Genomic DNA, 72,089 nt, shown 5'->3' with positions numbered 1-72,089 from the left:
TGTGAAAACCGCAAGAATTTGCTGTGAACATTTTTTGTGCAGTGATTATGAAGATGACACGAGAAATTGCTTGTTTGGATTGTCGCAAAAAAAACTGTTGAAATGCAATACTGTGCCGAAAGTAAATTTGTGTGCAGTAAACGAAATAACACCAAGAAATCGGAGACATTTGAAAAGAAAACTAATGCAGAATGCTTTTGAAAGACTACATGAATTAAGTCCTAAGAAAATTTATTTTGAGGCTAAGAACGAAATTGAAGCTGACAATAATAAATCAAATGTGAATGATTTTGAAATAAAACTCACAAGTGACAATATCCCCGAATGACCTAAGTGTAAAAATAAACAAGAATGTATTGATAATTTGAAGAACAAATTAATATCCTTAGAAAATTGTAATAAAATATTGAAAAATAGAGAAAAGAAAAATTTTAGAATGTTTGCTCAGCAACAAAGAAGGTGAATGACATTTAGAAAGAAATTTGTATTGGAAATTCAGTAATTAAAATCCCAAACAGCAAAATTTAGGAAAAAACAGCACAGATCGGAAAAATGTCTAAACCATATTTTTACAAAGACGCAGATTGACGCATTGCTAGAAAAGAAGGAAAAAATCAGGTGGACTAGTGAAGATATTTCATGTTGCATTGTCATAAGAGCTCTGTAGAATACGTTTTTTAAATAGAAATGAATATGTTTTTTCTCAAAGAAAAGCAACCCAAAAGGTAAAAAAGTAGATTGCTTCAAATGTGGTAGCCAATAAATAATATTTCAACAACTTGTAGTTGCATTGTGACTGTACAAGTAAGCATATATGATATGTTTTGATTTGAAATATTTCTAGATGACATTTTAGAAATTAATAGCATAAAGCATATTTCAAAGGAGAACTAATTTTGTTAAGTTATTGTTAAAGTTATTTTTATTGTATCCTGTGTTATTATTGATTCGATTTTGTGCTAGCTTAGCATTCTAGATAAAATATAATAGTATAAAATAAAATAGTATAAATAAAAGTAATTGGCATAAGAAAACCTGCCTCCTTAACCCCCACTTTTGAAAAATTAAATAATTTTTTTAGGTACTGTGAGTAAAGTTATTTTGTCTAAATTAAGATAACAATCTTACATGCATTTATTTAAATGTAATATTGATGTAAGCGTAAGTTACAAAATTATTAAAAAAATTATATGTTGTTATATTGAATTGGAAGAAAACACAAACTTATATTAGCAGAAATTTTAAAAACTATGCCAATTTAAGGTTGTTTTTTGATTAATTTTAAATAGCTGTTATTATAGTTATCTTAGAAGCAGTAGTGCAGTTATCTTAGTTAACAAGCAGATAAAGAAATGATTAGAAATAAACAGGCATTTAAAGAAAAAAAAAAAAAAATCCCTGCAAATTAAAAAAAAGAGGAACTTTATGCTAAGAGTATCTCATTTTATCTGTTAGTTTAAAATTAAGTAAGTACTATTAAATTTTTTAATGATCAGTGTAAAATGCATACTGCAGTAACATTGTCTCTTCTAAATTATAGCTATCTTTCACACACAGCTCACTTTAAATGCTGGTTCTTCAGATTTAAAATGCTAATTTCTATGTTGTCAATTGCATCTCTGCGCTAAGTGTCATCATAGCTACGTCGTCGCAGCCCACTGCTGTTTCAGGGGGCTAGCTCTTCTCTTTTAAGTCCTGGTATAAACACAAAACTCTAATGAATCTTTTAATTTCCTTGTGTGGAATCTATGCCCAAAAACAAGTGGATCAAGTAAACTTATAGCACAAATTGCTGCATATGAAGCAATTATATCATTCAATGATGGGAGAATAGGTCGACTTGAATGTATGAGAAGAATGGGCTTTCGTGTAGGACAGTATGCAATTGAATCAGCAAAAAAAGATGATAAAAGTCGAATTTTTGATGCAGAAATTAGTAGTTCAGCTATTTAGAGAGTCGCAGAGCAAAATGCATGGCAAATACTGTAAAATTTGAAGCTCAGACAGAAATAGAGGGCAATGTATATGAAGCTGGAAAATTTTAAAGTGGTTTTATATTTTCTCTAATAAATTAAAATATTCTATAATACTTGTGTTATATGTATAGATCTTTGTGGCATGTAAGTATACATAAGAAGTCATTTTTTGATGTTTCATTCCAAAATTTATTAATATACTGGTAAATAGCAACAGTTTCATGTGTAACATGCATTTTTTCTTGAAAGTTCAAAATGGATTACTTTATTCATAAATTTATACTCTAATTGCATTTGTCTCAAAACGACAACCTGCGCGCTGGATATTTCCAAAACTATTTAAGTAACTCTTTGAAAATTTGTATACACTTAACAACAATTATGGTTTACCCTTGTGTTCTGCTGACACTGACATTGATATACATTATAAATTAAATATTTTATGACCTTATTAAAAGCAAAATTAATTTTTATTATATATTATAATATTTAAGAATAAAAATTTTAAAATAATTAATATGTAATAGAACAAAATTAGAAACTAAATCTTTTCTTTAATTTAGCATTAAGTTTATTACTAAAAAATAAATATAAAATTAAATATTTTGTGCGCAGTAAAAAGTTGAATTTTCAAAAAATTAAATCATTTTATTTAAAATAATTTTTAAGTATCTAAATATTAAATTTTCTTCATTAATTAAATTTTTATTTTACTATAAATAATGAATCTACATACTCTGAAAGTTTTATGCATATAACTATAATAGTATTTTTAAAAAAAAATGAGAAACATTGGTCAAATTTTGAACATTTTAGGATTGTTAAAGGTGTACTCTCACCTATTTTTCGTGCAAATTTCTGAACGTTGAATTTATTACTATGTTGGAATAGCTATGCAATATTATGAAATTGCCATTTACAGGAATATTGTACGGCTAAATTTTATCTAGTCTTTATTCCGAGCAAACAGGTGTTCTTGTAATTTTTCATGGCTCTTTCCCAGGCAATTAATGTTTTATATTATTACCGGATAGTCTGAAAATTAAAGTTTCTAATTTAGTTATATTTAGTGTACATGAATATTGAGGATGGCACTTTTTAAAATTTGAGATGTAAAAATTCCTATTCTTTTCGAAAAAATCTGCACGCACGTATTATTAAGCTTCATTATTTGAAAATGGAGGAATTAGCTCTACATTAAAAAATATTGGCAAATTTAACCTGTACAAAAATGTTTTTCAAACAACACTTACTTTATGCACATGAGCTCATAGAACATTGTAAAAGTTACCTGTAATTGTTCTTTATTGTAAAAGAACATTAAAAAGAATTTTTTGACTGAAAAAAAGACGAATAAGCAAAATAAAATACTAAGCACTCTTTTGTATATCATGATTGTTTTATACAGCACAAGGCAACGATAGCAAGGGTCTTGAGACTACTATGATAATCAAAAAAATAAATTACTTTTGCAAGTATTATTGCAATTGAAACTAATGGGAAATACTCTGTTCACTAAAACTCATGTGGGGCATTAAAGTGAAAAGAAACATATTCCTTCCCCAGAGAAGAAGGGACATACTTAGATATAGTCATAGACAATGGCTTTTTACAAGGTATGCGACTGTTTCATGGCTCATTACCAAGCTATTTTTGTTCCTGTGTAAGGTAGAGCATATGTAAAGTGGAGTTTCCTGAATAATCAGGAGGAGCACTGAAAAGTGCTGCATTTCCTGAATTTTAGTACTGTACCAAGCAGGACTGCTTGGCATAGGTGTCGCCATCTATTATTCGCTTGAGAAGGTATAAGGTTCTTTTTGTTTCTAAGTTGAGCTTGGAGTTTCTGCTTATGATGGGGTAAAGTGACATTAAGACTTTGAGCACTTTATTTTTTGTTTCATTCATATGAAACTTGAAGTTTAATTTTTCATCAAGATACACGCCTAGGTACTTGGTTTTGTTTTCTCTGGGTATGTTTGTGCTTTCGAATTTTATTTCTTCATAGGTTTGTTTGCGAGAATGTGTTCGTTTGAAGTAGATGATAGTAGATTTCGAGGCATTAATTCTTTTCCATTCTCTAAACCATGAGGAAAGCTGGTTTATTACGTCTTGAAGTTTCTGCTGGGTATAGTTTGGATTTAAGGATTTACATAAGATTGCAGTGTCATCTGCAATTTCTGTGTTTTTTATTGTAGGAATATCATTTAAATATAAATTGAATAGCAGAGGAGAGAGATTTGAGCCCTGTGGAAGGTCACTGGTAATTTTCCTGGGATTTGAGATGGAATCTTTGATTTTAACATGGGAGGATCTTTCATTGAGGCAGCTATGGATGAGTGCGATCAGCTTGATTGAGATTTGGTAGTTTATTAGTTTGATAAGGAGGCCATAATGCCAGACCTTATCAAAGGCTTTTTCAATATCCAGAAAAAAAGCTGCCACTGTTTCATTTTTGTTAAAAGCTTCTCCTATGTATTCGACAATTCTTGTAATTTGCTGAGTAGTGGAGAAACTGTTTCTGAATCCGAATTGGTGATCCTTCAAAATTTTCTTCTCTGCAATGATAATATTTAATTTATCTACTATAATTTTCTCAAAAAGCTTGTCCAGTGAGGAAAAAAGGGAGATCGGTTGATAATCTATAGTGATATTTCCTGGTTTCTTGATAACTGTTATTGAGGCATGTTTCCATTGTTTTGGGAAGAAATTTAGTGAGTGAGGAAGATTATTGCTTTAATTGGGTGTTCTTTGTTGGCTTTATTAGATATAGCATCGAATCCTGCTGCTTTTTTGGGATTGAGCTCTTTTATCACTCGTTTGACTGTTTAAGGTGTAATCGGTTGGGGGATTTCATTTGGAAGGTTGGTAAGCATGTAGTTTACATGGTTGATTACATTTTGGTCCTTTGAGTTCGGGAATTTATTATCTGAGAATTGATTTTCATAAGTTTCTGCAAAAAGATTGACTATTTTGTCCTGATTGTGAGTAATAGAGTTTCCATGAGTGAGGGTTCCAATTTTGTTTTCTGTTCTTCTAATGGCTTCTGTTACTTTACATACTGAGTGGTCTTTATGAGATAGGCTATTTAGGCAGAGATTCCATAAGTTTTCTCTGTAATTTTGCATTAATCTTCTAAGTTCTCGGTTGCAGCACAGTTTATCTTTGTGATCCTGGGTGGTTTGTGAAATTTTTCTCTTTTATTTTTAGCTGCATGTTTCTAGGAAGAGTTATTTTCTCATTTGGCATAGCTGTAGTGCAGGAGTTGATGGTAGTCCACTGCTTTACTGATTTCAGTTTCATTTTGGGGTTTGAAGATTGGGATAATTGTAGAATTAATGATATGAGAGTAGTTATTCCAATTTATTTTGCTTCGGAGCAGGGGTAAGCCGTGTTCGAGCCTGTAGAGGGTAAATCTTAAAGACATGTTATCAGAATCCAGATCATCTACATAAGGTTGTTGTGCAATTTTATAGGATTATATCAAGGATGTCGGAAGTATTATTAATTTTTGAGTGGAAGGTGGGTTCATTTGCTGCTGAGATGATGATATTGTTATTTACACAGTAGTTAAAAAGGTTGATTCCATCTGAGTTATTGTTTTTTTGAGTTCCAGGTTATGTGTTTGGAATTTAAATCTCCTGCTATAAGGGTTGGGTATCCAAGGTTAAAAATGTTTATTTCTTGGATATTTAGAATTCTTCCCGGTGGCTTATATATAGAAACAAGTAGGTTGTATTTGTCATTGCTTGGAAGAATGCATGCGCAGGTTTCTATGCTGGTAAAATTTGGTAGCGTGAATTTAGTGCTTTTTAAGGATCTTTTTATGGTGATGGCTGTGCCTCCTCCTCTATTGTGAAGTCTATCTTCTCTGTGAATATCAAAATTGACAATTTTAAAGGAGTCTTCAGGTTTTAAGTTCGTTTTCTTTAGCAGAATGATGTCCACATTATTGTTGTTTATGTAATTTTTTAGAAGCATGGTTTGCCTTTTAATGCCATTACAGTTGAAGGAAAGGAATTTGGCATAGTGGATATGCTGTCTATTTTTGGTAATTATGTTCAGGTTTTGATTAATCATGGTTTCTGGAGTGGAAGATCTTTATAGCCTCCAGGGTGACTTTTATCTTATCTACTTCCTGGTTGGAATTTTTGTACTTCAAGTAAAGATCGTGAATTTTCTCGATGAAACTGATGAAGTCTTCTAACTCTTCTTCATTATTTTCCTGAGTTTGTGGTTTATTTTTGAGTGTTTTTCCTTCGTTTGAATTATTATTTAAACTTGGGGTTATTTTTATGTTGTGTCTATTTGTTGCGGCAGCCGCTGCGTATGATTGGGCGGTTGAGTGCTGTGATTGGCTGGAAGTAGCCGATGTTTCTGTTGGGGTAATTTTCTTAGAGATTGCTTAAGAATCTTTCTTCAATTTTTGGATTTTTTGGTCATCAGGATTTGGACGTTCAGGGCATTCAACACTGCACACAGGGTGGGGTCCTTTGCAAAGGATGCATTGGGCTTTTATTTCTTTCTTTAGATGTACTGGGCAATTGATTGATTTATGTTCTTCCAGACATCGAACACAACTAGGTCGATTGTGGCATGCCTTTTGGGTGTGCCCGTAACGCTGGCAATTGAAACATTGTGTTGGTCCGGGCTTACATTTGTATCCTACTTAATTTATTAATTACTACTTAATTATTTAATTCGCATGTCTAATATGTGAGTGATATGAAATATTTTCTTTCCTATCTCTGTGCGTGGCATTTCCACATAAAACACAGGTAGGGCTGATGGAATGCCGTCACGCATGCGCGTGAGTTGCCTGCAATTAATTACAGGAATATCTTGGGATTCTATATCTTCCTTATCTGCTGTGAAATATGTTTGTAGTCCTTTAATTATTGCTGTTGTTGTTTTTTCTGGGCTTATTTCAAAAGTGTGATAGGGGATTTTCTGTGTATCAAACTTCTTTTGTAGTTTGCAATAATCCTCAGATGTGAAGACTTTTATTTTTAGGTTTACACTTTCTTGTTTACTCTCTATTTTTTCAGTGTTCAGTTGTTCTTTAATTTCTTTTCTTAAGTCTTTCCATATTAAGTCTTTTTTCATAATAACGAGGGGGGGGGAATCCTTTTTGCTTGTTTCGAGAGGTTTTGAAATTTACCTGAGCTATTATTTTCATCTTCTGTTTCAGTTTCGTGGTTTTTGGGTGCTGATAATGTGGCACCATCTGTTGTATGCTCTGGTAGGCTATTGTATTTGTTTGTGAGTTCAATTTCATTACTTTGAACTTCAGTTGTGAGTTTATTTTTTCCATGTTTCTTTGATTTCGGAGCCTTAGTTTTCCTTTCTGTTGTTTTTTGTGGGGAGCTATCTTTAGATTGGGGTGGGATACATTAGAGTATTTATCCTTATTAATTAGTGCTTTTAGATCGCCTGGATTAAATTGATGATTTACAAGAGCATCAATGCCGTCGATTTCATTCAGTATATTTTGATATGTGTCATCATTTTCTGTGTAACCTGACGTTTCTTTTTTAGCTTGAAAGTGAGCCATTTCTTGTATTAGTTCCTGACGTTTGTCAAGGAGATTTTTGAATGAGTCTTTCAGCATATTTAACAATTTTGTCGGAGAGACCGAGATTGGTATATCTTTATCTAAGATCGGAACAGTTAGTGCAGCACTGTGCAATTCAATTTCATCGTCTATTGCATTTAATTCTTGTCTTTGTTCAGGAGTAATGCCTTCACTGTGGCCTATATTTTCATACTTTTTCCTTTCTTTATCGAGAGCAGTTAATCTATCAATTCTCCATAAGGAAGATCCTGGGGCGGTGGTAGCCTTTGCTTTACTGGTCTGCCTAGTAAGCATCTTAGTTACGTGATGGTGACTCTCAACCAAAAGATACTTACAGAATGTCAAGTAGTCAGTCAGGGCGAATGACCTAAAAATTAACATACTTAGTTGCGGTTATCTCTTTTATTCAGATTTTTAAGTGAAATTCAAAATTCTGTTGAAGGAAATCAGACATGTATGCATCTAGTCATACAGCACTTACATAATATTAATTTTGATTTAATTTAGGTTTTATAAAACAAATAATAATAAATGTTGAGGCATAGTAAATGGTATAAAGAACTCTGAAAGTTCTTGTGTATTATTTTATAAACTATACAAAGTTAAAATTGACTCTAAACTGAAAGCTGATATTTAACATTTTAAGTTTAAATTAGTGACTTTGAATGAAAAATATAGGACAGAAACCCATACATCATTTCACTCTCTCAATCTGAAAGTGATATCTACAATGGTTAAATAATATTGTACCCACTGGTAAATGATTTTAATGCAGCAAAATATCCATACTTCATCTGAGACTCAATCAGTTTGGAAAATGCTACTAGTAACCAGGCAGCTCAATTCTGTTATTTACATTCTTTTTGCTCTGCATGTCTAACCAGCAACTTATAGCATTTAAAGTAGAGTAGAAAAAGTAACAAAATTTTATCAAAAGTTAGCTCAGATGAATGCGTTAATAAATATATAGAAAAATATGAAATTATTATTATTATTATGAAGAATGGCTATTACTGCATTCTCTAAAGAGCAGCTTCATGAAGATAATGAAGACGATTACTGATAATGAAGTTAATGTTCAATATCATTACTCACATTCTCCCTCCTTTCCACAGACCACATTTAGAATTCATTCAGAGCACAGGAATATTTTATCACAAAATGAGATGATCTGGGATCATAATTTAATTAAAATTCTTTGGAAAATTTCCTGTCATAACAATTAGTTTCCTCATAACATTTAGCAATTAAAATGTTTTCTAGAGTTTTTGGTGAAATTGAAGAAGGAAACATAGTTTTGTTTTTCTTCACAACACTGAAGACTCTCGCACTCAGCATTACTGTGTGGAATTACGAGAATAGCACATAAAACTCTTGCTAGTCTATCATATTTTGGTGTTCCATCAGCTCTTTTTATTCTTTTTAAGGTACCAACGAGGACATCAAATCTATCTTTCCAAAACTGGCAAAGTCTTCAAACTGTGTAAACAAACACTCTGCCAAAATGACATCGGCATCCGAATTCGTAGCAGAATTTGAAAAAAAATCATCCACTTTCTTTGATGTTATCGAAGCCGAAGCATTAACTTCATGCTTTTTAGACTTAACATGCTTCACAATGTCGCTTCTTCCACCGTGACTTATTATGAAGTCACACACGCATATGTTGCAAAATGCATAGTTATTTCCTTTGAAGAATTCTTTAATTGTTGGAAATTCGACTTTGTAGGCAGGCCGAAAATATTGAGAATACGGTTTTTTTGAACTCATTTCGTAACAACGACGTATTACGAAAATTCGTAGCACGTGCAAACAAAAAAAAAAAAAAAAAAAAAAAAAAAAAGAATGCGACAATCCACGCTAAAAAAATAATCTGGTGCCCACAAAGAAAAGAGTCGGAGAAACAAGTTCAGCGCATTGGATCGGCTGGTTAAGTGGTGAGCTGGCGGTAAAACACGATGCAATTAACGAAAATCGCTGAATTGGCGAAAAATTCTAAAATGTCGACAAAAATCACCAAAAACACTCGAAAAAGGAAAAAAATCGTAAAAAATGGATTACGATCGTAAAATCGTAAAAACAAACAAATTTTCGTAAAAATTCTGAAAAATTCGCAAAAGTTGGCAGGTATGATGTTAGCCATGGTATGCTTTCGACTCCTAAGAGGTTGTGGAGGGGGTTAATAATTTTCTTTCACATCTAAACAATAAACGAAGCTCCAAGATATATTTGTTTGGCGTGGCTTATTGCTCATACGGGTTTTCTTTTGTTGGCACAGAAGCTGGGAAGACAGAAAGAATTAGGTTTACAAAACTGAAGTTAATATAGAAAATTCTGTTCTTCCTCAACTTCCTAATCTAATCCAACTTATTATTTTTTGCAGGCTATTACTATTATCATTGCCATCTTATCAAAATTAAAGCTTACGTTTTTGATTATATTAAAAAGAGTTTCTAATTCTGGAGCTGTAGAAGGATCTACTAAGCAAAAAGATACTTGTAAGCTTGCTTTCTGTAGTGGTCTTGGTGACAGGAAACACCATGGGGATAATTTGGGGTTATGATAGTGAGATTTCAAAATTAGGCAAAACAAAAAATTCTGTTTTGGCATAGATTTGTTATAGAAGGCAAAATTTTCGGATTATGAGAATTTGTGAAGAAATGTGATGAAAAGATAATAAATAAAGATGATATAACAGAAGTTTTTGATTGTAATTACAATGCCCCAATCAGCCATTAACTAACAAACAGCAAAATCTGTACTATGTTTTTAAATCCAGAACGTATCGCTAATGATAGAGAAACAATTGATAAAGAGGCTTTTGTGAACAAAAAGATTTTGATTGACAGTTTAGTAGGAGTTTTCAACATTGCAGTTACAGGGCTTGAACAATGGAACTTTGTAACTAAAGAATTTACGTTTACCTACAGAATTAAAGAGAAACTATTAGCACAGAAAATAAACAGCTTAAACAATTCACATAAAAAGAAAGTTTAATAAAACAAACAAATATTTTTTGGGGTAATATTTGATTCCTTTAAAATAATAAATTCTTCTTTATTTCAAAAATAATTATTTAATTTTAATTTTATATTTCTACGTGAATAAAATTTAAAAATAAACAAATACCAAGATCATAAAGAGGAAAAAAAAAAAAAAAAAAAAAGATTAGATTATAAAAAAATTAATCTGAAAATTCAGATTTTAAATTACGTCCAAAGGGGTGTTTTTTTAACATTTTGTGTATTACCTTTATTTATTAAATATCATGTTCTTTGTACTTAAACCATAAAATTCAGTTCAATAGCAATATCTGAAAATAATTTTAAAATGAGCATATCTTTAGAATTTCCGATATACAGTATCTCACACTGTAGATAATTTTTTTCCCCCCTGTACAGTGTTGCTATTGCTTGCTTTGGAATCGTTTAGTTTGTTAATCAAAAATTCGTTGAAGTGTTACAAAATATGAAATCCATAATAAAAGAAATTTCAAATTCAAATTAGAGATTCCACATGCCCATAATCTATGGAAGATTACGTTATTCAAATTTTGATAGCTGTAGGTACCGTTGTTTTATCACAATGCGAGAAACATGCACACGCATGCAGTTCTTCATTATTTAATTCCTTTAAATTTAATACAGGGCGATAATATTGGGTGGTGACAATTTGAAGTGTGAAAAAACGCTTTTCGTGAATTGACGTGAAATGCCAAAACGATTAATAGTCCTTCTGGGCAAATTGCCCCTTTGGTCTAATAATTCAATTGTAGATGTAAAAAGCAATTACATGACATTTTTTTCCAAAATGAGATTAATAGTGAGAATGCATCACTACACCATGCTTCAAAACATAAACTATATAAAAATTAGGTTCTCTGCGCAATGTCAATCAAACGCAAGGTTGTAATTCACAGAAGATGTAAAAGAGGACATGCACACTCACATGACCCATTTTTATATTGTATTCAGTGACTCCCCCTCCTCTGATGGACTTGCTCATTAGTCACTGAATCACGTTCTCAGTGGCTGATTGCTTATGTCACAAATACACATTACTAGCTTGTTTATGGAGCTGTTCCCAACAACTTATAATAGAATCCAATTCATCTAAGTCATCTGAATGCCATGAGGGTGAAAACACTAAAATAATTAAGATATTTAATAATCAGCAGAAGGGTGACCGAAGAGAGCTACATGAATCATGCTGGTAAGAATCTTTATGTGCAGGAATGATTGTAATGTGGGTAAAACTAAAGAAGGTTGCTTCCTTTGTGATTTCAATAAAATTAACATCTTGCTATTACTGTCACATTTGAAACATGTGAATTTTGCATTTGGCAGTTCTATAGGTATATAGATATATTGGGTTTTAATGAAAGTTTCCCGCCTCCGCATATATCATCCACGCAAACAGTTAACACGTTGTCATGATTAATCACATTTTGTTAAACAATTTTTGGCATTTGAAAGAGAAAGAACACTGTGTTATGAAATTTGTAAAAAAGATATCATTAAGGTGTCTAAAATGGAAGATCAGTATGCAACCACTGGAGAGCTTGCTTAAAGAGTTAGACATTAGTGCATATCCGTTAGTTGTGCCATAAAACGCATAAACTTAATATATAGTTTAATCACTGTGTGGTGAATGAGCTGACTCAAGCAGATAAGGACAGATGTGTTCAGGCTTCAACTAATCTGCTCGAATACCAACGAAGGACAAAATTCTAGACCGGATCATCACTTGTTATGTAAAGTGGTTTTACTTCAGAAACACAGGATGAAAAAGGGGTTGGTCTGTACACGGTGAGCCTGTTGGCAGCGTCACAAAGCAAAATTAGACTAACAAAAGAGATCATGCTTTGTATCTGGTGGGATTGCTGAGGTATTACCCACAAAGATTATCTGGGAAAAGGTAAAATCCTCGACAGTAAGGACAGCGAGATGCTAGTCTGTGTTGACATAGTAATTAAGGAAAAATGTCAGACTGAATTATGGTTGCAAAAAAGGTAATGTTCCATCATGATAATAATGCGAGACCACATCAGCAGCTGGACTTTGTATGGAATCTTTTACCACATCCACCATAGAGCCACTATATCGCTCCTTCAGACTTCTATCTTTTTTCTCACCTACAACTACATCTTACTGGTGCTATTTTCCATTCTGCACAGGATATCCGAAATGAGACCGATCTGTTTTAGGACTCGTTACCATCAAGTTTCTGGGCCGAAGCCTTTGAAAAATGCCAAAATGCTAGCAGAAAATCACATTTGGGTGATGACTACTACCTACTCTAAATGTACTGCTTTCATATTTTTTCTAACTTTATTAAGAATGTTTTTCAGCAAAAAATTTTCGTTACAACCAGATATTTTTTTAGGGGGGTGAAGGGAATCACTAGTTTATGCATTTCGAATTTATGGATTGTTTTTTCTTTTGCAAATTCGATATAAGTGGTATAATGGCTGGTATAGACCAAGATTAGACCTTAGGAACCAATACAGCTGTAATTAAAAGCCTTTTTCCAAAAGATAATCAGTATAGAAAGTGTACGGGTTTGTTCTTATTCTTTTAACTGCATTAAAATAAAAACTGCTTTAATTTTGTATATTTTGAGAGTTTTCAAGTACTACCTCAGGTGCCTTTTCTCTTATAGCTTCTAAATTCCACTAACTTTTCCAAATGTTTGTGCAGTTTATCGAACCAGTTTGTATATTGATCACTTTTTGTTTATGACAGGCTTTAAAGTAAAATATGAATAAATTTCTTTGCAAAAACAACTAAATAAGATGAGTTGAACCCATTTCAGTTAATTTTATGGAAATTATAAAGTAGGCAAGCTTCTATAGAATTGTGGTAACCTTTCATGGTTTATATTCAGGAGATACCTAATGTTTCCTGTTGTAATAGTAGTATAGTTTTGGTAGGGATTTTTACAATGATGTTTAGAAGTATTGACGATATTGCTCATTTTTATGATGGCTGGACATGTCAAAACAAGAACGACACTCTGCTCATGGCACTCGCTGAAAGTGAAATTTGTTTCCCCCAAGCAACTGAGATTTCAGCACAATCAAGTGCATCAGGAGAACCGATCAGATCTGAAAGCCAGAAGAATATGACGAAAAAACGTAATATTTAATGACAAGTAGGAACTAATCAAATCAAAGAATTCAAGAAATGGGAGGCTATTTTCTATAATAAGTCGTGTATCAGATGAAAGTTATGGTGGCCATATCAGAGAAGAAAAATTTCAAGATATTATTAATGTGGCATTTTATCATCTACAACCCATTTAAAGCCAAGGCATCTCCTTTCATATGCGGTTTGAGACAAGATACGCTTACCCCAAGAAAAACTTGCAGCACACCAATGACTCTACTAGACCAACCAGCATTTAGTGAAGGAAAAAATTTGTTTAATGAAAAGAATGCCACAGATGTTCAAAAGTACACTCAATACATACAAGCTGAATATACAGACTTTTACAACGACATCACACAGTACCTGACAAAGAGAATAAAAAGCAATGAAGAGAATGGCGACAAAGATGATCCGTTAGTTGTGTTAGTTAGAGTTTTATTGTTATTAGGAACATTTTTGTCTTATTTCTACTTATTGTTTATTATTATACTTTTAACATCTTTTCAATCCTTTCACATTTCTTTATATAAAAAAATAAAATTTAGTTCTCAATACTATGACATTTTTTTAAATTTTATTTTTTACAACTGATAAACTGTACCTAATTTTCTTAACAGTATTTTTCTAAAACTATATTATCTTACTGTAACATCTGTTTTTATAAGCAACAACAAAGTTTTCATATCAATGAGTGTTTATAAATTTTGTGCCCAATCTTAGAAGAAAAAACATTCCAAGTTGTAAAAAAAGAGGATATGTGTTAATTTTTTTTTTTTTTTTTTTTTTTTTTTTAAGAGCCCACGAGCAATTAAATTACAGGGATCCTAGTTATGTGAATCTCATAATTTTTTGTTGTTTACTTCGAACATTTTTGTGATTAGTGAGAGAGTTTTTTTGCTGCTCCTGTAAAATTTGGCTTTTGCCACATATCCTCTTTTTTATATTTGCCATTTCAATTAGTTGAATCAATTCAATTAAGCTTTAGTGCTCCATTGGCTCTGCTACAGGGCCATCTGGCATTAGTTCTGCAGCGGAGCCAAATGTAACTTCCTTTATTTATGTTTTTTTAAAAATACTAAAAGCTTCATGGTATAAAGATTTTAATTTCAGATACATCATTGTAATCCACTATTACTTGAAATGGATCATTCTTCATTTTTTTTTTCTCATTTTCTTCACATTTTGTCTCCTTCAAGAAATTTTCTTAAACTGAATAATTTTCAGTAAAGAAATTTATTTCAAAGTCTATCAGAAGTTTCTTCTTCAATAAAATCTTCATCTCTATGATCTTCTTCAGGTATATCACAATCATCTTCAGCCTGAAAATGCAGGGGGTTTTCATCTTTGTTTTCAAAATGTTTTTTAAGTACTTTTCTCTCTATATGAAACTGCTTTATTAGATTTTTACGGTCAATATCTGCTTGAAATGCAGTACCTGGGATTTTGCTGAATAAATCATTATTGGGAAAGTTTTCTGTTGAAACCACTGCAGTTGGAAGAGTAGGAAATTTGGATTTTTTCTTTGAAGCAATAACTCTATCCATTAAAATGTCATGCTGAAGGCCAAAGACATTAGATTTCATATCAGTAGGATTTTGTGGTACAGAATTAGATTTCTTAGAAATATTGTTTTCAGAAGCTTTTTCTTCAACTTTCTCCATCTAAAACATTAAAAATAAAAATATGTGATTATACTATTTATAAATTATAAACAAATTTTTAATATCAATAAAAGCTACTAAATTATTAATACATGTGTTGGTGTTTATTGATTTTACTGATGGTCAAAGTGCCAAAGGAAAAATGTCAAGTTAAGCACCATAATCACACATACAAAAAGTGGTTTTAAAAATGGAATTTTTAATGACATTGAAATTTTTAAAGCAGCAAACCAATTGTCAATGCAAAGGAATTTCATTTTTCAGGCAATTTTTCACACAGCATATCCATATGGCTTCCAAGATGGTTTATAAGATCCACATGGTTTATAACTTCATTTATGATGATTTTAAAATGTGGGTGGAAGGTAAAATTTTCACTCAAAGGTAATAAATTGAAAACACAGTCCCTGTTTTTCAATTTATTACCGGTTTTGGTTTTACTATATCGACTGGTGATAAACACCACTAAACTTAATGATAAATCACTGGCAAAACTGGACTATCACCCATGTAATAAATATTTGCAGATTAAATTCATATATATATATGTGGTTGGGGAGTTGAAGATGCTTTGCTAGGGTCAATAAACAATTCCAACATTTTCCACACTACAGATGACATTTAATGAAAATAACAGAAAAGGTACATATTGAATTAAATACAAGTGCTGTTGTGCCTTCTTGTGCTTGTTAGATATAAACACCATTCTTTATCACTTTTAGAATTTAAATAGCAGCTTAGCACCTACTCGCACTAGCTGTCGTATATGCAGTCAAAGTACCACCTCCTCGTGGAGACATCTTACCACCTTTGCGTGGGATAGAAGACTGTTTGTCTACATATCATCTTCCTCTTTCACCTTGCTCTCGCTGATGGCACATAGGTGAGGCCCTCTGGTGGCTGTGTTACATGTACGAACACCACATATATATATATATATATATTTCTGTAGACAAGGGTTTCTAAAATACATTAGTTTCTAGATTATTTTTTATAACAAATTAATTTTTTTTTAAATTTAATTTTTTTAAAGAAAGTTTAATTTAATACTTGACTTTACTTGCTTGTTTCTCAAAAGACTTCATTAGTATTTTCCTTTTAAAACTTTAATTCTTAAATGCTAATTTATAAGGGTAACACTTTATTGGTATTTCTTTTTGGACATTCTTCACTTTTTATTTTTGGTTTTGACTTTTACCCTTGCCTGCATGAATGACAAAACACAAATTGAATTATTGGAGAGTTAGGTTTGGAGGCAACTTCCCCTTGATAAGTCTATCTCCTGCCTGCTCAACAGTCATTCATTTATGCATTTTTAAAAAAATTGTTTGGATAAATTTAATTTGCTAAATTTGTGAATTTATTTTCATGGATTGGTTTTGCACTTGATCTGCTTATGCTTCTGAATTTAAAGGATATTGTACATTAGTTCGAAAATTAAATCTTTTAAGTCTTTTATATGTTAAATATTTATTGTTATATTTTTTAAATCTTTTTGGCTTTAAATTTTTTTAAAAAAAAATTTGGCTTTAAATTTGCTTTTTTACTTTTTTACGTGTTTGTTAAAATTTAAATTTAATTTGTTTAAACATATATATATATATATATTAACTACAGACTTATTTTTTTTTAATTACAAATAATGGCATGGTTCATAATTTGCTTATTTCTTTGTTATGTAGACATGATGGCAAACTGCTCCCCATTAATCCACACCAGCAACAGCTTCTCAACATCTTCTAGGAATTTTGGATGGTGATTAGAAGTAATGGTAACTCCTTTGGCCACACTCAGAATAGTGCAGATCGTTGATGTCGAACGGCTGTAAGTCTTCCTCAATTCCGTCATGCTTACACCACACTTATATTTAAGTATGTTTAAATTCTATGATTTTATTCTAAATTTAAACAGCCATGGCTTCCTCCCCCCTTTTTTCAACACTATCTGAGGCAACAATCTTCTTTGGAGGCATCATGAACTAAATATTTTCACATTAAATGTAAAAAACAATTAACTCAAGAGTGCACAAACATGTGGATCAAAGAAGACCGAGTGATCTGATGAAAGGATTCCCTGAGTTGAGATCAGGAAATGCACCACGCATACCAACAGCCTGGCTCATTGTTCATATTTAGAGACTAATTTTTTACTCATACTTCCCTCATATCTCGAATTTCTCGTACATAGAGGTTACTCATATTTCAAAGTTCCACAGTATTATAATAAGAATAGATTATTAAATCTGAAATATGAGAAAATTATATACCTTGGGTGTTTTGAAAGAATATATATTTTCTAGAAAAGAGTCATCTGGTACTATCTCGGGACTATCTTTTGGTTCCAAATCAATATTCTGCAGTGCCTCTTCTATAGCAGCAGACTGGGCATTTGAAATATCTCGGATAAAAAAGATTCGAGGCACTCGTCCTATCACATTTCGGCTGATGAGTTCTGACCTGAAAGAATGCCATTAAATAAATCTGAATTGATAGCATATAATTTCAAAATTTTCACCTCATTATACAAGAAAGTTAATGAATGCAATAATGTTCCCCTGTATCTGCAGTGATATGCTTCAAGACTTATCATAATCATATCAAACTACAGATACAGCGACATAGCCAGTGTGATACAGTCGAATAGTCAGTTCTGAATTTGGAAAGGTGTTCATTTGTTGAAATGAAGTTTTTTCAAAAGATGCTAATTTTTGTAATATTTCAAATAGTTGAATCTGTTTCAATAGGAAATAAAAAAAAAAAACTCTTGATTTTTATTATACATTTGTAAAGGAATATTTAAATAATTGCAATTTAATTTTACATTTAAAAAAATCAAATGAAATTTTTTTTTATATAAATAGTTCCATTGCATTCTTTGTACTCTTTTCCTAGTTCTAGTATTCTGAATGAAAGTAATAAGTAAAGGTGATAAATATTTCACAGCTAAAAATCTTTTGTGGTATCCCTACCATATAATTTTGTTTGCACTACATACTTTTAACACTACTGTAATAGTATATTAATATATACTACTATTAAACCTCCCTATTGTGTATACAGAACCATGCAATTGCCTTTAATAATATGTCACAAAATTCCAATTAATGATCACAAAGTTGAGTTCTAATATTTTTTCAAACAAAGGAATAATACATAAAAAATTAAATTATTAATTATACATTACTTTTGCTTAGTCATTTAGTTTTATCCCTGAAATCTGAATAACATTATGAAAATAATAGATTTAGTCACATTCTTTTACACAATTATTTTTTTAAGCTGCTTATGACCTTCTTTAATAAATTTTATAACAAGTGAATTTGAAATGTACATAAATATTCAATAATGACTTATATTTATTTCCAAAAATTTAAATGTTATTTCCAACAATTTAAAATTAGAAAACTTTTCTTCCTCACTTAAAATTATGATATTCAACCTCTACTACAAACTATTTTATTTTGGTTGGAAGTATTTAAAAATAAACAAATCCAGAATACTGTTAGAAACAAGCACATTAATGCAATGCTTGGCACTGTTCTCTGTTATCAGGACCGAATTCCAATTCAGAAATATATGTATGGATATATGTGTTCATGTATGCACATACTTTCATATGTACATATATACATGCACATACATACATACAGATGTGCATACATTCATACATTTCTGAATCTGGTCCTAATAACAGAACAGTACCCAATACTTTTCAATAATGTTTCATTTTCATACCTGCCCTATTAGCTGCTTTGATTAACTGCACAAGCTGTTTTGCTTCATTGCAACTTCACTTCCCCATCCACCTTATGTCTCCAACCTGGCCTTGTCAGATTTTCATCTATTCTCTGTTTTGAAGAATTTACTTCACTTTCACTCTGATGATGAGTTTACTGAGGTAGTCATTCAGTAGTGTAAGACTCAGAACAAATCATACTATACGATGATTATAAACAAATTGTAACAGACAATGCATAGGTGCTTGATATAGGCTTCTGATTACATACAGAAATTATAATGAGAAACTGCAGCTCAAAAAATCACTTTACTGACAGGCTCAAAATGTTTTATTATTGATATTCTCATTCAGGTTTACTATTTCAGAATTAATTTAATAGTCATACAAAGACATTCACTGAACCAGAAATGTTTTTCTTTTCTAATTTAGGAAAACAATGTTATAAGTTAGTTATATACCAATATTGAAGCCTGTCACTGTTTTCTATGAGTAAGATCTCAAAGAAAAAAAATACATTGATCAAAACATCATCAGTTTGCATAACAAAGTTCGTTAACACCAGAAACCTTTTCCTTAATTAATTTTTCAGTTTTACTTATGGGCAAATGCAAACATCTTGTTTTTAATTGATGTACAACTTCTGAATATAATTTCAAACTTTAACAACTCTTTGTTATTTGGAAGTCACTCTTTCTGCATTTTATTTTTTAGAAAGCATATCAATTTTTACTAAATATAAACATATCAACTAATAAAGACTACATGAAAAGTCAGATTTTTAAATTTGCATAAAATTGATTTTTCAAAATTAAAAAATGATGAAAAGATGAAAATCTACGTTATTTAATATACTTTTGTATTTGTAAATCCATGTAAACTGTAAATCCATGATTAACAGTTATGAAAATAAAGGTTAAATAGGGATTTTTTTGAACATTGTGTAAACAATAAGTAAAGATAATCCAAAATAATACAATTATCTAAATCTATGAAGAATTGTATACATACCATGGTATATGTTCTATCATTTAAAACTATTTGAAATCTTTCTGGAATGGTAACATATAATTCTGAATGATAATAATAGATTTCAGAAAGAAGATATCTAAAATTGCACTAATTTTTTGAAAGACTATGGGACAGAAAAACAAAATCTTACAGCACAGACCACACTGGTTCAATGATATTTAAGTCTGCTTATTTGAATGCTAGAGAAGATCAGTAACTTCATTTTAATGCTTTTCAAATTGAAACTGAATAATATGATTTCAGTGAAAGGTGGCATTGGCATCTTGAGAGATGCTGTGAATGAGCTAACTTTTTGCCCAAATAAAGAGTGACATCCTGGTGAGGGAAATGCAAATTTAAGAGTTTTGTTTCAGATGTGTAATGAACTTTGCTGTAGAAAGAACTGAATAAAAACTGAGACAGTATTTTGCGCCAAGAGTTGTAATTCAGATGTGTAATGGATTTTGTTGCAGAAAGAAATGAAAAAACTGAGAACAGTATGTTGTGCCAAAAGCACACAGTGCTACCTATATTTTTATTTCAATAGGTATTAAGCATTTGTAACCTTATGCTAAATCATGGATATTAGTTTTTAAAATTGTTATCAGAGTTGGATTTATATATGAAGCATGTCTATCATTCAGCCTAGAACTAAGAATTTTGCTTATGCAGTTTTCTTCATATTCTATGTTAAAACTGAGTTCTGTTGATGCATAATTTTTTATTTTTGATGCAACAGTCTACTGCTTAACTGTCAGTAAGTTTCATTTTCCTACAAAAATTGTGTCTCCAGAAGATGTCTCGCTGAGAATATTACAGTACAAAGTCCGAAATCCGGACGTCTATTATCCGGAATGATCTAAAGTCCAGGACCTCAAAACCACAAACAACGTTTTTTTCATAGGCTTTACGCTTGCGCATTTTATTCCCCCCTATGTCTATAATAAAACATCTGAAGAGTCCCGATCCTTAATTTCACTCCAATACTAAATATAATACCTTGTTATTGAAGAAATAATCATTTTAGCATAAATTTGTATGATCAGTAATTTGGCTCCGTTGCTGCATATCTGCTTTGGCACACATCTCAAACTGAAACATTCCACATAGATACATCGTTGATCTGACGCACCTGGCGAATCATTATTTATCATACTTTTTTTCATCACCACGTTTATCAAAACATGACATTTTGAGTAATGACTAATGTAGTGATGCCTAAACATTTTTTTTATGTTAGTAATTGAATAATAAATGAGTATGGTAACATTTTATGTTGACATTACGCTTGGCGATGATTACAGATTTAAGTTAAATGCGTTAAAAAAAATGTTGACGAGGAAAAATTTACCAAAAATTTCTTTCCATATGCTAAAAATAAACTCTGTTGATGATACCCACAGACCCAAAGATTACATTTAGTATATGTGGGAATAGAACTTTCCTTAAGCATGTGCAAGAAATAGACATAAGTATAATAAATAACTAAATTAATACAATTCAGGCTTAATTGTCTCAGTGCACGATTGAAGCAAGATAAAATTTAGTGGAACAACTTATCGTTAGTCACCAAGCTCGTGATGCATAGCCAAATATGTATAGTGAAGGATAGCTAAATTTGATGATAATAGCCACTAATTTTTAAAGCTTTCAGGCAAAACAAAGGTGAAATTTTCCAATTAATGGATTTTGTGATTGGATCATAGCAAAGCCCACCTCTTGGCGTGCCCACTTACATGGTGCGTATCGATCTGTACATGGACAAAGTCAAGGGAGTATGCAATTCTCTGACATGTTTTTAAGTGAAAATAGGTCGATGTGTATATGAATACCGAGTTTGTGCAATTCTTGTTATTTTCAAGTTGGCAATTTTGAGAAACGTGCGAAGCAGTGGGTGATTCTGCACTTTCCCAGTTTGTCGCCAAGGGTGTGTGCTCTCCTAGGATTTTACTGATTTACCAAGAAACATGGAGAAGCGTTAATAATAATGAAGATGATATAAAAGGAAGTTTTTCATTGTGATGACAATGCCTCTCAATCATAAATCATTAATGAATGGCGAAATCTGTAGTATGGTTCTAGATCCAGAAAATACCGCTACCGATAGTGAAGAAAGTGACTAAAAAGTTACTGAAAATGAGAAAATTTCGATTGACAAGTTAGTCGGAATTCTCAAAACAGAAATTACAGGACTTTAAGATTATGTCTGTCTACAGTATTAGCAAAAAAAAAAAAAAAAAAAAAAAAAAAACGAAGCAACTTAAACAACTTGCATTGAAAGAAATGCTTAATAAGGTAAACAAATAAATATTAAGATTTTTTTTGTAAATTTTGATACCCTTTTAGATCATAAATACTTCATTATTTCATAAATCACGTTTTAATATTTTTAATTTTATAATTTCCACATTCCATCTTACTAAATTTAAACTGATAATCTAATATTCGGAATCGCCGAAGTCCTGACAAGTCTGTATATGCTATCACAAGACCAGACACCTCTGAATATTTCCAATATTTTTACAATTGAGGTTATGGATATATCATCTAGCCAGGTACCAAACATTCTAACTCACTATGAGCTAAGTTTTAAAAACTAAGTAAAATTTCTTATTTTACTCAACCTTAAAAATGTGTGTAAACTAATCATAAATAAATAGTCACAGCTACTTTTTGGGGCAGCATATAATTGACAGAAACAAAATTTTTCAAGCATAGTGTTATGAAGTGAGATACTGTAGGTAGTGCTGACGCATCAAAAGAGTTAAGTTAGGCCTTGTAACTCATCATGTGAAGACGCGTATCTTGAAGCGTCAATACAAAGCACAATTTTGTAGCACCATTCTTTAATCTTCCGTCTGTTTATTGTATGTAATGCTGTATTGTGTATTATCATTGTAATAAATGCCGTGTGTGAATTTCGCTTAATCCTTGAAAAATTACTGACCACAAACAGCATCTTACAAGTACACCTACGGATACTTGGAGCTTTCATGATCGCTCACCTACATCTCTTGCAGCAACACCAGAGAGGAGTTGACAGCTAAATTTGGTCGATAAGCCTTTGAATTATTGATTTATTGGTATCGATCTTTGAAAATGAAACATAATGGATGATTTAGTGAAAGAGAAAAATAAATGTGGTATTGTACGTAGTAAAGTTAACACACTTCTAAATAAACTTGAGAAACTATTATCGGAAGAATTAACTAAAGAACATTTACACAATTTAAATTCATCATATGAATTAATAATTGAATACCATGAGAAACTTAAAAGTCTTGACTCAAAGATTAATGCTCTTATAACAGATGAAAAAGAATATGATAATGAATTACTTGCATGTCAAGAGTATGATGAAAAAATTATAACGTTTAAAGCTAGGATTGTTAGGAAAATAAAGAAAATTAACAGTAATGAAGTTGTTGAAAGAAGTGTACTTACAACTAGTAATGGTCTTAGTAGTACTCTGAATGGTAACAACGTTGTTACAAGTAGTAAAGTTACCTAAATTAAATATTATGATATATGTATTCAAAGTTTAGAAGAGAGTTTTGGTTGTAAAGATATTAAAATTCATGCAAATGTTGTTACAGTTAGAACCAATTAAAAGTTCTTAAAATGTTTTTGAGTTAAGAAAGCTCTAATCAGTTACAAATTTGTGTTAGAAATTTAAGTAGTTAAGATGTTACTAGCGGTTCATACGGACAGTTATTGAACAAAATAATTCTGAAGTTGTTACCCGAAGATTTAGCTCTTGAATTTCATAGAAAAAGATCATCTAACCAAAACATTAAAATGAGTGAATTAATAGTGTTCATTAAAATCGCAACTGAATGCCGAGAAGCAAATATGTTGATTAATAGTTCAAAAGGTAATAAATACGTACGGGTGAATCCTACACAAGGGTTTAAAAATTATAAAGACAAGTCATCAATGTCTACATTTAATAATTCTGTTAAGAAATGTTGTGCTTTTGTAATATTTATAATGAACATGATTCTCTTGAATGTATGAAATATACTGATGATCAAAAACAAAAGTACTTAAAAACATCTAATTTGTGTTACCGCTGCTTTAAGAAACATAGGGCAGTTCACTGTAGAAAGCATATAGAAGCTTGTGAAATTTGTAAGAAATCATCCCATAATAAACTATTTCGTTTATCTAAAAACAAACCAGCAGTTGACAATTCTAAAATGGAAGTAAGTGCGAATGAAAACAAAACTGTAGTGTCCACTACACAAGTGAATAAAAAATCCGTATTATTACAAACTTGTTCGGTTATCGCGCAATATAAACACAAGAAAATGATTTGTCAAGCGTTCATTGATTCAGGTTCAGAATTAAGCTATTGTTCTAAAGATTTAGCAAACAAATTAAATTTGCCAATAAAAAGAATAGAGAAGTTAAAAGTTTATTCGTTTGGAAATAATTACCAAGAAAAGGAATTTCCTGTTAGTTCCATCTCAAAAGTAGAATGATCCATCAAAAAGAATATTTATTGAGGTTTACATAATGTATAGCATTCCCATAATAATAGCTCAGTTCAAGATCAACTGTCACTGTTCATGATAGAACTTACGAGAAAGCAAAAGTGTCAATTATCAGATGATCCTAGTGAAACGAAAATAAGCGTTTTAATCAGCATGAATTATTTCTGGTCCGTACAAACAGGCCTAAGAAGAAAAATATCGGATGAGTTATTTTTAATTCCGACATTATTCCGAGAAACAATTAGCGGATTTTTGGAAAAATCTTCATCGAATCAAAACATTTCAAATGTTGATATTTGTCATGCGCACGTTAAAGAAGTAGATGCTAAATCAGCAATTCTGTTCAACATTCAGTCATTTTGGCATCTAGAGGAATTCTTTGTGAGAGACAGCAACTCATTATCACAGGAAGATTTAGAGGTTATTGATCTGTTTAATAAGAATTTACGTTTCGAGAACAGAAAATACACCGTTATTATTTAATGAAAGAAAATCAGAGCTTAAAAATATTTTCCTAATTGCTAAACAGAGGGTTTTTGAAGATAGAAAATAAATTGGGACATAATGAGTGGTTATTTAGTGAATACATGAAAGTAATTAATGAACAATTAGAGACAGGAATAATCAAAAAATGTTCTAATGCTGTTAATTGCGAACTTGAAAGGGATAGCTATTTTGCTCCTCATACTCCTGTAATTCGCCTTAACAAGACAACTACTACTGTCTGTATTGTCTATGACTGTTCGTCTAAAGACAAAGGTGCAAAATCTCTGAAATGTGTGTCTGATTCAAGGACCCAACTTCTATAGCAGTTTATTAGATATCATTTTAAAATTTAGGTTACACAAGATAGCTTTTGGGGCAGATATAAAAGCTGCATTTCATTCAATTTTGCTTGACGAAGATTCTTAAAATTATTTAAAATGTATTTGGTTCGGTAATGATGAAAATTCGCCATTTCAAATATACAAAATGTTGTGATTGCCTTTTGGTACTTGTCGGTTGCCTTTTATATTTGCGGCAACTATTAAATATCATATAAAGAAATATAAAGAGGAACATAGTGATGCTGTAGAAATGTTAGATAAATTCTTGTATGTAAACGATTTTTTTGTATGGGGCCAAAAATAATGACAGAGCATTTTATCTGTCAACTACTGCGGTGAATATTCTGAAAGATGCAAACATGCATCTTCGTAAAATGAAAAGCAATTCTAGAGTTCTAAGAGAACTATGGGTCAAAAGTGGAATTGATATTGAGGAAAATAATTTATTGAAATGGGATACAGATCAAAATAAGATAATTTTAGATGTAACACAAATCAGGGAATCGCTTGATGAACAAACAGTAACTAAAAGACTCATTTTGCAAACCGTAGCCAAAATTTATGATCCTATCGGACTAATTTCTGCATGTGTTGTTAGAGCTAAATTTATGATTCAAGAATTGTGGGAATGTGGTTGTGATTGGAATTCTGAGGTACCTGATGAACTAAGAAGGAAGTTCTTGACATGGTATTCCGAAATCGAGGATCTTGTTAACATTAATATTCCTAGAAGATATTTTTTGTGTGGTTCAGCAATTAATGCAGAAAATATGATCCTAATTGTTTTCTCTGATGCCAGTATCAAAGGATTAGTATAGTGTATCTTCAAAATCCCAGTACTCTGGAGACATCCTTTGCACTATCAAAAAGCAGAGTAGCTCCGCTAAAGAAGCTTACACTTCCGTACTTGGAACTGATGGCAGCTACTATTGCTGCTAGGATAGCTAATTATCTGAAAACACTCTTTAACTTCAAGAAATGCAATATTTATTGCTTTAGCGACTCTCAGATAGTACTTCATTGGATAAAGGGCTTTGCCAATAATTGGAAGCCTTTTGTGGCAAATCATGTTAGAGAGATTCCGAATTTAATCGCTCCTTCTCAATGGCAGTTTTGCAAGGGATCTGAAAACCCAGCAGATGTTGTATCATGAGGTGTAAAGTTGAGAGATCTAACAGACAATGAAATTTTGTTTCACAGTTCACTTTGGCTAAGACAAGGTAACTTCAGTAATCAAAGGGTTGAACTTATTTTAGATCCTGAACTTAAGGAACTTTCTCAGCAAAAAACTGTGGTGTGCATTGCATCCAATAGTCAAAATGAATTCAACCTTCTTACTAAATTTTCATCCTGTAATAAGCTCAAACGTGTAGTAGCATGGTGTCTTAGATTTGTGAAAAATACCAGTTGTTCAACATTAAAAGTTAAAGGAGTTTTAACTGTTCCTGAACTCAATAGAGCTTCAGACATTATTGTGCACTTAGTCCAAGAAAGTGAATTTAAAGCCGAAATCTTGGCATTAAGAGCAGGGAAAAACATCAGCTCTAACAGCAGAATTATCTCCTTGAATCCCTTCTTGAGTAACGAAAATATTCTTCACGTTGGAGGAAGTCTAAGGAATGCTAATATACCTGAAAATTAAAAGCATCAGGCAATTCTTCCTACGAAGCATCACATGACTGAATTAATAATTAAACATTTTCATGAAACTCATCTTCATGGAGGAACTTCACTTACAATTTCGGCTATCCGACAGAAGTATTGGATAATTAACTGTAGAGACGTAGAACGTAAAATTATTAGAAACTGCATGAAATGCTTCAGAAATCGTACAAATACTGCGTCGCAAATAATGACCAATCTTCCAGCATCTCGAGTTGTGCTAAGCAGAGTTTTTTCTAAAGTAGGCATTGATTATGCAGGACCATTCTTTGTGAAAACCCGCAAGGAGAGAGGAGTGAAGGCACATAAGTGCTATGTATGCCTATTCATATGTTTTACCACAAAAGCAGTACACTTGGAGGTTGTGAGAGATCTCTCTTCAGAAGCCTTATTGGCAGCATTAAGAAGTTTCGTAGCCCATTGGGGCAAACCGCAAGAGATGTTTTCTGATCAAGGGACTAACTTTGTTGGTGCAAATCGTGAATTAAAAAGAATTATGGTATCCATTTTATCATCAGAAAAGTTCCAAAACCAGTTAACACAAGAAAACATTGTTTGGAAATTCAATGCTCCCTCCACCCCACATTTCGGGTGTCTTTGGCAGAATGGCATTAAGGAAATGAAAAATCACTTAAAACGTACAATAGGAGCTCAACTGCTCACATCTGAAGAATTTCTCACCTTGATAACTCAAATTGAAGCTTGCCTAAATTCCAGACCTATAGTGATGATTTCCAATGACCCCAAGAGATTGTTGATAGTACATTTAATTACACCATTGATAGTTTTTAAGTCCACTACTCCCACTTTTCCATCAGATCCTGGGTAAACATTAATTACTTTACCTAGACGCCACCTTAAAGGTGGTAAGTTATCTTTTACCAGCACCAAGTCATTGGTATTTAAGTTTGGTTTGTTCTTTAGCCATTTTGCACGTCATGTGAAGATGCGTATCTTAAGCACTTTAACATCCAACTTAATTTCCAACTTAAGCACTTTAACATCACTTCCTAACAACCGTGCTAACAACTATTCCTGAACCAAATGTGATTGATGCTAAGGCCTGTTGAAACACCTGTTGAACCTGTTGAAAGTTGGAAACTGATTCAGCAACTTTTTCAGCACTTTTGGAAACGATGGTCATCCGACTATCTCTCCCAAACGCATTAAGATACGCGTCTTCACATGACGTGCAAAATGGCTAAAGAACAAACCAAACTTAAATACCAATGACTTGTTGCTGGTAAAAGATAACTTACCACCTTTAAGGTGGCATCTAGGTAAAGTAATTAATGTTTACCCAGGATCTGATGGAAAAGTGGGAGTAGTGGACTTAAAAACTATCAATGGTGTAATTAAATGTCCTATCAACAGTCTCTCACCATTACCATTTTGCCATCGTGAAATTTAATGATTCTAAAAATTTGTATTTTTATTTTCACATATAATTCATTGTATTTGTATTTTAGTTTCATTTTAGATTCATAGTAATGTTTTGTGACCAAGTATAGTAAATATCTTAATAATTTTCTCTTTCAGCTTATGAAGATTTTGAAATTCATATTTTAACTTTAAATTTAACTTGTCATATAATATTGTTGAAAATCTTGTTAGTATTGAATATTGTATTAAAATAATTCTAAATTTGAAGCTTGTGATGAACAATTGTTCATTGCGGGCCAGCATGTTATGAAGTGAGATACTATAGGTGGTGCTGACGTGCCAAAAGAGTTAGTCAGGCCTTGTGAAGTTAGGTTAGTTAGGCATCATGTGAAGACACGTATCTTGATGCGTCAATAAGGAGCGCAATCTTGTAGCATTATTCTTTAATCTTCCATCTGTCTATTGTATATAATGCTGTATTGTGTATTATCATCGTAAAAAATGTTGTGTGTGAATTTCGCTTAATCTTTGAAAAGTTACCGACCACAAACAGCATCTTGCAACTACATTTCTGGATACTTGGAGCTTTCATGATTGTTCACCTACACATAGTATTTCTATGATTTTGGACAACTTCTGTTTTTGATCATAAATCTGTTTCATTCATAGACAATTATAACCTATATATTTGATGCCTATGCTTTCAACCACTTTACTGCATTTTTTCAAATTTAAGAGTATGCCTTTTGTTCAAACAACTTTTTAGTATAAACTTTGCATATGTGAGTAAGCAAAATTTGTACAAATTTAAGATATGTCATGCATTATGTAAATTTAAAGGGCCATTCATACTGGATTTTATCTGAGCTAACGACGGCAACTGACGTAGCCGACCCATCTCCAAAACCAGTTTTTCTCCATAGGGCAGCAATTTGAAAAATCTGAACTGCAGGCATAGCAGAGCTAGTTGACACATGGAACTAACTCCGTTAGCTCATATAAATCCCAGTGTGAATAGCCCTTTAGAGTATGCCTTTTGTTCAAACCACTTTCTTGTACAAACATTGCATATGCATATATGCAAACTTTTAGATGTGAAAATTGTTGTCAATCAGTGTCCGGCAGCTTAGATGTTCATGACAAAGATCAAATAATCTCTCATACTTGGTGAATGGTGGAAAACATTCAAGACTGCAAAAACATCTTTTGAAAGACCCGGAAATTTTATCATGCACAGATTACAGATGGAAAGTTTCCATTGAGGAGCTGCAAATACTAGAAATGTTATGAATTGTAACTTCATCTGCAGAAATGTAAAAAAAAAAAAAAAAAAAAAAAAAAAAAAAAAATTAATAAAAGAAATTGAAGCTCATTGTCAGATATGATAACAGCAATCCAGAGATGTAGTACGAAAAACAGTATTTCAATTTCAAGGGACTATCTTTTATTTTTCAGCATTAACTTGTAGATAAATGCATATATTTAATAAAGGGCAGCATATCTTTGAAATTTAGAACTATGGAAACATATAAATATTACATCAGTCGGAAAAGTAAGGAACAAAGTAAATCAATAGGAAAGGTTTGAGAAAAAGACAATAATAAAATGCAAACACAACTTCCATTTTACTAATGCCTTCGTCCCTAACTTGTCATATAATGATGAAATGCAGCTAAGTAAATATCAAAGTCAAATTACTATTAAAGTTAAATCATTATTAAGGTTAAATTAAGTTACTTTAAACATTAAAAATTTGATTTATAAATTAATAATAACTTATTTTAAATTTGTATTTTCTTTCCTAGTATAGATATAAAGAGAAACCGTTAAAACAGAAGCACATTCACTAAAAATATTGTTTAAGTTTTGATTTATAAAAGAACACACTTTTAAACTAATTCTTATATTAACTGAGAATTACTTTACATACATACAGAACTTTAAGTTGCAAAAAAGAAAATAATTAAATTTAACAAAATAAATGAATGTGACTTCTTCTTTATTTGGGATAACCTGTAATTATATCAATATAAAGAAGTTACCTAATTTTAGGTGCTTTTATGCTTAACAGTTCTGTAATTTCTTCAGAAGCTTCATAATAGCGAGGTGGTATTCGCCAGAACACATTCAGAATCTGACAACAAGGAGCTACCTTGACCTAAAGACAAAAATAATAATTTGCCATAATATTCGACTGAAAGCATTTCTTACTAGTAAAATGAGCAGGAGGAGAACTTCCTTATGATTTAATTTTTAGGCAATACTAAAGGTTTGATTCTAAAATAATAATAATAATAATAATAATAAACTCTTTTAATGAACACATACTGCTAAACTTTGACATACTGAAATTACAGTAAGCAGCAAATACTTCTGAGTAACTGAATATTCAAATCAATGAGACTTTTGTCATATTGTGCCTGAAATACAGAATTCCCTATAAACATGCATATATTGTAGCAAGATAGAAACTATTGTATATATTAAGGATAAAAATAAGTTACACATAACAAATGTTGAAACACAATTAAAATCAAGCAGTTCAATTTTTAATCATATCATAATCATTTACATTAGAAAGATGTTGCTACATAAATTATAGCAGTATGCAATATTTCTGATAGGGAATTAAGACAGCATATGCCCATTGGAAAGTGACAATTAATGTTAAATACATTATTTTAATGACAACAAAGATTTTAGAGCTATTTGAACAAGGGAAGGAAGGTCCCCATGTAGGAATATAGAAATTGTTCATATTTACATTATATACCAAGAAGTCCCCTCTACCTCCCCCCCAAAAAACATGACACGAGCCCATTTACCAAGATTTGAACCTGGGTTGGAATACTAGATTTTAGCAGTTTGATCCCTTTGATTATAAGTATGCTCTGAACATAATGAAAATGTTTCCTTTGTATGTTAATTTTTTCCCAACACATAATATTAATGAACACATTAATATAAAAGTGAAACAAAAGGAAAGGTTTAAAGATGATATACTTTGACTACTTTAGTGCATACTTGTCTTCTGTTGTGGCCTTGGTGAAAAAGTGGGTTTGGTGCATTTCTGCATTGGCAACAGACAAACAGTTACTGACCTACACATGAGTGAGAAATAAACAGTTGACAATCAAACTTCACAACTGCATTCTGTCAGAATTGCAATTTTCCATTATAAATTACTCAATACCTTTCAATCAAATGGAAAGAAGCTATAGTTGATGTTTGAGACATTATTAGCAGCAAATGCTGAACTATGGCTTGTAAAAAGTACCGAACTATGGTCTGTAAAAATTGAATTTTCTTATATTTATGTGTGCGTATAGATATATATATAATGTTGTCATTTTAAATATACTGCTGACAAAATTATATTAAATATCATAGCAAATTTATATAAAATTCTTTCTCTCTCTAAGATATATATAATATGTGTTGTGCAGATATTGAATAAATTGCCAATTAATCATTTAGTGTAATGAACTTTGTTTTCATGGATGTAACTTTTGGTAAAAAAACTATTTTTTTAAGCCCCAATTGGGCCAATGCCATTTTCTGCTGTCAAGGCTACTTACTAACTACCATTTAATGATTCAAAACATAACATTATAAAATGAGAATTAACACAATTTCAGTTTATTTCAAGCAAAAATATTGCCTAGATTTTAAAATAGATTTTTTTAAGGTACATTTTATTTATTTATTTTATTTATTTATTTATTTTTACAAAAGAAGACGGAGTTACTTATAAGTGTTTAAATAATCTAAAAATAATAAAAATATAAATAAATACAGATAAAAAGAAAATTTAAAGCTCTATTTGAAGATAATACCCAACTTCAGTTCATGAAGGAAGAAAAATACAATAAATTTTGTAGCTTCCAAAAAAGTTTCAACCTGCCAGAATATTCCAAGTTAAAGAAATGACTTACTAAAAGAGCTAACATCAAAGTTTCTGAAATTTAAGAAAGACTAAAATGAACATTATCACTTTTTTTCAGAATCATGGAATAATGCTGAAAAGTTAGAGAATGTTCTTACTTCCATAGGATGAAGTTGCAAACCACAGAAGTAAACTTATAGTGGAAGTGCAGAGAGACTCTCAGAATTTAGAATAATGATAACAGTAGGAAGCAGAAATTCATTTTCAAGGAAACCAGATAATACTTACTTATAATCTTACAATTTATATATCCTTGATACTCCTCCGCTTAAAATTAAGGTCAATCACATTTTGACTAAAAGACAGTTAAAATTACTTGGAATGGAAAAATTACCTTTCAAAATTGCAGGACAAAAAAAGAAAGAAAGAATCAAAATTGCCTGTATACCCTAAATTGAAAATCAGTGTTCTGTATACAGATCACTGCCAATGTTGATACCAAGGAAATTTAATGCTCACGAAAATTTCTAACAGCAGAAATTACATAAATATCAGAAGTTCCGAGTTTACACAAGACTACAAATTTGACTTTTGATATTTAATTTTACTAATAGCAAAAATTACATAAATACCAGATGTTCTGAGTTTTCACAAGACTTAATTTTACTAAATGATTGGGAACATAAATTACCTAGTCTCAAACTTTCTTGGGGTATAATTAGTTGCCATAAACTATTTTGGTGGTAAAAACATCCCCAATCACATTTTGGTAACCTTATCTGTTTATTTCTAGCCAGTGGTGGCTCGTAATAAGCACTGTGGAACTGTAACCACCCCTCCGTATTTCCACTTATCATTATTTTTAATATTTAATATAATGTGTCCTTTATTCTTTAATTCTTTATTTATACTTCACCAATATTTAATCCTTAACCCCACGAGCGTTACAGGTTTTTTCAGGAAACGACGTAAAAATAATCGTGTTTTCTTACGAGGTCTGTCGCAAAACGGCAAGTATTTTTACTCAAACTACTTCAAAAGCGGGCCCCCTTACCATATGGATATAATTAAGCTAATTCTCCTCTCCGTTGAATTTAGCGAGTGAAATTAGTTTTTCTCCCTATGGTATCTTCGTCATGAGACTGGTTGCTAAAATAGTATTTTATCTCCTATTTGGCTGCTTTATAATTTGCACACTAACACATATGCTGTATATTACTCGTACCTTAAATCAAGATATGTGCCGAATACAGTTAGTCAATATACACCAGTAAGAGAAACTACATAAAATGCTTTAAATTTCCAGTTTCTTTAAGGAATTGCTTCGATAATGGTGAAAAATTAATCTTGCATTTTTTTATCCTTATTTTCTGAGGAAATACTTTTTAATATACAAAGGGAATTTGTGAGAATTTTTTTCTCTCGTGTTCCAATTTTTCAAATGCAAATTATTCGCAACTTATTTTAGTATTATGTTTATATTTAATTTTCAAATATTATAAGTTTATTTCAGTTTAAAGTGTTATAGATTTAAGTAATTGTTTAGATTGCATCATAAATTTATTAGTAGTTAGTTATTTATGACACCGCTTTGAATTGTGAGAAATAAATAAAGTATTGTAATCGCGAAACATTTCGATTTTCATATTTCAAAGGAAATTTCCATTTTGAATAGTTCCATCATGACATTTACACGTACGTATGTTGCATAATTTAACATAAAATGTTGAAATTTTATATTTGGGACTTATAACTAGTTTTAGCACGACGTATGTCCGTACGTATGTATGCATGTATATCGCATAACTCAACAGCAGAATAGATGAAGTGGCTGATGAATGAGATCAGGCAGTTCGGCTTTTATAGAGTAAAATCACTTTGGGGGTAGAAAACAAGTAAATAGCTTGGTCAAAGGAGCTTCTTGAGAAAATAAATGTATTTTCGAGTTACAATGCAATTTCCTTGTAATTAGCTATATATGAGTTACAATGCAAGTATTTATATACTGCGTGCATTATCAAGATGTTAATAGAAACAAAAAAAAACAAAAAAAAAAAAAAAAATTGTAGCAAAATTGTTAACGATATTATTTCTCCAAGACATTTACGCAGGTGTGTATTCTTTTCTTGAATGATGAAAAATAAGTTAACAGTTTTCCGAGCAGATGCTCCAAATTATAGAGCTTTGAATATTGAGTAATGAAAACATAAACTCTTATTTCTGGTTATGTGCTGAAAAAGATATTACCCTTTTCAAAGAAAACACCTAATAGCGGAATCTCCAAGTTGACTTCAATGTAAATATACCTCCAGGGGGTACTGAACTAAAAGCTTACTACCTTTTTACATTTTCTAATTTATATGGGAGATCATTACCTTTGTGCAAGGACAAAAAGCATTCACTATCTATAACTCTGATCTTTCTCAGTTCTTTCATTTTGTTAACTATGACGAGAAATGGAGCTTCCGTAAATTCTAAATTTATTGCTTCTTCCAAAGACTCTGATTTCAAGTTGTGTATTTGCCGTCTGTTAGTAATTTAAGCTACCCTGGCTTTAAATTCAGAAACATCCTTTCATCAGTAATTATAGTACATATAAACACAATATCATTATTTAAATTCAGACTTTAAAAACTTCATCTATGTTGAACTATGGAAAGCGCAATATATATATATATATATATATATATATATAAATTTAAGAAGTTTATTTCGTGAAAATTTATCACATTTTTTGTAGGAATTATTAAAACTGTTTTGAATGTAAACTATATATATATATATATATGTAAACACACAATACAAAACACTGTGTATACATATGGTGATGTATGTTTGTGAGCATGTGTGCACATGTATGTTATATTTCCGTATTATATATCAGTATTTTATTGAAAGTAGTTGTAGACGACATTTAATAAAAAAAAAACTGAAAAGTATAGTAAATCTCAAAATGATAGTGCAATTATGAAACTGAATATTACATGAAATCAAAAATTTATGTGAAGCAACTATGGAATGAAAATAAATTCTAGTTAGGTTTCACAGCATACAAAATAACACTTTAATCTAACCAGAGTAAAACGAATGCCAAGAAAATATCCTGAAAATGTATATCGGGAAAAAACCGGAAAATGCCTCACGGAAAATATGCACCTGGTTAAAAATATCGCTAGAATAATAAACAATGTAAATATTTTTATCAGGTACATATACACATGCACCTTGAAAAATATTTGTAATTTTTATACCTTGTAGAGATATATAGAGGATTCTTTAATACCGTCAAAAGTCGTTAATCCGGACTCGTCGGGACTTCGGCGATTCCGGATTATCGATTTTTCCGGATTATAGATCATCAGTTTAAATCTGGTAAGATGGCATGCAAAAATTACAAAATTAAAAATGTAAAACCGTAATTTATGAAATAAACAACAATTATGATCTAAAGGGTATCAAAATTTACAAAAAGAAAAAGCTTAATATTTATTTGTTTACTTTATTAAACATTTCCTTCAATGTAAGTTGCTTCGTTTCATGTGATAATACTTTCTCTTTAATTCCATTAAACAGACATAATTTCTTGTTTAGTTACAAAGTTCCGCTGTTCAAGTCCTATAATTGCTGTGTTGAGAATACCCACTAATTTGTCAATCGAAATGTTTTCGTTTTCAATAACCTCTGGGTCACTTTCTTCACTATCGGAAGCGAATTATAATGACGAGGAACTTGATTTAAATCATATCAAAGACGGAGTACATCGAGACGAAATACTAAACTTAGTACGGAATTATAATCCAAATAAAATAAAAACATCTGCTCTGAAGATAAGGATAGTGTTGACAGATCAACTTCCAATCCGCGGCGTGAAATTCATAAACAGATTTCGGATTTCAAAACATACTTTCGCTTTGTAGATACAAATTACATATTAGTAAATATATATTGGAAATTCTATTTGACATAATCTTTCTAATCTATCATAATCTAATAATGACGTTTCTGCCCCCCCCCCTCTGCCGCAGAGCAGCGTGAAATTGATAAACAGATTTCGGATTTCAAAACATACTTTCGCTTTGTAGTAAATATATATCGGAAATTCTATTTGACATAATCGAAAGTTCAAGCTTAATTTTATAAAATTGCTCTAACAGTCTGCAAAAAATAATAAGCCGGATCCAATTCGAAGATTAAGGAACAACGCAATCTGCAACATTAACTGAATTAGATAACTTTAGCTTAGCGTATAACTCCGTTACACATTAAACGCGCATGCGTACAAACATATTCGCAGCCGTAAGGGTCTTACGCGCTCTCGTAAACGCCTGTGCGCATGCGCGAACGCGAAGCATGCGCAGAAAGTTTGTAGCTTTGAGGTCCGGATTATAGATCATTCCGGATTATAGGTGTCCGAATTAATTAAATACATTTTTCATTTATTTATTACAAAATATTCTTTCTTACTAAAAATATGCTTAATGATTACATCGTTTATATATCCTAATTAATTATGAATATTTTTTTTAGTTTCTTGTTATTTGTGTTTCGTTTCTGAGAATTATTAAAATTCAAGCAATCTGAATTTTACACAAAAATAAATCCTTTCCTTAGTAACAAGTATAACTTTTGCATTAGAAATTATTCACGATAAATGCAATCTTGCTTTTTCGCCAACAGAATATTTAGGCTTATTTGACTACATCAAAGCATACTAGAGCTGTCTGCCTAAGAGGAGGGTCTCTTCGTGGAGGACTTTTTAAAGGTTAGGTTATTTAATTACGGCAAAGACTCGAGGGCTATCTGCCTAAGGGGAGGGATGGCTTTGTGGAGGACTTTCTAAGGGAAACTGGCTCGTATACACGTTACACATGGTGAAAACCACGAAAACACCCATGCAGCCAGCCCGTTCATGGGATTCAAACCTTGGACCGAACTACCAGTGTTCAGCGACTTTACCGCTCGGCCGCTGGTGGGCCCCAGGACTTTTTAAAGAAACTGCTCGTATATATGTTATATATGCGGAAAACTATGAAAACGCCCATGCAGCCAGCACGTTCTCCTAGAATCGAACTTAATTCAGAACTCAGTATTCTGCGACTTTACCGCTCGGCTGAGAGTGACAGAATGTCTGCTACCTATACATTAATCTACTACAGAGATAGATTTGTTTCTGAGAAAGAGATGCGAATCATATCCATCTCACGGAGATGAATATGATCATTTTCAATTGGCAGTGCTCTATTTAAATGGTCAATGTGTAAGTTAAGTGGGTGGCCAAATCAAGTAAATGTTTTAATGATATATCTAGATATGATTCGAAATTTTTTTTAATTGGAAAGGCAATGATCAGTTTGCAAACAAACTTAAAAATAATTGAACATAATATTCATTTTCAAATACTATTCTATCTAATTTTCGAAGTTAAAATGCCCAACAATTCATATAATGCTGTCGTGCTAGTACATTTATTAAGACTTACTAGTTTACCTTGCGTCCTGTGGTGGTGCAAGTAGTAGAGAATATAAGGAATGATCTCTTTTTTTTTTTTTTTTTTTTTTGGTGTGTGTGTGTGTGTGCCCTTGTAAGGTAAATCGACCGCACGTCTAGATGAATAATTGTGATCCAAGCCTCATCAGTGGTTAAGATACACCTTTGAATACTGGCAGTTCGACCCGGTTTGGGTTCGATCATAAACGAACTGACTGGCTGCATGGTTGGTTCTTGTGATTTTCCCCCTGTATAATATGCTAGTTTCCCTCAGAATGTCCTCCACGAAGGCATCATTCCTCATAGGCAGGTAGCCCTCGCAGCTTTGCGTTATTTAAATAACTGAATTGATCATGATTTTGATCCTTCCAAGGACGTTTTGAGTTTACCTGTTTCATGGCTTTACATATTACTATTATTAATGAATTCCTCTCAGGATGTTATCCAAAAATATATTAACAACTCGGATTTTTCGAGAATTTTTTTTTCTATCCGAATACCCAGTAAAACACCCTGTATAATATTATATTAAATAATATAATAATGTTATGCATAAAACTCTTATTCATCAGTTTCGACTGAGGGATGGTAATTGAAAGAAATATGATTATTTTCTAAAGCTTAAATGTGAGCTTTGGTATGGAAGAAGAAAGATACTAGGATGTTGAAACAATGAAATTTTTATTAATTACATAAGAATAAACTGGCGGTTCTAGCTTCATTAATCGTTCACATTATGCTATTTGTAATTATTCAACTTAGAGTGGATCACTTAGTTTTAAAAAACAAGTGATTTATGTATTTACAATTACCAGACAAGGCATTTTTTAAAGCATAAAGATAATTATATGTATTTTAAAAATTGAGTTTGTAATCAAGCTTCGCTATCTAGGAATAAGATATAGCTTGCAGTTAAGTTATATTCTTTCTTAAAAAAATATTTCTTTTGTTCACCTATTAAAAATAACAATCAGCTGCGTGCGTTTTTGAAAATATCCCTAAATGCAACATAAATACAAGGCAGATTTCTTTAGGGAATCCCTTACGAAGACATTTTACCACTTAGGTGGAATTAAACTCTAAATTTACAAAGGCGATTTTATGAGAACACATAAGGAGGACTCTACATTGGACTAATAATTAGCAAGTTGCTCATCAGTGAAACATAATGGCAATCTTGGATAAAATGAAAATCAGAACGATATTATTGCAAATTCTTCAATAAAGCATCTAACATATTGCAAATTAAAAATTTAAAAAAGCGTTCTTTATTTTGTGAGTTTATTTGTGAAACTATCTGAGAAATAACCTCATTTTATTTTGTAATATCGGAAAATGTTTTCAGCTGTTTCTATCACAAATTAAATACTTTGAAAGTGGATTCATTTTAAGCTGTTTAAAATATTATTTGTGTTCGTGCTTAGGGTGAAGAAATGTTTGTGTGCTGTGTTCATTCATAAGTATATGTATTTTGCCAGGATTTTGATTTGCACTTCCCAGTTTTTATCAAATAACATAAAATTAGCATTTCATGGAAAAAAAAAAACCATTTTTTGTTTATCTTTAATTTAAACAACAAAGGGATTAGAATTTTTGTTACTTTGCAAAAAGTACTTAGTGAAAAGATGGATTTCATATTTGAAATGTTTTTGCTATTTGGTTAATAAATTAATTAATATAATGTAGTATACTACTTAGTTAACTATGTTTTTATTGGGAACCATTTAAGGATATATTATAACGGTGGAAATTACTTTTGCTCTTTTTGAAGTTCCTTTATACATTATAAAATTAACCAATTGATCAAAATTTGCATTATACAATAAAATAAGTACTATAACACAACAACAACGATAAATAGCCTTCTTATATAACAGCCCCAATTAAAATTACTACCTAAAAACAACAAACGTTGAGATATTTCTATTATGTAGTAAAGTAAGCTTTAAAATATTTTGGAAAAACTGGTCAGAAATTATGTGAAAGAAAGTGAATCCAATTTTCATTAAAAAAAATTTTCTTATAATGTGTCAGCTAATTTTAAGCCATTTTATCTAGTAATAACAACTTGATATCGTTTCAGATTAAAAATAATGAATGCAATATCATCCATATTTCAAAATGGGCTTATTTAGTTATGCTGTTATAACTACTAATAACTGTTTTTTGATCTGCTATGCAAGTTTATTTATGTGTTTATTTTTTAAACAAATATTGAATTGTCGAATGTAAAAAAAAAAAGCATTAATAAAATCTTTAAATGCCTGTCTTTGAATTTGAGTTCGAACACAGCATATTTAAAACAAGAGACTATTACAAGACTTTGCTAGGATCCTGCTAGCCGCGCAAGACGCTTTGTTAGAAGGAAACAACTGATTGAAAGCATGTGTTCAAATTATCACATCTGTCATTTATCTGTCGAAGAAAAGGTAGGACTTTTGTATGAGTATGTTTCAAAGCTTGTTTTTCCGTTCCGTAAGTACACCAATCCCTAGGGGTGTACAACGACACCCCTAGGACCCCTTTTACGACAAATCTGAACTGCTGCAATTCATCTGAAACATGAAGAGAATATACTTACGATGACATTATTGAATGATCTCAAAGCCATCTGCTATTCTGAACTATTTTGTACTTTCTTTAAAAATACAGAAGGTTATAAGTACAGGTTTTTTGCACATCTACAGTTATTGTTTTCTAATTGTCATGTAACATAAATGCAAAAGCATTTAATATTTATTCTTTCACATAATATGTCAAAACAAATTTCTCTTAAGTCATCTGTTTATGGCTGAAGTTGCTATGTGTATTTCTTTAATTTATGCAATGGAAGTTAAAAATACAGTGATCAACAAAAAATATAAAAATTCTGCACATGTGAAAATAAAATTATGGTAAAATGCTTGAACACCATCTCCAAAACAAGAGACTAAATTAAAAAAAATCATGTTTGAGCTAAAATATTAATGTCTTGCAAAATCTTTTCTAACATACGTGACAATTTTCGATAGAGGGACAAGCTTTTTTTTTACTGCTTAGACCTAGAGTACTTTTTTTTATACTTCTTACTAAACAATCATAGATCTTTTCCCAGATTTTACTAATCAGGTGTTGCTGGCCTAAGATGTAATACTTTGATAAAGAAATTCTAAAAAGTTTAGCTTTTTTTATTTCAGTAATTCTGAATACTTATAAAAATTCGGACTACTACAAATTTTATTAAAACTCATCCTATGATTCAAAAAGGTGCTTCAGACCGCTGATGAAGTTTTTAAATTAAAAAGAAACTGTATTTGATACGGTAATGAAGTTAAAATATCATTGCACCTGCTTAGACAATATTCAATCTAAGAATGCTACTATTTTAGAGAATTCTATGCATTTCAAATAAAAAATAGCACAAATAATTATTATATATTCAGATTATACACGACTACTGCGTCATTCGCCAAAAACATACATTCAAAAAACAATAAAAATTTTTAAAAAAACTGACAGGTTTCACATTTTAAATTACGGCCAAAAGGACATTTCTTTAACGTTTTGTGTGGTACCTTTATTTATTAAATATCATGTTCTTTGCACTTACACCATAAAATTCAGTTTAATAGCAATGTCGATAATTAATTTTAAAATGAGCATATATTTAGAATTTCCGGTACACAATTCCGCACGCTGGAGATAAAAAGGTTCCCCCCCCAGTAGAGTGTTGCTATTGCTTGCTTTGAAATCGTTGAGTTTGTTACTCAAAAATTCGTTAAAGTTTCACAAAATATGAAATCAATAATAAAACAAATTCCAAATTTGATCTTCCACATGCCCATATTTGTAGGAGGATTACGTCATTTAAATTTGGATGGCCTTTTTTCAAATGTTTTTTTTTTATCACAATGCGAGAAATATACACACATTTACGCAGATTTTCATTATTTAATTACTTCAAATGTAATGCGGGACTCTAACATTTGGTGGCAACAGTCTGAAAAGTGATTCGCCGTTTATAGTGATTCAACGCAAAATTGCAAAAACGAAAACAGTATTAGTATTAAAACAATAGTCTCTCAAGGATTATTGTTTTAAATACTAATACACCCTTTTGAACTAATAAATAAAAATATGAAAGGTTTCAGATTTTAAACTATGTCCAAAGGAGCGTTTTTAACGTTTTGTGTGTTACATCATTAAATATCATGTTCTACGTACTCAAACCATAAAGTTCAGTTCAACAGCAATATCTCAAAATTATTTTAAAATGAGCCTATCTTAGAGTCTCTTGCGCTGGAGATAAAAATGGGATTTTTTTCGTACGGTGTTGACATTACTCGCTTTGAAAACGTTTAGTTTTTTAATCAAAAATTCGTTGAAGTGTTATAAAATATGAAATCGATAATAAAACAAATTTCAAATTCAAATTAGGGCTTCCACATGCCCATATTGTATGGAAGATTACGTTATTTAAATTTTGATAGCTCTAGGTACCGTTGCTTTATCACAATGCGAGAAACATACATACATTCATGCAGATTCTTCATTATTTAATTTCTTTAAGTGTAATACAGAGGGATAATACTTAGTGGCAACAATTTGAAAAGTGATTCGCCATTTATAGTTTTCATTGAAAAATGCTAAAGCGAAATTAAAAGTCCTTCAGGGCAAATTGCCCCTTTGGAATAAAAATAAAGTAAGCAAACATAAAAAAGTAAATTTTCATGCTTCTTTTCTTAATAGTATTTCGTTTTATTTATTTACTGCGTTTTTTTTTAACTGAAATTTGTTACTTTTAGAAAAGTTGCGGATTATATTTCGGACATTCAGTTGTTAGGCTGTAGGTTGGTTATTTTAATAATTTATATAGCAAAATACAGAAATTTTAACACACCTTTGCTTTTCTGCTTGTAGTTATTTTGCGTTGAACAATGTAATTGCAATTATGTAAGAAAATCAAACTCATTGAATTTTTTCCTAATAAAAATCACATTGAAATCAATGTACATAAAAAGATTTTGAATATTTGAAATGAATTTGAACAGAACTTCATCAAACCAGTATATGCGACGAATATTGTTCCAAAATGAATAAATAATTCACCATTATTATTTTTACTATCAAATTAGATTATGCTTCATAAACCTGTTCAAAATATGCTTATTATAAATTACCGTTGATGGCTAATTTTTATTTGAATTATTGCTTAATTATGTTATTCTTTACATGTAAACTCATATTAAATTCAGTATCAAATTAAATGCAGTAATTAAATGCGCTATTTTTTTCGATCGAATAATTAAAACTTATAACTTGTCGGTTTTAATTATGTATCTATATATCCATAAGTAAATTTGTTTAAATATTTCCTAATGCTATTTTTTAATTGAATTCACGAGCATTTCGCATATTTCTGAACATTCAATTTAAAAACTAAAGGATATTTTATGAAAATGTTATCTGTTTAAAGAGAGTATTGAAAAAACATGCTTACATGCTACTTTTTTATTTCGCGAAGAATGTCCATGTTTGTTTGTTGTTTATAAACCACTACATGTTCAAGCGTTTTCTTGGCGATTAAACATAGCGGTCAAACGAAAAAGAGCAACCCTCTTTGCCTCCTACTGAGAACTGTCATTTAGAGATCTCCAGGGTTCCAGAAATAAGGGGGGCAGGAGACATCTGCACGGCCGCTTTAAGGCGGTCGTAACGCTTTTGAGGTCTTCACCACTGACCGTCTAGAACCGTCAGTAACGCTTTCGAACACTTTTCCAGTGACCGCCTAGAAGCGTCCGTAACACTTTCGAGGTAGGGTGTCTTGACTGCCTAAACCCGGTCATAACGCTCAGAGGGTTAAACTTAATGTCAGTAGCCATGCCCCAGTTTATGAAAAAAGTACGAAAATCTTTGTATGGAACTGCACGCTTTACAGTTCTAATGATGTGGTGTTTGGCTGTTTTACGCATACGCACACAGAAAGCAGCACATGAGCCAGGGAGAGAGAAGAGCACTGTCACTTTTGCAGTGCCAAATCTGGCGTGCTGTTGGGAGGTGGTTCTTTCTTTTACTCCTTGTGTGCTGTGTTTAAAAAACATACACCATATTCCTGATTAGATTATTTTTCAGCTATTCTATTTGATTCGTTTTTTTCGGTTCTTTTATATTACATAAAATTTTAACCATGTCCTTGCATCCTCAAGTAATAAATTCTGTGACTGTAAGTGAATAGAGCTTTCGTTTTCACAGCTGTCTCTCCATGAAAAAATTAAAATTAAGAAAAGAGGTCATTCAACACCTGATACAGGGTTTGTACACATTTCTGCACACGAAAATTAAGTACTTTTAAGAACTTTTAAGAAACATTAATGGAAAAAAATTAAGGACCTATGAGCAAATGGGAACTAAATAAATTCAATTAAAAATATTATCTATGCCTGAATTTCTATTTTGTAATACCATCCTAAAAATAAAATAGATCTCTAAGTAGTATGCATTATTACTAAACATGAATTAATTAACATAATTATTAATAAGTTTGAGAATAAAATAAACTTTATGCAATTTATCAAGTAGCATTAAATATTTTACACTTATAACAGATGGCATATTTGAAAGAAGATAAGTGACATTTTCGTTTTACTTAGCTTTATGTTGATTTTTTTTAATGTCTCATTTTGTCACATACTTGGTCAGTCTAGAGGTTGAGTAAATAGCAGGTAGATTTTATGTCAAATGGCATAGGTTAAAATGAGAAGTAAGATCATAATCAGCATGATTCAGAACAAAAGACTAAATGTTGTTACTGCTATTGCTTGAAAGGCCTGATGTAGGCACAGGACTCTGTTTGATGCAGTTAGTGTCGTAGCTTCGTGTAGAGTTTCAGGGCTTGTAACCCAGTTAATATACTTTAAGGTTCCAATAAGCCATTAAAGCACCAGACGTGATAAGTTGTTTTGTGTTATTTTAAATCTCACTAGATGCAAAGAGTAAGTTTTACTTGAATTTTTACATTTTTGTGTTTTATCTTGTGTCCACAGTGAGTATTAATGAAAGGTAATAACTCGCTTTAACATGTAGAGATAATTTTTAAGCAGTTAGTTATAAACAATTAAATTAAGTAATTAGATAACCTTAGTCATTATGGATTTACGTGGCCACAATTAAATTTTATTTTTTAACAATATTTGTCATCAACCTAACTGCTTTATCTCCTGACTTGTCAACCTTTCCACAATGTACCTATGAGGGTTTAATGATCTGGTAAAAGTTAAATAATCGAAAATCCCCAACTGATGTGAAGCAAACTATCACTATGTCTGAAAATAACTAAAATATCAGACAAAAGTTTAAATAAGACTCTTATATAAAAAGAACTTAGCATATAAAGGCATGTCCTGATGCTAACATAATCATTTACAGCTCACGGTGACGTAATTAAACAAGAACAGTCAAATTCAAACTAAAAATGTAGACTAGTGGTCAAAGATTATACAATTTAATTTTAGTTTAATCTGAGTAACTCTATCATATGAGGAAATAGAAATGGGAAATTATAGTAAAGGCTAAAATCACAAACAATTGGGTAATTTACATAATAATAACTGCACATTTTCTTTGTCTTCATTATTTTCTTCCTTCAAAACATTTCCTTTCCATATTAGTATTTTTTGATTTAATTAAAGATTTCTGTTATTCTAAAAAACATGAAATGCATTTAGAATGTATAGAAAATGGCTAATTTTATTTAGTAATATGAACATTCAGAAGAAATATATATGGTAAAGGCCAGTTACAGAGCCGTTGTGGCAGAATTTTTAGAATTTAGTGACACACTGAACAACAAAATCTAGAAATGGCAAAACTTTTAGAATTTAGAGCAGGCATTGGAAGCAGAATTTAGGCTTCACAGAGATTGCATCAGGTGGGAAAATGTTTAGTGCCAGCTCTGTGTATGATGCATTAAAACATATTAGATGAATCTTTTAAATTGTAAGTTTTCAATTTCTTTATTAATAAAAAAAAATTCCTTTCTATAAATGCCTGTCTATGTGATAAGATCAGAAGAATTTTCGATATTTTCCATGCTTGTGTCTAGTGAAAAGTAGAGAAAATAATAAAGGGAAGATAAATATGTTAAGAAAATGATTTTAGTATCAGGAGTAAAACTTCCAAATATTATGTTTTCATTGTTCTTATAGACATTCCCCCAAAAGTAAGAAATTCATCGCAAACTTTCAGTAAAATACATCCATTACATGTTGATATCATGGAGACAATTTTCATTTTGTCACATATTTCACGAATCTTCTAGAATCCTGGGTCTATAAATCTTGCCTTCAAATCCTTCTAAACTTTCCAAGCTGCAATGTCTAAAATACTAAAGAAAAATTATCCCTACCAATTCAGTAACAGCAAAATGCCAGAAATATTTTGGAAAAAAAAGGAGGGAAAAAGTATAAAATTAATTTTATAGAGGAAATTGATGCACATTCTGAGAATTTTGAATATTCTGAGAAAATTACATGGGAAAAACTCTTACTATAAAAAATTAAAAAGAAGACATTTTTAATTAATTACATAGCTAATTTTGTTTTTGCTAAGAGTTGTTTCGTAAATTGTGCTTTATAGCATTATACCTTGTTTATTTTTCAGATTCAAAATATTGTATGTATAAGTTGCCAAAATGAAACTTCATAATATGACAGCAAAAAATAAAAATGTTTTATTTTAATGTTATTTTTTAAATATAATTTCAATACATTACCATTATTTTACTAAAATTTACCAATGTTACGGTGTTTTAAAAAAAAAATCGTCCAAAACTTCTTAGATCTCGGAATTACAAATTTTCTATAGAAAGTGATCTTAAAATCGCCAAATTTAGAACCATTAAAAGAATTCACATCTCCAAAAGCGAAAAGTTGTTTAAGAGCTCTTTATTAGAAAAAATGAATTTCAAAATGCTTATGTTTCACTTCTTGCTTAGAAACACGAGTATCCCATCAATAATATTATAAGTAAAGACAAATTATAACCCATAAACCCATTCAAAAGATAACCATATATGCCAGTGAATCACCAAAAATATTCCTCCAAAATGCTAATTCACACTCAAAATCGCAACTGTAAAAACAGACAGAAATTTCAGATGATTAAAATTGAGGACCTTCTGCTGATTTTGGCCAAAATTAAGGACTTTTAATGACCAAAAATCAATTCAAAAAAATCTAAGGACTTTTAAGGACCGTACGGACCCTGCTGATATTCTAATATGTCAGCCAGGCATAAGCAACAAAAAGAAATATATTTGTAGTTTCAATTCTGAACAGTACCAATGGAAAAGTTGGCTTTACAGTTGTAAAATAAAAAATGCCCCGTTTTGCTTCCCGTGCTTGCTGTTTGGAGGTGACGTAACGTAGACAAAAGATGGTTTCAGAAATATAAACAAAATGAAAGAAAAAACTGAAAAGCATGAGAAGTCAAAGAAGCACGTTATAGTTTCACACTCACTTTTAGGAACTGTTAGTATTAAGGAGAAACTCAGTGAGGGATACAGACTTTCAGTCAATGAGCATAGCATAAAGGTTAAAAAGAACTGTGAAATTTTATACAAAATAATAAATTGCATTTTTTTTTTTTTTTTTTTGTGGAAACTTTGAAACTCCCTTACGTGGGTATGATGAAAAATGCGATTCAGTAAATCCAGGGGTATTTAGAGGATTAGTAAATTTTGCATCTAAATTAGATTCACATTTGAAGAATCACTTAGAAACTAGTGTAGTCTTCAAAGATATTTCTAAGACTATTCAGTTTCTAAGACCATACATGACTGCCTATTTCAAATATATCATGAGGAGATAAGGATGGAAATTAGAAAAGCTTCTTTTGTAGCTTTAAGGGCTGATGACACAACAGATGTTTCGGAACACACTCAGATGGTCCTTGTTCTATGGTATGTATTGAATGGAGAAATATTTGAGCGTTTCTGGGGATTCTTTATTCCAGAAAATCAAACTGCAGATGGCATATCAAAATGTATTTTGGAACAATTGGATACAATCCTTCATTAAAAATTGATAGCTCAGACATTTTATAGTGCAAATGTCATGAAAGGCAAAAATGCAGAAGTTCAAGCAAAAATAAAAGCAGTTTATACTAATGCTCATTTCATTTACTGTTATGCACATCAATTTAATAATGAAAAATGCAACAAGTATTTCAAGAAACGTGAAAATAATTTTTTCTAATATTCTGGCTATTCCAACATTCTTCTCAAGATCACCACAATGTGTGTCCATTCTAAAGAAGTTAGCATTCCACATCCTTCCTCCACAAGATGGAACTTCAACATACGGACCATAAACAGAGTTCATGAAAATTTGCAACCTTTAAAAAATTGCCTTACTGAAATTCAGTCAACATCAAATGCAGATCAAACTATTGCAGAAGCAACAGGAATTTTAAAATATCTAAATGATGATAATTTCAAGTTTGTGGTTAGAGCTTTTTTATCAGATTATGCCTCTTGTTGAAATAATATACAAGCAAATGCAATCCAGAGAAGTTAGTGTGTTTAAAGGTAATGAATATATAACAAATTTCAAAACTACTATTTCAGAATTAAGAAACTCAAATTGCTGTGAGAATTCTTTACAAAGACACTGATGGCAGAAGGACACTGATGGATAGCTAAGGAAATATGTGACTTTATAGGTATTGATATAATGGACAGATATTCTTCCACTAAACACTTAACAGCTGCTAAGTTGTTCAACAAGAAATGCTTTACTAGTTTTAGGAATGAACATCCTAAGGAAGAAATAGTACTGACCACTGAAGCATATCCAATGATTGACAAAGAAAAACTTAAAACTGAACTAAAAGTATTCTATTGTAGGTCTGATACTCAAGAGTACTGCAAATTAATTGAGCTACTGAAATTTATCTTGGGAAATAATCTAGATGATGTTCTTAGTAAAATTACGAAACTGATAAAAATTATCTTGACAGTTCCCATGACTACATCAGAAGCAGAATGCTGCTTTTCAACATTGAAAAGAATTAAAACTTTTCTAAGAAGCACTATGAATTTGGAAAGAGTAAATGCTCTTGCAGTGCTTTCAATAGAGAAGCATTTCCTCAGTCGTCATCCAGAGATCAAGGAGAAAATTACTGATCTTTTCATGCAAATTAAAACAAGAAGAATGGATTTCATTTTTAAATGAATAGACAAAGATTGAACAGCAACAATTTAGGTTAAAGTAATTAAGAAATGTTTAATTTTGTTCTTGTAAGATTTCATGAAGTTTCAAAATAAATTTTCTTTTTATATGTTTGTTTGCTTTTACACAATTTTGAAACAAAGCTTAAAATTTTTTGGAACAGCACCCCCACTAATTTTAGCTACGAATCACCACTGTTTCTATCTATAACTTTTCAGTCCATTTGCAGCAAATTCTGTAAGCTATGCATGCTTATCATTATTAATTAAATGCTTAACTGATAAAGTGAAGAAAAGTTAGCTAACATATAAGGTTATACTTGATATAGTACTGCTACTTTAGACCTGAGGTAATGGCAGTTGTATGTGTTCTACATATTTTTATAATCAGATCGGCTGTGTGAGCTTCTTGTGTAAAGAAGAAAAGATGCTAATGCCTTACAGCACAATTCTATAACAGGGTTTGTACACATTTCTCCACATGGAAATTAAGTACTTTTAAGGACCATTAATGAAAAAAATTAAGGACCTTTCAGCAAATGGGAACTGAAATTCAATAAAAAATATTATCTATGCCTGAACTTCACTTTTGTAATACCATCCTAAGAATAAAATAGATCAGTAAGTAGGATGAATTATTATTAAACATGAATTAATTAAAAAAATATTAATAAGTTTGAGAATAAAATCAACTTTATAAAATTTATCAAGTAGCATTAAATATTTTACACTTATAATAGCTGGACATATTTCAAAGAAGTGACATTTTAATTATGTTTTCTTAACAGTTAGCTTTATGATTATATATTAATTTTTCTTTTTAATGTTTCATTTTGTCACACACTTGCTCAGTCTAGAGGTTTAGTAAACAGCAGATAGATTTTATGTCAAGCGGCATAGATGAAAATGAGAAGTAAGATCACAATCAGCATGATTCATGACAAAAGACTGAATGCTGTCACAGCTGCTGCTTGCCTAGAGAGAGATCTGCTGGTTAGAACCTGAAAGGCCTGATGTATGCACGGTTGGCAGGTTTTGAGAGTTAGTTGGACTCTGTCTGACGCAGTTAGTGTCGTAGCTTCGTATAGATTTCCAGATATTGTAACCCAGTTAATATACTTTAAGGTTCTAATAAGCCACTAAAGCACCACAGATGATACGTTGTTCACATTATTTTAAGTCTTACTATATACAAAGAATAAGTTTTACATCAATTTTTACATTTTTGTGTTTTACCTTGTGACTATGGTAAGGATTAATGAAAAGCAATAACTCACTTTAAAATGCAGAGATAATTTTTAAGGGTAAGCAGTTAGTTATAAATAATTAAATTAGGTAGTTATTATGGACTTGCATGGCCATTATTAAATTTTATTTATTTTTTAACAATATTTGTTAAAAAAGCCCTATTAAAATCACAATCTAAGAACATTTCACAGTTTAAAATGCATGTAATTTATGATATTGATTCTTAAATGATATCAGGATAATTACACATTAAAAGCTACAAAACATTTATGTTTTTTAACAACAATAAAATATTTATGAGTCTTTTTAATTTGAAGCCTTCCCAGACAATTTGGCTAATTTATATTGATTTCCTTCTCTTTAAGCATTTTTTCTAAAAATCAGAAATTTATTTCAATATGCAAACCAGTGTTCTCATTAGTTTCTGTGTGCTTTGTCTCCTAACTTGCCAACCTCTCTACAATGTAGCTATGAGGGTTTTCTTGATCTGTTAAAAGTTAAATAGTCCATAACCTCCCGACAGACATTAAGTAACTACAGTGTCAGACAAAGGTTTAAATAAGCCTCTTATTTAAAAAGAATTTAGAACATAAAAGCATTTTCTGATGCCAAAAAAATCAATTACATCTTGTGATAATGTAATTAAACAAGAACAATCAAATTCAAACTAAAAATATGGACTAATGGTCAAAGAATATACAATTTCACTTCTTGCTTAGAAACTTGAGTATCCCACTATTTATATTAGAAATAGGAAAAAATTATAACCCATGAGCCCGTTCAAAAGATAACCATATATGTCAGTGAATCGCCAAAAATATTTCTCCAAAATGCTAATTCACACTCAAAATGGCAGTTATAAAAACAGACAGAAATTTCAGATGATTAAAATTAAGGACCTTCTGCTGCTTTTGGCCAAAATTAAGGACTTTTAAGGACCAAAAAACTTAAGAGTTTTTAAGGAATAGTAAGGACTGTATGGAACTCTGAACTATTAAGGACCGTATGGAACCACTCTGAATAACAAATACATAATTTTAATTATTAATTATTGCTTTTGCCACTAAAGAAGCTAGATCACATGGGTCTCATTGCAGTGTCCAAAAAACAGAACATTGTCTAAAATTCCAGAATGAACTTTGCGATGGTGAAAGAAATCGAGTTCCGAATAGTGGGATCTGTTTGGGGAAAAGGGAACGATTCCCCAAGGTACTCCCCCAAGTACCACTGCTGTGAAGAGTTAGAGATACCGAGGGGTGAATCAAACCCTCTGTCTGGAGAAGGTGACCATTGATGCTGTAATATTGTTCAAGCTTTCAGAAGGCTTAGAGTCAAAAGAAGACGAAAGATTGGGTAATGCATTTGAAACTGAAGAGGCGACGGCTTGAGGAACAGTTCTGTGTAAACATGGGCAGTCATCAGCCAGAAAGAATGCATGCTTAAGGAGATCAACACTAAGTGTAGACATCTTATTGTGATCCTACTCAAATGCTCAAATGCTTTGCTGTTCGAGAAAGCACTTAATAAGTGCTGTAGTAAGGGGTTTGGAGTGGCTCTGAAACACTATCTCGACGAAGGAAGACATGGGTGCTAGTTTCAAGATGTGGATTGACAAATGGTGTTGAAACATCATGGGATGATGCTGGTTTTGGGGATAACCTTTTCATCATATTTCACGTAATTGGCTGAGAAATTCTGACAGCTCATTGGTTGCCACAAGATCTAAGAAATCGGTGGGAAGTGTAAGAGATGAGCCATACACCAGTTCTATCATCATGCATTCAAGGTAAATTCTTAAAGGCAGACCTGAGTCCCAGAAGAACTAAAAGCAAGGATTCTATCTAACAAGGTTTTCTGTGGCATTTGAAGGATTGCTTAAGGGAGCAATGAAAGAATTCAACAAGTCTGTTACTGGTAGGATGATACGGAGACGAGCGGATGTGCTTTGCTCAAGTAGAGACATCAGCGAAAGAAGAAGTATCGACTCAAACTGCTGTCCTTGGTTTGTGGTGATAGTGGAGAGTACCCTGAAATGGGAAATCCAGCATTCAATAAATGTACAGGCAACAGTCAGCTAAAGAAGCAGCTTCTAGCAAATGTGTAAACAACTCAATGCAAGTAATGAAATATGTAAGTTGTATCATTAGAAGGTGGAAGAGGGCCAACTAAGTCAACATGTACATTGTTGAATCACTGTGTTATGGATGGAAAAGTCTGAAGAGGACTCTTAGCATGTTGAGAGAGCTTGGTTCGCTGGCACAGGATACAGGCACAAGACAAACATCCTTGGAAATTGATGGCCAAATGAAATGTGCGAGAATAAGTTTTTTGGCAACATGGACACCTGGGCGCGAGAGTTTGTGCAGCAAGTTGAAGATCTGTCTTCGAAATTTAGGCATAACATAATGTCTGATCCGCTTATCATTCATGTCACAGAATATTTGTAATTCAGGGGTGAGTTTTAGTGGTTGCAACTTCAGTGAACAATTAGGATCACTAAGAAGAGACTTGAGTTTGTCATCTATTGTTTAGTTCACTGCAATAGCTGCAAAATCAACAGGACCTCCGGTGTCGGTTCTTTGGATACGGGACAAAGTATCTGCAACAACATTATCTGTCCCAGCAATATACTGTCTGTCGAGAACTGAGCTATGTAGTTAAGTTGACGTGACTGTATGGGTGAATTATAGTCATATATTTTGGTTAAAGTTAATGGATGGCGATCCATAAAAATAAAAATTTTTTACCTTCCAGCATATACCGAAAATATTTGATGGCAGAGTATATAGCAAGCGATTTGCTGTCACACGTGCTGTATCATTGCACCTCTGGGAAAAGTTTCCATGAAAAAAAATGTAAGTGGTTGGTCACCTTTGTAGCTGACACCATTTAAAACGACTCTGATGGTGATGTCAGATGCATTGATCATCAGGGACAATTTCTAGCCAGGTGCATGGAAAACGACGGTTGCGGCTTGCGTGAGATCAGCTTTGCATTTTTAAACAGTGAAGATGTCCAAGGGACTGGGTGCTTTTCATTTTTCTTAGAGTACTTGAGAAACTCATGTAAAGGATCTTGAGAGTCTGCAACTTTTTTACAAAATCTCTTATAAAAGTTTAACACTGCAAGAAAGCATCGGAGTTGGGATATAGTTTCTGGCTTGGGAAAATCAGCTATGAATTTAGCTTTTTCTGGTGAGGACTGAACACCAGAGGAGGTTATTAGGCAACCCAAGAGTATGACAGTGGTCTGTCCCAGTATGCATTTTGCAGGGTTTAGCTGTAAACCATGGGATGTAAATGGGAGAAAACTCCACATAAGTGCCTAGTGTGTTCGTTCTTATCCTTGGAAGCGACTATTATATCATCTAAATAGGCTACACAGCAGTCTAAATTGGACAAGACTTGGTGAATGGAACGCTGGAAGGTTTGCCCAGCATTACCTAAGCTAAAAGGCATACGGACCAATTCGAATAGGCCAAAAGAGGTACTTATTCCCATTTTTTTCAATATCATCAGAATGCACTGAAATCTGGCGATATGCTCAAGCAAGGTTGAGAGTGTTTTATTTCATAAAAGAAACAGTGTACAGTCTTTGGTGTGAGGCATTGGGTAGTGGTTAAGCACAGTGACTGTATTAAGGTGATGATAACCGCTACAGGAGTGCCACCCACCAATTAACTTTTCGACCATATGGAAAGGGCTGGCTGATGGACTCTTGGATGGCCGAATAACACCCTGAGACATAAGAAATTCAAATGCTAGTCCCGCGGCTTGGAGCATACCAGTTGACAGACATCGTGGGTTAGCAAAAATTGGTGGTCCTTTAGTCTCAATAAAATAATAAACTACAGGGTTTTGAGGGTCTTGATTGGGTTGTGAAAAGTTGGTGAGCTGAGGATACAGAGAGAGAATATCTGAGAATCTGGAGTCCTGAAAAAGGATAGCTAATTTAGATGGTATTTGGCTACAATCAGAAATTGTACCACGAGAGGTCAACTGGGTTTTTTTTGTCGACTTGGAAGGTTCTGGGCATCGATTAGTAAATTGAAGAGCTTTATAAAGTCTATTCTAATGATTGGTTGTTTCACATCAGCCACTACGAAACTCCAAGTGAAAAGATGTCTTAACCGAAAATCGAGGGTAAGGCACTTGCTACCAAAGGTCAAAATTTGGCTACCGTTTGCAGCATATGAAACTAGTTTGTCTGACTTTGTTGAGCAAGGCGTGTATTGTCTAGGGAGGATTGAAATGTCGGCGCCAGTATCTATAAGAAATTGCAACTTGGATTTGGGGTGGGCCAAGAGGATGCGGTTAATAAGGTGATCACATACATGGCCAGCAGATGAACGCTGTTCTAGTTTTCTGGTTGTTTATATATGCAAGGGGGCTACATTTTCTCGCTTTCTCCCCGAATCTGTTATGATATAAACAATAATCCTTATTACAACACTGAATTATTTCATGAAGGGCTGCATCTGCAAGGTTTTTTGTTGACTCTGAGAATGATCATGATGTCTCTTAATAAATGCCTTTAGGTCATTAACCTATTTGGTCCAATGAAGTACTGCTGGGATCTAATGTGTTAACATTATTTAAGCTAGAGAAAGTGGGTAACTCATGCATTTTATCTGCCATGGCAGCAAGATTTGAAAGGTCTTCATTTAGAACTACCAAAATTGTTTGTGTATTAGTTGGGAGTCTATTAAGCCAAACTGACTTTACTAAGGGATCTTCCATGTTGTCACCAGCTAGCGCACACATACGTGTGAGAAGCTGAGAGCGGCGTTGGTTGCCAATATCAAGTCCCTGAAGTTATTTTCTCAAAATGGGCTTCAACAAGATGTTTTTTGAGTCTATCATACTTATTTGTATCTAGGGGACTAAGTATTATATCAGACACACAGTTAAGTGCTTCAGAGTCGATTGCCGCCACTAATTATATTTTGTGACATTCCTTTTAATATCAGTGACAGCAAACTGTGATTCCAGCTAGATAATCGTACCGCTGGATTGTTCTTCCAAAACAGAGGTGGTTTTACCACAACACGTGAAATTTGTTCGGTTGCAAAAGAGCATGGTAATGGGATTGATTGAACACGGAATACGGGAAAATAACACAAGAATAAAATATGAAAGTGAAATAATAGCTTACATAAATATCACATGTATCATACTCAGAATTTCACTATGTCGAGAAAATGTAATACGTGAAAAAGCAAAATTGGTGTAATATTATTATTAGAAACATAAATGATTTGCTTAAAATAAAAATAATGCAAGAAAAATAATTATTTAAAACTCAATGACATAGCTCAGTTAGACATGTAATTAAAATCCGTTTACAAATATTATTTACTGTCCACAGGGATTAAAAAAGAATTTTCTCACCCATTTCGTAGAAAGCAGAGAACATAATAGCAAATAATCCGAGTAACTAATCTATGTTGCAAGCCACCTGTGCGAAGCAGTTTCAGTTTGGACTAACTGGGTCATCAGTTGTGGTAATGGCAGTTGTATACGTTCACATTTTTTATAATCAGATCGGTTGCATTAACGGTAAGAGTAGACTTTAAAGTACCCCTTGTATTATGGTGAAGTTGTTGTTGTTTCATTTATTGCCAAGTTGTTGTTTCATTTATGGTAGCCTGAGTAGTTGAATGTTATGGAAACCCTATAGTGATGTAATCGGGTGCATGATTTGGGGAAATTTTGAATCATGGGATGTTTTGTAAATGCTTTTGTGGTGTGTGTTGGTTTTATTGTTTAGACGGTAGAATGGCTGAAAATAGTAAGATTAATTTGAAGTTTCTGTACGATTTGGAACAAAAAGGGAAAAGAGCATTAATTGACTAATGACGGTTTACTTAGTAGCCATTATAAGTGTCTTCCTGTAGGTAGGAAGGACATGCGTCTAATCAAATGTAAAATCCGTTTAGATGGATTAGAATGAGTTTGTAGGAAGAAAGGTTCAGATGTGGCGATGCCGATATACGGATTCGAGTTCAGATAATTTTAGGAAGTTTTTTAATGCTGTTAAGGAATTTTGTGTGCCACAGACTAAAGACGAAGGAACTTCTAAATAAGGTAAGTGGATATTTGCTTTTTGTAGTGCTTAAATGTATAACATGTTTTTCCTTTCTTATGTTATTTTATTATTTGGTTTAAAATGTAGTTTATTGAGATTATGTATGTTTTGTTTGCCTGTATTATAGAATTGGGTGTTCCTTTGATTTTTTAAGTGAAAATATATGGATGTGTACAAAGGGAAGGGAGTGCACAATGCAAGTTTGTGCAATTCTTTGTCTTGTTATTTTGGCTTTGTGTAGCAGTGATTTTTAGACCAAAAATTGCTGCTACACAAGCCAAAATAACAAGACAAAGAATTGCACAAACTTGGTATCCATGTACCGCAAAAAATCGCCAAGGAGTACCTTAAAACACTTTTCTGCATTAACTTCTTGTGTAAGGAAGAAAAGATGCTAAAGCCTTAGAGCAAAATTCAATAACAAATACAGAATTTTAATTATTAATTATTGCTTTTGCCATTAAAGAAGCTAGATCCCATGCTAGTCTCATAGCAATGTCTAAAACACAGAACCTTGTCTAAAATCTCAGAATGCACTTTGCAATGGCGAAAGAAATCAAGCTTTGGATAGTGTTGCCATCTGTTGGGGATAAAGGGAAAAGATTCCCCACAGATCCATAACCCTAACAACTGTGTGGCAAGTTATGACTATGTCTGAGACAGAACGAGAATGTGTTAGGAAGATTATAAAATGATCTCTTTACTTAAAAATAACTTTGAACATAAGGGCACATGTCACAATAACCACAGCTTATAGTGATGCAAAAAAGGGAACTAAATTTAAAACATTGATCAGCAGCCAGAGACAAAACAGTTAAATACTATGCTGAAGTTGGCTTAATAATTTAATGGCATAAAAGTTTAAAGTTTTCACAAGACCAACACAGTTACAATACAAAGCCAAATTAGTTACAAGTAGCTAGAACTGGTAAAATCCAAGCATGTACTGTGCATGCTAGAAACATTCTCTCTCAAGATTAAAAAACCTCAGCTTAAACACATGCCCAAATTAATTTGCATTCTGGTTAGGAATACGGAAAGATTTAGGAATATGGAAAGAAGTTAAAGTAAAGATCCAAACCATAACAACTGGTTAGTTTAAAATAAGAACTTTACAAACAAAAGTGTTATATTGAAAAATCAAAAGGAAAAATACAAATGATTATCACTGGAGATGTTTCTTTTACAGATCTGGGGCGAAGGGGGAACTGGAGGAGAGAAACAGAAAAAGATACCAAAATGTCACTTGAAATATTTTGTTACTCAGAAATGTCTTGTTGTCAGATCAATTATCAACAAGAAAATGTAAATTTGGATAACTGATACCAACCTGTAACTTCTCCATTAATGGGAACAGCAGCCAAATTTTGCAGAAGTGTATTAATGACAGTAAGAACAAATCATCTATCATGATACTGTGATTCATTATTCTCTGATTTTATATGATAGCTGTTAAATGATAAAGTATCTGGCATTAAATTTTTTTATGCAAAAGAAATTATCTGTAACAAAAGGATTTGCTTGAATAATCATAGGATTAAGTTGTCTTTTAGTGCATAAAAATAGCACTACAGAGGATTTTTAATGCTGTTTAAGGCTACATTTCATTACTACATTTATGCTAGCAATGACTGCTTCCTTGTGAGTCGACAGGTACAAAATTTGGTAGAAAGAATTATGCACTTCCACATAGACTAGACTTCACTCACATTAAGAAACAGAAATAGTAAGCAGAAATGAATACTAAAAAAGTATTATTAAAGAAGATAACTGGAATTAACTTCAGTAATAAAATTTCTAATGTACAAATACTTTTTAATCTTCAACACACAGTTTATAATAATGAAATTACACTTACTCCTGTTATTTCAATGCCATAACCCAGAATTTCTGGGATTACCTCTCCAGTTGATAATACATCTGTTATATTTTTAATAAAAACAGAATTTAAAACATTCTCCCTTCTGGATGGATTGTGAACTTTCTCGAATACATTTTTACTTGTGGGTTTCTGAAAAACAAAATTCCTTGAGTTATGGACAAATTACAACACAATGAAAAATGAGCATAATATTTTATGAATTATTTGAGACATCTATTGAATAAAAGAACATATTTTAATAATGAATAACAATTTGGTTTAAATAAATGAAATATAAATATTAAAACTAAAATTGGTAGATTGCACTGCACATCACATAGCTATCCAATTTTATGTTTGTACTACTAAAGGTTATAATTGGTATTTAAGTATTACAGCAGATGCAGATATACTTATTATAAAAGTTAATAAATTTTAAAGATGAGCCAAATTTTGACAACTATTTCCATAACAATTTTTCAAGCAATATCTGTTTAACAATTATTCAATTGTTATAAATCACATCCTCATTTTTGCATGTGCATTTTTTGCTGCATTACATGCTTCAGTAATTTTTATATACAAATTGTGATATTTTTATCTTAGTTTTTTTAACATGTGCTTCTTGGATTTGCCATGGAGAAAAATGGTACAATTTCTGCAGGAATACAGGTTTTGCTGCACAACTGCTAAACAGAACAACTGCTTTGAATCCATTCATACACAGTGGTGTAAATAAGGGTATGCAAAGAATGCCGTTGCATAGTGACCTGAAGGCTTAGTGGGCCCTTGAATATATTGCTGAACTACATTTACATGTTTAATATCTTCTTTTATAATAAAAGTTAATTTGCATTCTGGCATGGAGACGGAAGGAAGAAGTGTCAGTAAAGTTCTAAATCAAAATAACTGGTTATTTAACATAAAAGAGCTCTAGAATTTATCTAAATATAAAGAATAATATAAATTATGTATGAAAATTACATAATTATCTCTTATCTCTAATCCAGTAACTTGTAGTTAAAATGATTCTCGCAAAAGTTAAAAACTGTAGTACAAAATTGAGTGCAGTACAGTAACGCATTCCTGGAGAACGTTAACATCATGTTTTGTTTCATGACGCAAAATAATTTGTGTGTTTATTTAAACAAAAGCATGAGGAGTAATTTAATTAATTTTTAATAGTAATTTAATTTATGGCTAGCTAAATTTCAGTTAAATATTTTATTTACATTTTTAAAAGGAGTGGAACATGAAAAGAGCGATTTCTAGTCCAGATGTTGTTCCCTATAGTCTTGCACAGCTGACATCCTGTTTGTTCATAAAATCAATTTATGTCAAAGGGCGAGGGCACTGTCTGCCTAATGGAAAGCAAGCTATGTGACTGAAAGTAACTCGTATTTACTTAAACATAGAGAAAGCAACAAAAATGTTTATGCAATTAGACTATTCTCTAGCTTTCGTATCTAGAATGAATTACTACTATTCAGCAGTCTTAATCATTCGGCCATTGGTGGAATTTGGTATATCGATGAAACTGTCTTCATTTTAGCTCATACAGATGATAGGATAAGAGTAAAATTACTAAAATTAATGTTTAGACTAGACAAGAACGCAAAGATAAATATGAAATAAATTGCTTATCATTTTAAGAAATAGTGCAGAATATACTGTTTTCAACAGGTGTAAAATACTGAATGTTACTACTAAAATTTTCTTCTTGATTCATTAAATGATTTATCTACTTATAAAACTTTTTATTTATAGACTGTAATATTAAAAAAGACTTGAATAGACTAATATGAAGAAGAAACTTTTAAAGAAGGCACAGAAAAGAAAGAAGAATAATGTGATGCTTTATAATGGGCAACGAAGACAAATCAAAACTGCTGATCAGTATTTCCAAGTTGAAAATTCTAGTTAAGAAAAATATCAGGCATCAACTTTGAGCTAACAGAAACAGACATCAGAAATTAACGAACATTTAAATGCACTATCAGACAGTTCAAATATAATTTTAAAAATTAAAAATGTACCAGAAACTATTTCCACTGAAGTCACTACAGAAGATGAACTATCAGAAAATATTCCAACCGCTATTAGAGATATAAAAAGTGAAAGATATCCATCCAATTGGTTGAACTTTACTGCATGAAGTAGGTTTTTTGGTAACCCTAATGTTGATAATGTTGGCGAAACTAGTCTTGGGGAAAATTGTGAATATTGCCACGTGTGTTGTGATAAGTTGAGATTTTGGCTATTTTTTGTAACAGTAACCCTTTCATATAGACAGGAGATTTTGAATTGCTATGTTTGGTTTCACGTGCATGAAAGTAGTGCCTAAAAGTTTGCTCAGTGTTATAAATAAGTATATTATTCCGGATACGACTATAATTTCCAAAGTACATAAAATAGAAGGAACAGATTTATGGCTTTCTTGGACGTTATTATACATATTTATCTGCTATTAACAGTGGACGAGCTGAAATGGCCAGGTATTTAATAGAATTGCTTACATGGACGAGATGATGTTGGGAGGCTTTAAGGTATGCACGTGAAAAAAAGGCATGTTAAAGAATTGACGTTTTATTTATTTATTGGTGCCTGGATGTTAATTTTTTTTGTTTAATGTTTTTATGTTAGGAAATATGTATTTTTGGTTATTTATTACTCTGTGTTTGTGTATTTTTGGTTATTTGTTAGTGTCTGTGTGTCAAGATAGTGGCGAATTTTTTCTGGTTAACATGATAGCTTTAACTTTGTTACAGCTTTCTGATTTTGTTTAAGTGAAAATAGATCGGTGTGTACATGGAGAAAGTGAAATTAGTGCACAATTCCCTAGTTTGTGCAATTTCCTGATTTTTTTTTAAAGTTAAAATAGGTCGATGTGTACATGGATAAAGTTCAATTAGTGCGCAATGCCTAATTTGTGAAATTCTCTGATTTTTTTTTAAAGTTAAAATAGGCTGATGTGTACATGGACCTGAGTTTGTATAAATGTTTGATTTCTTTTTGTTGAGTTTCTGTAGGGGATTGAAGGATCGGTACCATCTTGAAATTGCTGCCGATCCTTTGTGGTGCCCATGTCGGTATCAAAAAGGATTGCCACCATCTTGAAATTGGTTCCAATCTTAGCTTCAAAAAATCAATGATTCGCGAAGCGGAACCGTAAAGATTAACCCATTTGAATTTAGTCTTATCCAGAAATTCTTAAAAAGGATAGAAAGAGATTTATTTTAAATTTTGGCCTTTGTAGACCGAAAGATACAGACTTTCCCAAAAATCAAGACTGTAGATAGTTTTCTTCTGTTTATTATACAATAATTAATACTTGGTTTTAGAGATAGAGAAATTTGGGCTTTGTTATTCACTTGAAGTTTACGAAGACTATTTCGACCATTTTGGTTAATTTCAAATAAGGACACGATGTGGTCGACAGGAATACAGCACTGGCAAGCATCATCCATAAGAATAAAAAAGGACGAAGGAAATTGTTAAAAATAAAAACTGGGAAACAAATAAGTGTATTGATCAAATACTGGAAAAGTCTGCAAAAGATGTAATCAATTTCCATTAGTGTTAGAAAGACTAAACCAAGATAATTTTATTATTAGCAAAAAATAGCAATAGTTTTCACGGACAACAGGGAAAGTACCTCAGATACACACGTAGCTAATTTTTTTATCTGATGTCAGATTATTGGCAGAAAATGCCACAGTGGTGAATGAGGTTATAAAAATATCCGCAGGCACTGTTAGGTATTTGAGTTCTGCAATACAAAATGAATAAATTGATTGTTTAAGTAGCTGTTTGAAAACAACGCTTTTGGATGAAATTAAAGTCCTTTTTTTTTTACTTCGTTGTATGAAATAACTGAAGTATTGTAATTGTGAAAAATTTAGGGTATCATATTTTAACAGAAATACACATTTTCACTGTTCCCGAATCCATTTGGACTTTTTTTTTTTTTTTTTTTTTTTGTACATGTACAGACAGAATAAGACTCTTTCTTCTACAAAGGATTGTAAAATGGGTTTAAAAAGATTCAAAAAGGATTTTTTCATGACATCTGTACATTTGCATGTATATATGTAATGGATTCTGTAGTAGAATGCAGGAGGTTGAATGCATAATGAACAGCTAGAATTTTGATGTCGTAGAATGGTGAAATGCCGATCCACAATGAATAAGAAATTTGGCAATCACGGTATATTTAATTCAACTTTATTTCAGTAAACATGTTGCAGCAGAAGGAGCAGACACACTGCAGTCAAACTACACGAAAGAGTAGAAAGCAAGTGCATTATGTTTAGGGTGAAATCTTAATTCAGACTGAACTAGTTTTCGTTCTCAGTTACTCAGAACTAGTTACTTTTGGTTCTCAATGCATTTTGACTGGATAGTTGATATTGCTGTAAAATTAGTACTGGATGTTTTAGTTCCATTTACATCAACAGAATTACATAAGAATCATATGACATAGCTTAACCTTGAAATGATGCAATGCAAATAGAATTTACTATTTTTAGAATACAGAAGGGAAATTAATTTAAGTTGCTAATCTTTTACATATTCTTTATTTTTCTCATACATACATATATATATACGCAAAATTTTATATTGTGTATATATAGGGCACAAGAGTTCTAGTTACGCCACTGTTCATACAAGAATTAGCATAAAATTTCTATCAGAACACAGGAAAAAAAGGCTCGCCCTTTTTACAGATTCATGTTTTAGATAAATACTATAATGTAAAACATATATGCATGCCATAAATAATTTTTTGCAATTATAACTCATCATTCTTTTCCTTCTGTAAAAACTGCATCAAGAATACACAAGACTAATTCTATACAACTAGAGTAATTTATACAATTAATTTTTATAAATAAATTCTCAGTTTGATAAATAATATCAGTGAAACAATCATGTCTTTTAAAAAAGTCTTTATTATAAATATATGAAAATCAATTGTCAAACCTTATCTTGATCATGGAATCTTAGTTTCACTTAGTCTGGATGATTAAGGTTCTACTACACAGAAAATATAAAAGTCTATAATACAGTTCATGGAGGTAAGAAAGGGAGGAGGGGCCATTCCGCGCTAGAAGTGAAGCACTGCTTTGAAGCTTGGGTCACCAGACGGGGTGTTGTTTGTTTACATTCAAAAGCTCGCTTGACAAGATTCTGATAGTATTTCGACACACGACAGTTCCATAGAAATCGAAAAAGGGACACTCTCGCATGAAAGATACATTCATAGTGTAATGGATAATAGCAATTTGTATAGTTTACTGACTTTTACGCAAAAATCACATCTTGGTTATTTTTCGATAACTAACAACAGCGATTTTGATTATGAATTTGTTTTATAAAATTCTAAGCTGTTGCACTACAAAAATATAGATTTTAAGAAAATTGCTAAAAGAGATCTGCCAAAATTTATTTTCTAGAAGATTTAAAAAGTTTGAAACTTGATGGCTAAATGTAAATATAAAATTATGTATGTTAAAATATTTGTAATTAGGCACATAGGTCAGATTAAGATTTTATTAAATAGTATCAGTATCAGTATCAATCTTCCTTTTTAAACAAGAAGAAAGATGATGAGGACTTTGGCAAACGCCGTTTCCTCCAAGCCGTGAGGGTTAATATTGAAATTAACAACAAACGTTTTTACAAATTTTTATTAAACATATACAAACATCCATGCCTTCTCCGGGATTCGAACCCGGACCCTTCGGCACGGTAGTCAGCAACGCTAACCACTATACCGGTTGGGCGGCTTATTAAATAGAGTAATGCATGCAAGGGCTATCTGCCTAAAGAGAGAGATGCCATTGTGGAGGAATTTTGAAGAAAAACTGACCTTTGAGTGGGTATTAAAAATAATAATTATAATTTTCATTCAAATTATATTCATATATATTTTTTATGTAAAACTTTCGGGTGTATGCTAAATTAGTGTAAATTCCTTTAGACGAAAAATATAGTGAATGCACAGAAATTAAAGATTTGCGCATGCCGGAAATGATAAATAGGAAATATGTATGGGTATTTATGCATGTGCTTGCAAAAAGCATGTATCTGCCTTTGACAAAATACTTAAATATTCATTAAATTATTTATAAATGTATTTGAAATGAAGAATTTATTCACTTATACACAACTGTGAAAGTACTGTGAAGAAATCTAATGATGAAATGTATCTAATTTATAATGATTATAAATGTTATCTAAATATATAATAACCTTAATATTGAATTGTAAACATAAATTGAAATCCTGTTGACAAATACGTTATAAAACTATTTAAGCAAGAATTGTTCGTATTGGAAAGCAATCTGTTAAAAGGTATTGTATGCGCACTATGAGATGCGCACTTAAGAACGTAATAAATAGTTTTGGAATATGTATTGTTGAAATGAAGGGTAAAAAAAAAAAAAAAATCTGATAAGTATAATTAAAAGAATTATTCACTTTACATTTTATAATAACTCAGTTACAAGTTTTAAATAATACTTAAAAAAAAAACTTATTTTATTCCCTTTCAGAAATGTTCAGAGAAAGTCAAATACTATTTAATTCCTAATAATTCTCTAATTTAAAATGAACCGAATAGAGCATTAATTATAAATTGACTTACATTTTTCGATTTAAAAGAAGCCAAAAAATCATGTCATATTTAAGAAAGTATTTTAGGAAGAAGCTCTATAAATAGAAAAGAAATAATGCATAATTTTAATATTAATAATACAATAAACTTTGATCTTAATTTTTGTACCTTAACCGAATAAAACCGAATTACCTTAATTTTTTTTTCTAATGTAATTAACGAAAACTTGTGAAAATATTTCATTCAAATTAAACCATTCTGAGAAAACTGTCCTGTGAAAAGTATAGCATTTAATTCCGTTCAGAATGAAATGTTGTTTAAAAATATGTTGTTTTCACATACTTAGGACTCTGAAGTGTTGTAGAAAAAGAAAATATATACATTTATATGTATATTTGCGACGTAATTACGAAATATTTACACCCGAACGCGTCAAATCCCATAGAACTCAATGGTAAATGACTCAATGTTTTGGTCACCACGTAGGGATCGCCGGTGCTTCAGAGCAGGGTACGGAGAAACTTGTTTAGGGCGACTCCTTCTTACTTCCTACCTCCATGATACAATTGTATGATTTAGGTACTGTTCATGTAGTATGAGTTATGCATAAAATACTTACATTGGCTAGAATTGAGGCATGCCAGTTTTTCCTATAAAAGAGAAAAAAATATGCTATTTAAATGCAAATCACAAAGGCAAATTTTTCTGTTTTACAAATTTACTGTGCAACATTTACATGGTTATTTATTAAATCTTTTTTTCATCAGTCCTGAAAAATATGCACTAATTTTGAACACTTTTTTTTTTAAATGCACCCTAATTTATTTCTAGCTATATGAATAAATACACTAAATGATTTCAGAGCTTGAAGGGGGGAAATGGAACTTCCTTGTTAAAAAGTAGCCACCATGTACGTATAATTGCCAAAACTGGCAAACATAATCATCCAGTCTGAAACATGCAAATTCCAAATGTCACCACAGGTTTCTGCAATGACCACTTCACTATGGTAGCAATGAATATTTTGTGTTTGTTTTTTCAGATTAAAAAAACAAACTAAAGGCCTTCTTATTCTATTTCTTTCTTTCTTTTTCTTCCCCCCCCCCCCACTGTTATATATTTCGGAAACTGAAAATTTTCAGTTTTCGAAAAAAACTTTTGAAGCAAATTGCCCTCTTTACGAGTTATCTATTTTTTGTCAAGGTCACCGTTTATCAGAACATTACATCAGTCAGACGTTTATATTTGTGTTGGGAAGGAGGGAAAACAGGTGTTGCGCTGTTTCAGCAGGACGCAACGTCAGCAGGAAACGGGTAGTCAATCTCCTTTTTACTCATTCCTTTGGATGTTCTGGTTGTTTTAAAAATGCCTAGAACAAGGTATCTTACATTTGAAGAAGCCTTTTAAAGATTTTTTGATGAAGAAACAGATGATGATAATGTTAATAATGACCAGAATGAAACTCCTACTATTATTGATAAGGAATGGCAATATTTTAAATAATGATAATGATATTTTACCAAATGATACTGCTGAGGAAGTTGAAATTAAGTAAGAATTAAGTTTCAGCCTTCTAAAAGCAGTTATAACCATACTAAAAAGTTTAAAAAGCAGAAGACTGAAATCTTGAAGTGAATAAAAAAGGAACTGTTAGTTATGTTTCAGGAAGAACATGAAAAAAGAGATAGAAGAGAAATTATAAAAGGCAAAATACAAGGTAAAACTAGTGCACAGACTTTCGATTTTCTTTTTGGTTTAGATATTTACTCTCTTCTCGTTGAACAGACAAATATATACGCTCAGCCCCCCCCCAAAAAAAAGCACAGAATTTATTGCATCTAAAGCCTATATGAGAAGATTTATTGGAATATTATTGCATACAGGATATTATTCTTTACCTCAAGAAAAAATGTATTGGTCTTTTGATAAGGACATTTTTGTTCCTGTTGTACGAGAATGGATATCACGTTTGCAGTACAGGAATATGAAGCAGAATTTGCATTTGACAATAGTCAAATTGACAATACTGATAAATTATATGAGGTGAGACTGTATCTAAACTTACTAAATATCACCACTTTTTTTACTACTGGACATATAAAGTCTCTTTTAGATTTCAGACACGAGAATGCATAATTCCTTTTGCAAACTCCTATTGAGAGTGTAGAATTAGCCAGAAATAGATCAGCAACAGGAGGACCTAGTAAATTCAGCATTAAAAAACCATTGCATGGAGCTGGTAGACATTTTATCGTAAAGTCCATTGATAACAAAAGACTCTGTTGTAAAGAGTACCATAGCCAGACTGTTTATAGATGGAAAGTATGTAATGTAACTTTACATCATGATTGTAATCAAGCTTTTCATGCTTCAAGCTTTCAATTGAAATAATCTGTATTTGTAAAAGAAATACAATGTATATTTTAATATTGAATTAATTACAAGTAAAGTGATTTGCAGATTTATAAAACGTTATACAGCTAAAAAGTAATCCTGCGCTCCACTCGAAAGAAACATCACACGAGTACAATCCTACTCACTAAACATCCGCAGTCTTATTCCGCTGACGTTGCGCGAAAGCAACACTCGCTTTTTCCACAGGTAAGAGCATTTTTTTTTTAAATTTTCAATGTAAATTTATGTTATAAATGCTTAATTTAATATTTGTTATTATTTTCATGAGAAAAGAAACATTCCTTGTAGTTTTGGCGGTTAATGGGTTAAAGTTAAATATTCCACTTGCAAGTATTTTTACACTTCTTTTCCTGTTTCTAAAAATGTGATTGAAAGTTTGTTTTCTGTCCAGATCCACTTTAATTTTACAGAACATGCAATGTGAACCCAGACAGATTCTGAATTTTTGGTTGTTACACAACAATGTTAATGATTAAAGAGAAACAAAAAGTTATGTTCTATTTTATCTTTGGGGAATTGAAATCATGTTCAAATGCATTTTTTTAAGGATTAAAAAAAAAAAAATCTGGTAAGAGTTGACTTTAGGGTACCCCTTGTATTATCGCAGAGTTGTTGTTTCATTTATCGCCAAGTTGTCTGTTTTATGACAACCTGAGTAGTTGAATGCTATGGAATCTCTATTATGACGTAATTGTTTGCTGTGAATTTAAATCACGGAAAAAAATTTGGAAAGTGTGTGTTGGATTTTGGGTAAGGGCTTGTATGTGTTGGATAAGTATGCTATTTTGTGGTTTACACTGTAAATTAGCTGAATGTGGTAAGATTAATTTGAAGTTTCTGTAGGATTTAGAATGAAAGAGAAAAAAGCATTAATTGACTGGTGTGTAAATGAAGGTTTGGCTAATCTTTGGAATATGGTAACAGGTAGTTTGGCGACATTTTGGTAAGGCGATAAAGGTTACTAGCTAGGACTTTAGCAGTGTACATGGATAAAGTCATGAGTGTGCGCAATGCCATTTTTGTGCAATTCTGGGATTTTTTTCTAAGTGAAAATAGGTCAACACGTACATGGATACCGTGTATGTGCAATTCTTAAAAACGCGGCAAGCAGTTTGCGATTCTGCACTTTCTTCCAATTTCGCACCTAATCTTCGTCATGATTAAGCACTTTTCCTCCATAAAACTTCTAGCATAAGCGTAATTTGGCTAGCAGATTGTTGGAAAAAAATGCTGAAGAAAAAAAAACGCCTTTACTTCGTGAAAACAAAATGGCGTCCAAACAAAAACTAGCAGGTTGCTGTAGCACGGTTGGTCGCCAAATTTTCGTTAAGTTACCATAATCCAATGATTAACCGAAGGTTTACTTAGTAGCCATTATTAAGTTTGGAGAAAGGAAATGCGTATGGTTGAACATCGGATATTTTCAAACGGAGGTTTGAAGATCTTAATAAACTCTCGGTAGATAGGGGAGGGCACGGGACATATGCCTGTTTACCTCTGTTAAACACCAGGCGTCCCCGTCCTCTGTCTTGTTATTTTGGCTTTGTGTAGCGTCGATTTTTACACAAGCCAAAATAACAAATCAAAGAATTGCTCAAACTCGGTATCCATGTATCGCCAAAAAGTACTCTAAAATATACTTTTGCCAAGTTTCCCTTTTAAAGATTAAAAAAAAAAAAAAAAAAAAAACTGAGTAGGGTGCAATTAATCTATTTTCACACGATTATAAGACAAACTTGTCAAAATTTAAAATATTAAAAAAAAAAAATGATTGATCTTTACATTATGGTAACTTGGCGATTTTTTGGCGAAAATTTGGCAACCAACTCTTCTACAGCAACCCTCTATTTTTTTTTTCCCCGCCGCCATTTTGTCTTCACGAAGTAAAGACATGTTTCTTTTCTTTTTATCTACTGAACACTTCTTCCAACAATCTACTAGCCGAATTACACTTATGCTAGAAATTTTATCAAACAAAACTGCTTAATCATGACAAATATTCACTGCAAACTTGGGAAAAAGTGCACAATACCATACTCCTTACGCGTTTTTCAAAATAACACATACCCATAAACCATGTACACGCCGACTTATTTTTACTTAAAAAAACATCCCAGAATTGCACAAAAATGGCATTGCGCACACTCTTCACTATATCCATGTACACTGCTTTTTTCTCATAAATTAGAAAAATTTCACGAAAATGCATGACAATTTTCTCAATCTTTAAACCCGGTAAAAAGAACATATATGAAATTACCTGATCGCGAAAAAGTATTTACCCTTTCCAAATATGAACATTTCCACATATAAAATAAATAAAATATCCAAAAACTTTTACCTCTAAATCATCTATTATATTATAAACGTCACCAACGAATTCATACCGCAACAATTACAAATACTTAGTGTCAGATATTTAAATTATTTCCATGCACGTTTATTTCAACTAAAACGTATACCAAATTCCTACAAACATAAAATTCACAAAATAACTATCATTTCATTAAAATATAATTAAATTCAAAAACACTACCTAAAATATAAATGAGCACATACATTAAATTAATAAAAATTACCTTACAATCCTAATTACTTTAAACTAAATCATTGCTAATAACAATTTTCCCAATAATACCAAATTCCTTTCCACCTTACATTTAGAACAATGCATAAAAATAATATCCTCAAATAATTAAATACTAACTTACCTAATCTTCTTCAGAATCTTCATTACTTGGCAAATACACTTTTCTAATTCATTCAATAAAATTATTGAAAGATTTCTTCTGCGAATTTTTCCTCCATACTTCCTCCGCTAAATAAAAAGCAAACTTCTCTTTATCACAATGCCTAAATACCCATTTCGAATTCCCTTTAGTTAGGGCCATGGGATCCTAAAATTAACCAACACTGTTTCACACAACACAGAATAAAGCTAAATACAAAATTTCCAGATTTTTTCCCGATTTCCCCCCTTTTCCGATTAAAGAACCGTAATTCGTCCATTAATATCACATGACATATCCCATGATCTCTCATTTCCCTCACGCAAAATAATGCGTAATCGGAACTGAGTACTGCTCACATTATTACCAAAGTCCCAGGTAGTAACCTTTATCGCCTCCAAAATGTCGCCAAACTACCAGTTACCATATTGTAAAGATCAACCAAAAAAATCCCAAACTATACACAATCCTGCTATTATGCAGTTTCAGCTAAAGAAAAATATTAAGATTATAATGATATTTAAATATTACACATAAGAGCCGTCTAAGATCTAATTCTAAGAGAGTTCTAATTGATTTATTTAACCTCGGTCTTGACTCTGTATGCAAACAAATATTGGGAGTTACAGTCTAAACCAGCGGTTCTCAACCTTTTGACTAAAGCGTACTATCTAAACAAAAATTGAAAACCTTTAGAACCACCACTACGAAGTTCTACTACCACCACTCTTGAACAAAGCTCAGATCGCATAAATTTACGAGTGTTAGAGAAAACACTCAATCAGGATGTTGGGGTTTTAATTTTTGAATTTAATAGTTAAAAATACTTTGCTTTTGGGGATGTTTCCATATCCGGCACTTGGGGAAATTTCGGATTTGTTTACATCGGAAGAGAGCGTACTTGCGCCAGAATATGGCAGCATACAACCTATATTTCCCTTGCCTACCACCGGTTGAGAACCCCTGGTCTAAACTATTTGCGGATTTAAAGGTGTTAACAAATTCACATAGCAGAAAATCAAGCAAACATTATCAACAACCATGGATAACAAAAACAACTTACTTTTTGTCTTTATCTACTAATAATTTTTGAAGCATAGATCCTCGCTTATGTACCTGATTTATTCTTTTGTTTATGAACCTCACACATAGTTTCGCAGGAGAATAAATTGATAATAAACCGATCCTACAAAGATTCATTATTATAGTATAAGAGTGTGAATAAAGTAATAATTGCTATTATTGGGTACATCACATTTTTTCCTTTTTTTACTCTAGGATCAACAGAATAACTTTTCACTCGACTTTACGAATTCAAATACTCGAAACCACAGACGACATTTTGTACAGGCTATTATTGCCAAATCTGGTTTCGATAACTTTATCGGCTGAATACAATACGCTACAAATAAGCCAACATTTTAAAAATTGATTTTGATCATACTTTTCAGAAACTGATTGACAGTTTGGAGCTGCTATGTAGAAAGGGGCCTTATGAGCCAAGCTGAAAATAACATTGCCTATAGTGTTAGAATTATAGCAGTTCCACTCGTGGTGTCTTGCTCTTAGGTATCCAACTATAATAATATACGGGTACATCTCATGCTCCTCTAGAGGCTATAGGAGCCTTAGGTCAAACACAGTAAGCATATAAAAATATATTAAATCTTTAGAGAAGCCTCTAATCTCTATGCTCTCTCTATTTTTTGCAATAATTTTTTTTTGGAACATTTGGGAGGGCGCTGCGATCACGAAAGCTGGAAGCAGTGTCTAAACATAGCTCCGAAATTTTTTAAATAACTGTTTCAGTAAATATTTTCAACTCTCTAAAAAAGTTTAATTCACCTTTCCTATGCAATGTCTCATTCATCAAATTGAAAAAAGGAAACTTTGCTTCTTCGAAACTTCAGATGTTTTGTTAGCTGCTTACTATCAACACGAGAAATCCAAAAGAGGCCCTGACACGGAATATTCAGATAAGTAACATTCTGTTCTTTATACAATATATGTTTCTCTATCACTAGAGTGCAATTAAATTTCTTTATTTAATATTTTTCATAAGATTCTAGCATTATACAA

The 72,089-nt window shown here is 31.7% G+C and overlaps 1 protein-coding gene across 1 annotated transcript; it reads right to left on the bottom strand.

Annotated features, from left to right (window-relative positions):
• Positions 1 to 14,780: 14,780 nt before the first annotated feature.
• Positions 14,781 to 71,368, bottom strand: LOC118189432 (uncharacterized). Its single transcript, XM_085821645.1, has 6 exons — positions 71,074 to 71,368; positions 65,486 to 65,516; positions 58,245 to 58,397; positions 30,515 to 30,630; positions 17,625 to 17,814; positions 14,781 to 15,358 (listed from the first exon to the last, which is right to left on the bottom strand). The coding sequence occupies exons 1-6, from the start codon at positions 71,208 to 71,210 to the stop codon at positions 14,936 to 14,938; spliced, it is 1,050 nt and encodes a 349-aa protein (XP_085677771.1). The 5' UTR covers positions 71,211 to 71,368; the 3' UTR covers positions 14,781 to 14,935.
• Positions 71,369 to 72,089: the final 721 nt, after the last annotated feature.

The sequence above is a fragment of the Stegodyphus dumicola genome, chromosome 8, assembly GCF_044657685.1.
Source record: "Stegodyphus dumicola isolate Sdum_Otavi_A_Nest chromosome 8, ASM4465768v1".
In the NCBI taxonomy this organism is placed as follows: domain Eukaryota; kingdom Metazoa; phylum Arthropoda; class Arachnida; order Araneae; family Eresidae; genus Stegodyphus; species Stegodyphus dumicola.
The sequence above is the reverse complement of the archived record's forward strand: the minus strand, read 5'-3'. Positions and strand labels throughout refer to the sequence as shown.

What these genes read in the sequence shown, in the direction of transcription:
- LOC118189432 (XM_085821645.1), bottom strand. Translation starts at nt 71,210, where the DNA reads ATGAATCTTTGTAGGATCGGTTTATTATCAATTTATTCTCCTGCGAAA. An exon ending in ATGGCATTGAAATAACAGGA is followed by an intron (nt 30,631 to 58,244) that starts GTAAGTGTAATT and finishes TTTTGTCTTTAG; the next exon opens with GTCAAGGTAGCTCCTTGTTG. An exon ending in ATTCTTTCAAAACACCCAAG is followed by an intron (nt 15,359 to 17,624) that starts GTATATAATTTT and finishes TTAATGTTTTAG; the next exon opens with ATGGAGAAAGTTGAAGAAAA.